Below are 71,747 nucleotides of genomic sequence, written 5' to 3'. Positions count from 1 at the left end.
TTCCAAGGAATGTCATAATGTTGCCTGTTACCTTTTACCTTCAATCTCACAGCAATTAGGGTCGTGGGGTTTTTTACTTAGTTATATATAAAATGAAGCTGAGGCTTTCAATTTCTAACCCTCTGTGGTACAGAGTGAATAGTAAGAGCACAGAAAAGCTTTAAAAAACACAGCCCAAACAACTTAAAAATCACAAGCAAAACAGTGTTTCATTAAGCTTTGTGATTCTTTTCAAGCCAGTTTTATGGTTCCTCAGGGTTGACTCCTGATTTTGAGCTGGGATTGACAGTTTTACAACCAATGGGAGATAATAATCAGATTCCTTATACTCATTGTGCCATTCAGATATTCAGTCCCTAAAACACAAATATGTTATCTCGAACAGTCTACCTGACTAGATAGAAATTGAAAGATGTATTGGGGTTCAAGGAAATAGGAGGGAAAACAAGTTCTCTTCCTTCTTAGTTCTACCATACACAAGTACACACTAAAAAACCCTCAAGATGGTCAACAGTCTCATGAAGTCTGGTTCCTGTAGGTCTTGTTTCCTCAGAAAACACATTGAAAAATCTGAACTCACCAATTTTCACTGCAGCAAACAGGGATTTTGTAATAAACTCAAACTTTCTGTTGAATTGCTTGTTCCTATGTCCAAAAGCCAGTCCTGCCTGCAGACTAAGTAACAATCTCAAAGACAAAGACACTTCCTTAATTCTTTGTTTTCGGAGTGGTTACACTTAAAATATGAACAGCAACATAAAGCTTCATTAACATGACTAGGGTCTGGAGAACAGGTCTTATGACAAACGGCTGAAGGACCTGGGGGTTTAATCTGGAGAAGGCTCAGGGGGGACCTTATCACTCCCTACAACTGCCTGATAGGAGGCTGGAGCCAGGAGGCAGCTGGGCTCTGCTCCCAAGGACAAGGGGTGGGACAAGAGGGAACAGCCTCAAGCTGCATCAGGGGAGGTTTAGATAGAGATGAGGAACAATTCCTTTCCCAGAGGGTGCTCAGACATTGGAACAGGCTGCCCAGGGCAGGGCTGGACTCACCATCCCTACAAGTGTTCACACACTGTGTAGACAAGGCCCTCAGTGACATGGGTTAGTGGAGGTCCTGACAGTGATGGGGAATGGTTGGAACTGATGAGCTTAAAGGTCTATTCCAACCTACTTGATTCAATGATTTTATAATAAAGGCCTGTTTCTTCTGCATAAACAAGGAATTTGAAAGAAAGGATGCATCCAAATTCTACATCCTTTTTATTCAGTCTAGCAAACAATAGAGACCTTGCTATGCCCAGGTCCCTAACGTGATATACTATGCTCAGTCCCTGCAGCTCTGTGTTTTTTATCTGCAGCTCCACTATTTCCCTGGTTCATTTCAAAAAGTTTTGTAATTAAAACAGTTCAGAGTTTAGCCTATGTTTCAGTAAGCCCCTAAAACACCCACAAGCAACATCTACACAGCTGTCTGTAACAAGGTTACTAACCCATCTGCATGGAAAAACAGCAAGGCTCCTTGACTGCTAGAAGCAGCCTAACCACAGAAGCAGGGTTCTGCACCATTTAGTATTTGCTCTTTTACTTCTTAAATTAGTCCCTTCCAGTAGCTAGACAAGGCCTTGTTTAAAACTATCTCCCACAATTCCACATTACACTTCAGCCTACACTACAGATTAACCTTAAATCTAGCTGAAACTAGAGTTCTATTTAGATGTAGACACACTTCCCTGACTGACACTGACACTGCTCTTTTCCTGCTACATAAAACCTAAGAATTCTGCTCAGCAAAAAAAACAATACAAACACCATTTTATTTTCGGAGAACTGCAGTCAACTGGTATCAACCTATGCATTATAGACTTGAAGGACAAAGGCAAAACAAATATTTACCTGGAAGTATCAGATCAACATATTCATGCCCCCCCAAATCCTATTTGAATTCCCCAACTTCAGGTAGCAGACAGACCCATCATTTTAAACAAAGCAAATTTTTCACCATTTTCTCCAACTTTGCAAATAATTTGTTTCAAGGGAAAAATACGTGGAGCTCTATCAGCCTAATTCCCAGAAGCTGCAGCCAGATGTCCAGGTGTTAATAATAATACATCAGTTAACCTGGGTGCACACGTATATCTCATTTTCTGCATCTATTTTGTAACCCTACTGGATAAAGATAGTATGAAATGAAAATGACAGCTAAACTCAAGCTGTTAAGACATGCAAATACCATTTCTTAAAGAAAGTAAATTCATCTTTCCCAGTAGTTACAATAAACATTAACTATCAAATTATCTGAAATAAGAGCAGCATTCAGTCTGGTACAACTACCAGAATCTCCTATATGGTAGTTTTCATTAAGCCTAAGTCACACATTACCGAAGTGCTCCTTAATAAACCAGAGCTAACTCTAAATGTCATCCTAAATCCTGTAAAAGCAAAATGCTCAGTCACCTACAAGCCACTGATGAACAGAGTTCTATGAAAACCGTTCTTAAAACTTCTTCAGCCAAGCCCTTAAGAACATGAAAAACTCTCAGCCCTGCTGAAGTCCCAGGACTGTACAGTGTACTTTTAAAAACAGGATTTTTGCCAAAGTAAAGACTGAGATTTAACAGGAACAAAGCAACCCAAAGTTTAAGCAAATGCCTAAAAAAAGCTGTTTCTTTTGTGAGGAACAATATTGTGGGCTTCTTCCTGTGTGTTCAATTAATCAAAAAATCCTTTTATGCAAGAATTAAATTACAGTTTCTACCAGGAAACCCTAGCAACATATACTATTTAAATGGATTTTTGGGCTGAATAAATTCTTGCCTCTGTTTTTGTACCCAATTATGAACACAAGAGTGTATTTCCCAGTTACAATGAAAGATGCATTGTAAGTGAAATAAATGTATGTTCATCTTTCCCTGTATGATACAGCATTCTTCTGATGTTTTTAATCATGCCTGAAATGCTGGGGAAAAACTGCTTATTCCATAAAACAAGTGTGCTGCTAAAATAGAGGAAGGTTTTTATCTTTTCAGTGTACTACTAGGAAAAAAAAAAACTAAATCACAAGTCTGTGGTAGACATTTAACGCCTCATGAATTAGGTTGAGTTATGTCCTATACATGAGTAAACTTAACCCCACTCACTCATAGCTCTCAAAACTCTAAGTATTTGCTCAGATGGCAGACAAATGTGTCACCCATTATTATAATATACATGTTTGCATAAACAGACATACAGTGGAGTCACAGATTCAAAAGAGGCACAACCCCCATGCTTACCAAGTCTGCTGGATGCTCAAGATGCCATCTAGCAGATTTCCATATCCTGACATTCAGCTGGATGGTCTTCACCACAGCCACCATCAAACTGTTCCTAGATATCACCAGACAACTACCTTTGGTGTCATGATATTCCAATCAGTGAGAATGGGAAAGAGGAAGCTTCTCTATATACAGATAAATACATTCAGAGCAGGTAAAGCCAGAGAGTTCTTTCTAGATAATCGCAATTTGGTTGAACAACAATCTGTATCTTGGTCCTCGCCTACCTACCTGATGGCTATTAGCTCACTCAAAGATGTTGCATTCTCAAACTCATCCCAAATATAGCAATTAACAGATGCGATACAGATTGCTCAGCAGTGGCACGCACACAGCCAGCAGCAGCAGCACATCTCTCCCACATGGGTATTTCATTTTCCATTTGTCATTTCCTTTGACTTTGGGCTAGCCAGCACAAAGTCCTTATCTTCTGGGAGCTGAGGTGCGCATTCATTCTTGAAGGGCAAGAGAAGTTCATAAATCCTCTTCATTTCTCTACCCTTAATAGGAAAGACTCCATCTTCATTTAAAAATCAAGATAAACAGTGAACTCTGGAATGTAATACAGAACAGATGGATGGATAATATTGGGAAATTCCATATCCTTGGATGGAGAAGTCAAACATCACAATGGACTGCAGAGAACATGAAGACATACAAGTCATCTACTTCTGATGAAATACAGACAGCAGCAGCAAAGCTTTCTTAAGAGCTCTTAGCCAATGTGCCTTAAGTAAATCATCAATTCCCGGCTGCAGCTCATAGAGCAGCTTCCACCCTCATCCTTTCCCCAGGGAGTTCACTTTCCCGTGTTTGCTAGCAAGCTTGCAACTAGACCCACATGGACTTTCATTAGATGTGTATTAGCACACTTATGCAAAGAATGCTCATTTTGCAACAATTTTCGACCAGTTGCTCATAATCGGCACAAGAATGACACTGGTGGTCTAGAAGCAATTATATCAAATTCTTACACCATCGCCTCTCTGGTTTTCTACCAATACAGTTTAAATGTTAAAGAACCTTGTTGTTGACCTGTGTCAAAGGTCAAACTTCACTGTGAAATGACAACCTCATCCTTGAAAATCCTGTTCTTTTTGCTACTATTTCTTCTTCATATACTGAAATATGGCCCCAGAATTAGCGGGTGAGCATGCTAAGAATCTTGAAGAAAATAGAGCTCTTGAAGTATTATTAGAAATCAAATCACTGTAATAAATTTCTTGTGTCTATATAGGATGAGGATACATCAAACCACCCAATTAATATTGATTTATTCACATTTTTTAAAACACCTGATTAAGTTATTTAAAACCAAAATAATTTTTAAATTCACCTCAGGCAACTGGGAATCCTTTGGAAACAGATAAAACAAATCTGAGAAGCTAAATCAGCAAAGACAACAGTCTTAGCAGGTAGCTTCTTCCTAAGCTCAGAAGGACAGCCAATTATTACTGCCCAAAAAACTATTGCTTAACAGAGATATTTGAATGAGCAGATGGAAAACATAGGAGAAATTCATAAAGCGCGAAAGCTAGTGGCTGTCAACAGAAATCCCTTGAGAAATTACATTTATATGTAATATATACATGAATATTTATAAGTTTATAGCCCTTGAAATATTTGAAAAGCTTTCCAATAAATATTCAATTCAGCATGATACCATTCCATATTAGACAAAGTAATGGTACAGAAACCAAAATAAGCAGCTGTACTGGAAAACAGACCGTTACCAACCAGCTTAAGTAAAAAATACTATTTTAAAGATGGCAATTGCTAATAACAATAGCAAAAGAAAGCCAAGTCCCGTATTTGATGCCATCCTTAAGCATAAGGGCAGAAGCACAGTCAGGGTAAGGAATAACTAACTCTTCAGCTGCTTTGTGGAACAAATCTTTGGTCTATTTGCAGAGGACAGATACAACTTTCTGAAACCACTCTTAAAAGTGCTGGCTCGGTTGAGCAGTCAGAGAAAAGAGAATGGATAACGTGGACATCAGAACAACACAGTGAAGCACGTTGGCTGGGGTCCACTAGGAAGTTCAAGCCACCATGGCCTTGATGTTCTTGTTCTGTAAGCCAAGCAGATAAGTTCTTCCTCCAAAGCTGCAAATTTCATATTTTTCATAAGTGCTGGATTCAATTAAACAGGTTTCAGCTCAATGCTAACTAGGTGCATCAGTAGTATTAAAAGCTCACTGTGGCTCCCACTGCCAAAACTTCCACATAAACTAAGCAAACTTGCTTATAATAGCAGGAAGAAACTGGATCTTTCAAAATTCTGAGGCTCAGCCAAATGCATCCCAGAGTCCTGTGTTGCCATGAACCAGCCAACCGTCATTTGAACTGTGGCTGGGGCTGGTTTCCACATTGCTTTGTTTATATTGACTGCATTTATGATGCCTCAGAAGTTGCCAGTAAAATATTTATTTAGCAGTTAAAATGTTCTGCAAATGATTTTGCTGTCCCAAAAGATAAATATTTCTCAGCATGCTGAAATGATACATTGATGTTTTTGTTAAGGAAATTGCATGTTGATAAAATTTTCTCAGATTACACTTGGTCGTTCCTTTGTATTTGAAGTGGCCACATTAATTTTTTTGTGATATTTATTGTAATTGTAAATTGCACTGAGATTAGAAACATTAAACTTACCATAAAATGAAACACATTTCAAGTATTTCCGAGTCATCTATTTAAGGGCTTGAGGACACTTTTCATCCTTCAGGTGGATTGGAGTGCTCTAAACTTACAGATCAAGGGTCCAATACAAACCAGATTCCCACTTTAAACTTTCAGGGAGATATTTTCTTTTCTTCTTCTGTTGGGTTTTGTTGGTTTGTTTTTTGGTTTGTTTTTTTTTTTTTTTTTGAGTGGATTTGGGGATTCTTTTTCCCTCTCTTTCCTTCTTTTCTAATCTGCAAATATACAGCACCACTTTGAGGTGTCCCTGCACTGCAAAATTTCAATCTGAATGTGAGGTTCACAACAGATTTATGCAAACTATTAAATAAAAATAGGCACCACACTGCAATCTTCACACCTTCCTCCCACTTCCTTTAACCTCAAAACAGCATTCACATCCATGGTTTTAGTTGAGCTTACCTGCTTAGAGGCAACAGTACTTCTCTAGACAAGGCCAGACACTTGCAAATGAGCAAAGGCTGTCAGTGCCCAGATAATCATGGAATCCCAGACTGGTTTGTGTTGGAAAGGACCTTAAAGCTCACCCAGTTCCAGTCGCTGCCATGGGCAGGGACACCTTCCATTAGAGCAGGTTTCTCCAAGCCTCATCCAACCTGGCCTTGAACACCGCCAGGGTTGAAGCATTCACAACTTCCTTCCTCATTCATGTAGAAATTGCAAATAGGCTGCAGAACAAGCCCATGCTTCTGTCTCCTTCTATATGGCAGAATTTCTGAGCCCTATCATAGGATAGTTAAGGTTGGAAAGGACCTTAAGATCATCTAGTTCCAGCCACCCTGCCATGGGCAGGGATGACTCAAACCAGACCATGTTGCCCAAGGCTCTGTCCAACCTGGCCTTGAACACTGTCAGGGACAGACCATGTACCACTTCTTTGGGCAACCTGTGGCAGCACCTCACCACCCTCATAAAGAAGAACTTCTCCTGTTTCAGTTTGAACCCATCACCCCTCATCCTATGCTACAGTCCCTGATGAAAGTCCCTCTCCAGCATGTCTTGTATGCCCCCTTCAGACAATGGAAGCTGCTCTGAGGTCTCTACGCAGCTTCTCTTCTCCAGGCTGAGCAGCCCCAACTTTCTCAGCCTATCTTCATACGGGAGGTGCTCCAGTCCCCTGATCATCCTTGTGGCCCTCCTCTGGACTTGCTCCAACAGTTCCATGTCCTTTTTATGTTGAGGACACCACAACTGCAGTGATCCAAGTGGGGTGTCACAAGAGCAGAACAGAGGGGCAGGATCACCTCCTTCAGCCTGCAGTTCATGGTCCTTTTGATGTAGCCCATCATGCACATTGAAGTTCTTAAGATGATCTCAGACCTGATCTTCTCTTACAGTAGGCCTAAAATCTTCATTCTCACATTCCCTGCATCTGCTTTTGTTGTGGTTTAAGCCCAGCCAGTAACTCAGAACCACGCAGCCGCTTGCTCACTCCCCACCTTCCTCCTCCCCTGCTCCCAGAGGGATGGGGAGGATAACTGAAAGAATGTAACTTCCACGGGCTGAGATAAAAGCAGTCCAGCAACTAAGCTATAACACAAATCACTACTGCTACCGCCAATAATAGTAATGATAAGGGAAATAACAGGGGAAGAGAATACAACTGCTCACCACCCGCCAACTGATACCCAGCCTGACCCAAGCAGTGATCTCGCCCTTCTGGGTAACTGCCCCAGTTTATATAGTGGGCATGACATGCTGTGGTATGGAATACCCCTTTGGCTAGTTTGGGTCAGGTACCCTGTCTCTGCTTCCTCCTGGCCTCCCCTCCTCCCTGGCAGAGCATGAGGCTCAGAAAGTCCTTGGTCAGACCAAACATTTGAGCAGTAACTGAAACCATCGGTGTTATCAGCGCTGTTCCCAGGCTGAAAGTCAAAACTACAGCACTGCACCAGTTACTAAGAAGGAGAAAAATGACTGCTACTGCTGAACCCAGGACAGCTTTCCAAGACTTGGACAGTGTGTCGTCGATTTTAGCCTCCAGGTAGGTTCGTACTATCAAGATATCTCTCTGATATTACATATGATGTCCAGTTCAGCCTATGCCACAACCTGCTGTGTAATTCTATTGCATGTGGTCAAAAAGTGGCTGTACTTCCAGCCAGTGGTGACCCCAGATTGAAATCTTCGGATGCAACACTGGAACTATTCTGGGACTAGCATCTGCATTAATCAAGCAAACTACAGTTCTTGGCCACTCCTGTATTAGGCATTAATAAAATGAGACGTGAAGTGTAATAGAAAACCAGATGTCTTTACTCTTTCTAATACGAAGGAAGCTTGCTTTAGATTTTCCAAGTATCTGCTGAGGTACTGTAGCTTACGGAGAACAGGAGGTGTGCTTGTTTGAACAGACTCAATGCCTCATCTGCTACAGAAATAGTCTCTAAGCAGCTTCATAGCTGGCAAGTAATGTTTTACCAGCAGAATAAGACATCTCATGTAATGTATAAATACGCAGAGATCCATAGATGTAATTCTGAAAAGGTCTCACCCCACACATAAACAGGCAGAAATACAGGCCCATCAAGTACAAATAAATATCCATACATTGCTAAATAAAACACCTTTCGTTTGCCTTTCAGACTGGTGGGACAGCTGCACTGTTTCTGCCTTGATTTTCAATTCTAATAAATTCTCTTCAGAAGAACTGAGGAATTCAATTAGTTTTCAATGCACTCAGCTGCCATTGTTACATTACCATTCCTGCTGTATCCTCTGTGTGCATGAGTGTAAATGGAGGGTGTAGGGAAACTTACAAGAAAAGCATGCATGATGTGCAAACAAGGAGAAGGAAAACTGTCCTTACCTATTATTTCTTCGCTTCTTGTTCCAAAGAATTTTGTTTGTCTTCATACTTTGAAAAGAAACTACATTTATTTTGGATAAGGGCTAAGTTTTTTTCAGATCAGGCAGGTAAAAACCTTATGAAATCCCATGACAAAACAGAAATTCATTTCAAGGATGCTGGTTCACTACCTGATGAAAAAAAAATCGATGTCATAGATCTTCAAGGTTTGGTTTTATTACAGAAAAGTACTTGGGTTTCATAAACATGTATGATATCATCTTCACTTCGTAAGTTTGTAAATTTGGTTAACATTTTGTTACTATTATTTCAGGATTTTCTCTGTATCTTCCTGTACATGGGTGGATTTTTTATAGCATTTATTTTTTGGTTATGTTCAAACATTCAGCTGTATTACCAGCAGTTTATCCCTCAACAGGAGAAACCTGTCTTCAGCTCTGCCACAGGCTTCTTCCTTAAACCCTCAGTTACATCTTCTGAGAAAAAACAATCTAAACATGCTACCTGAATGCAGGAAAAAGTATGTGTGGAGAGCACAAGATGCTACTGGATCCCAGGAGTTTATTTCCACTGAGAACAGTGCCAGAATAAGCAGTCAATGTGAAAAATATTCTACTTTGCTTACATTTCCCATCTTCCTCACCAGTCTTTTAATGCATCATATTACCTGGGGTTAAAATAAAACCATTTTTCCAGCATTTGGAGGGAGAGTTTATCATATTTGCCCATACAAGAATAATTTTTCCCCTATTTTCTTCCTTTTGGTTAGTTTTGATAGGGTTTTTTTATGTCATTTGACTTCAAAAGACTTAGAGAATTCATTGGGAATCTACAGGGACAGGACAAAACATTAGACACATAGGAAAAAGTTCCCATTCAAGCTGTTTTCAGTCAAATTTTGTAAACAGTCAACACAAACTTTGCAGTAATGAACCTTGACATCAATGAATTCCAGCTCTTAAAATGTACAGTTAATTAAAAGAAATCCAAACTATCTTTATAAACGAACAGGTTTGCAACCACAACGTCTGAAGAGGCTTCCACTTCTTCCTCTGTAAAGCACAGCTCCGTCGCCCAGCCAGCTTATGAACCATACCCTTGCAGAGTAAAGCATTTAGGCCTCTTCCACAGGAATCAAAGTAATTCCCCTGTTCATCAGCAGGCCTGAGAGCGCCTGGAATGAAAGCTAACCATTAGAGGGCAACCTGATTACATGAGCAAGGATTATTCTAACACAAGAACTGGGTTTCACTCCAAGAACACTGATAAAGGGGATTTAGGATGGACATGGATTTAAAACCAGAACTCTGAAAAACCTCTTGATGAAATATATGGAGGAACACAAGCCAGACTAGCAGTTCTTGCTTTAAGAAGCACTTTGCATTTCTACATAGTCACTGATGCTCTTCACTTAGAAATTAAACCCACCGCACCAGAGATCAGAGAGTATGATGAACCTCAGTACAGATCAATGGGTATAACTGAGGTGCAGGAAAGGCAGCAAAAGGCTGAGGGAAATGATGACAGAGCTTCATAAAACAAAGATTTGCTTGCAGGAAAAGAAAAGAGGCTGTTACCTTTGTAAAAACATGACACCTAGGTATAACAAATGAAATTATCAGGTGGCAAGTTAAAAAAAGCAAGCAATAGGAAGTAGTTCTTCACATGTTGCACAGATAACTTGTTGCCAGTGGTATTGGAAGGGACCTTAAAGCTCATCCAGTTCCAACCCCCTGCCACAAACAGGGACACCTTCCACCAGAGCAGTTGCACCAACCTGGCCTTGAACACAGACAGGCATGGGGCAGCAACAGCTTCCCTGAGCACTCTGTACCAACACCTCACCACCCTCACAGGGAAGAACTCCTCTCTAATGTCTAACCTAAATCTCCTCTGTTTAAGTTTGAAGTGCAACAGCAAGACAGAGAAGCATCCCTATTTGCTTACCTCTTTTCATACCTTTTTCGAGGCATATTGCCAACTGCCATTAAATGTAGGGCATGATTAAAGCTGAACTAGTGTTGCAGTCCTCATAGACTTCAGAACTGTGGGGTTCTAACTGTCACCCTTCTCTGTGGGTAAATATTATTCCTGACAGATATGGTGAGAGTGGGGGCACAAAAACTCTGTTGCATAACCAACTTCAGCAATGACTGAAGTGAAGGAGGGAAAGTGTAACTCAAAGTGTAAAATCCCTGGGGGTTATCTCATTAGTCTTGTAATCTTTAAAGTGGTTCTTCCTCACATGTCAACTCTTAAGGGTTGTAGTGCAACAGAAACTAGAGAAATTTGAATATAAGGAATAAGGTTGTGCCAGACCCAGGTCAAGAACTTGGGCTGTGTAGGGAAAAATGCTGCTGACTAGAAATGAGGAGGGTGAAACCTGCATTCATGCCACTCTAGACCAATCATCATTTCTGGCCCTCTTGTTTCTCTAAAAAATCAGCACATATAAGGACCCAGTATTAAACCTATGGTTCTTTCCTGGGAAGAGAAGCTGCATCTCCCAGCTACAGCAGCTCTATTTATAAAATTTTGACCCTGGAAATTATGCTTTGCTTAGAAGTATTCATCTGCATTGAATTCAGTAACAGAATGTATTCTGGACAGAAGTTGTGGACACTCGAGGACACATTTACCGCAAATACGCTAATAAAAATATCATCAGGGAAAACGCACCTGGGAAATGTGAGATATGTAAACGTAAGGTCAAAGAAGAGAATTCTTGTAGGGTGTATATATCCAAGCTTAAGAAAACACGGTGGGGTTTTTTACTTTAATAGGGCAGAAAAAACAAATATATGCCACAGTCTTTGACTCGGTTTTCGGTACCGCCAAAAACAGGATCTCTGGTTATAAAGGTAGTATTTTCCTATCCAACCCAAACATAACTATTCCAAATTCATATAGGGATAACATCTCCTTTGGCGTTTGTCTCTTCTAAGAGCAGACACTGTAAGGGACTGTACAGAATCAAAAACTTTAGTTACAAAGAAATACATTTTCTAACGATTTTTTTCCATATCCAACCAACAGATCCCATCATAACATGATTACCAAGAGTTCTGTCAGGATGTCAGATGCTTTTGTAAATCCCTTCATAAAAAATAAGGATTGTAACACCAGAAAGAGAGCACAATGGGATAACAGCTGACACTGCAACACCCAGAAACATGGATGACAATCTATAAGTGGAACTCCAAAGTACTAACATGGTGTAAATATACCCCAGAAATGCAGTAGGATAGGTTTAGTATCAAGAGTTCAAGACAATACAGAGGCTTTTTTCTGTCCCCCGTAGATGTTTCCAAGCAGCATTTCCATGTGCACCCCTGTTCAGCATGACACAATAACCAGGGTACCTGGTTTTATAGACTGGAGACTACAAGAGACTCACAGCAAACAACAAAACTTTCTTACCTTCGTGACAATCTGCTTTTCATTCTGAGGAGCATCCTCTTCTGAAGTAATAATTAAGCGTCACTTGAAAACCTAAAATATGTATCACACAACATAGTGAAAAGGCCTCTGCTGGAAGAATAAAGATCAATGGACAAAGGAAAGCACAGTAATTTTAAAACTAGGTATGTATAAACCTCTGCTTGTATAATCATGCAAAGCAAGGAAATAAGCAAATGCCTTTTATATGTTTAGAAGCCTGGAAAATAGAAAACATCACCCCTTTTGAGAAGAGGAATTTGCAGAGCTGTAGATGAGACAGTAGGTGTGAGTTCCTGATTGCATGAATGCCACAAACACACTTGCCAATGTTACAGCATTTGGAGACAGACCATCACTCTTACACTTCATCTACAGCTTCTCTGGCCATATATCCAGCATTTCTGGCCACCCAGAAGCTTGATGATAGCACACGAGACAACTTGTACAATGCATGGTCAGTGGGTCCATTACTTCCTGCATCCCTTGGGCTATACTTGCAGTGTAGACACGGTGATGAAAGCACAAGGCAATTCTGGAAATCCAGAGCAGGAATCATGGCAGCAACTCTTGCACTGAATTTTAAGTATTAGGAACACAGGCAAGAGATCTTCATAGAAACCTGTGGAGGTTTTGCGATACAGGTATTTCCTGTTTCAGCAGGGTAGGAGAGCAGCAAAACTTAACTAGAAATTATCTGTATCAAGGTGACTGGGATATGGATGCCATGTCCTGCCTTCTGGAGCACATCACCTAACAGCACTTCCCTTACTGACCCTTTCAATCTTAACAAACTACATCCCTCTGAAATCAAACACTCTTTCTTCAGTGCAAGCCCTGCTCCCACCAAGCCTGCTTTCACACTGAAAAGACAAAATTTGGCTAAAATGGCATTTTGTGAAAACAGTTATCGATTCCTTAGCTTTCATCCAGAGAATGAGTTCTTTGGAACCATGGGGAAAGGTCTTGACTTGCAGACGTTGTCCCTGAGGGATGGATCCTTGGCAACACACTTCTTCAACCTTTGGATACTGCTTGTGCTTGCTGGAGATGAAGGAGTTAAGCTACATGCTACTTGCTTTTCACTCACAAGCCAGTGAAGGCTACAGACCACTAATTCATGTGTTTATCTAAAGCTTCTGATGTTCCATGTGTTTTTGGGAAGGGTTTTGCTTTTGTTGTGTTTCAAACTAGGCTGTATTTTTCCCTTTAAACTAAGTGTATGAAAGCTAAATCTGGTGGGCTTAGCTGCAATTTCCACACTGGTAAGTGCAAAGCACTGGCATTTACAAGCTTAGTGTCCCATACCCACGTACATTACAGCTTCGCCAAAAATCTGCAAATATTCATTAAAATTCAGATGCAAATTCAGCCATATTTACAGCTGCTTCACATTTCCTTTCTGCAAATATTTGAGCACTTGTACTTTACTAGTACAAATACTAGTGAATAATGAATTCTCATTTCAAATAACCACTGAGCTTAATATGGTATGTTCGGTTATTACATGCGTTGCCCATACACTAACACTGACCCAGTGAGAAACACCATTCGACCAGGAAACAAGCCCCACTCTGTGACTTCTACAGTTAACAGTATAAAGCCTGAATATGAAATATTTCCACACTCATTAATGTGGAAATTTCACAGCACACCACAGAATTCAAGAAAACCTTACAGTGCCCTTTAAACCTTACCTCTGGTGGTAATAAGCCTCAAAGAGTTCGAATGAGAGGAAGCTCTGAATGTCTGGAAGGACTGGCACAAAATTCCAGCATTTTGCACTGACTGAAGAGGTCCTGTGAAAATTGCTGTTTAAGAAACAGGAATATTCAGCAACCCATCTGCCAGTGTTACAGAAAGGAGAAGACAATGATACTTCTTCTTAAACCTCTGTTAAAAGCTTTTTTAATTTAGACATAGATATTATGTCTAGATAGATAATAGAAACATGGGACTTACTAGATATTAAGTCCCATGTTTCAGCAAATTATACAATTGAGAAAGTCTATAATTTGAAATTATATGTTAAGTTCTTAAATACTTGTGCTCGATCTTTAGTGAATACCTCTGGAAGTATGTCTAGCAGCATTAATGGAGCAGAATCCCATTGTAGTCAATCAAGCAGCAGAGAAGGAGAAAGCCCGTTGGCTGAAACTGAACAGCCAGCTTCTCCCTCCCAGTCTTTGTTGAGGTGAAAAAATGAGTGTTTTGGGTGTACCTGCCCAGCCAGCCCAAATTAGATTGGCATTTTGTAAAGATGTGTTGCCATATGTAGATTTTTGCCCAGAACACTTCCCAGCACCACATTCATACAACGCAAAGTACTAGTCTGGGAGCTGGAGGAGTTGCTCTGTAGGACCTGTGCTGAAATCCATTTAGAACAGCCCAGCACAGTGCCTGGGAGCCTCTTCCCCCAGTTCTTGCAATGCAGTGTCTTCAGAAAGACGTCAAAGTTCCCAGGACACAGTTTTCTGTGTGTGGGTAACTCCTGCACATCTGCCTATTCTCTTCCGGGCTCTGTTTACCCTGTATTTTCTTTATCCTCATGGAATGTCACTGAGCTCTAGGGATCCTGCACAAGCAAGTTTTCAGGCTAGCAGTTACAAAATACCACGTGGCAAAGAGCTGCCCTAAATTAACAGGGTTTCTGCATAATTATTCCACTGCAAGTCACACCTGAGTAATTTTTGAGTTTGGATGAAAAAGGACATAATGCTTTAAGCATAACTGTACTTGAACTCCACAGGCAACCTCTTCAACACTGACTCCTTGAATAGTGCCCTCCATTCAAATATAACCCACTAACTTCAATATCTATTCAGAGAGTGGATTTATACTGCCCAACAACTTTACATTAACTATATGGATGGGTGGGAGGAGGTGGTGGTGGAAATTGTGTTGAAAAAAACCGAATCTTCTAATCCCAGCTCATACTCAAACTTTTCACACGTCAATCTGCTTTTACTCATTTCCCTTACATGCCATTCTAATTCTGGAAAGTTTTCACATTCCCATACTAGAGAAAAGAGTATGTTTTAGAAACGTTAAAAGCTTATTTTGTGGGTTGTTAATATAGGTGCAATCTAAACAATGGATTTGAGTCTCTTGCAGAGGAAGAACCCATTTTATATATAATCAGGTTTTAATGGACTCTGTTTGTAAACGGATGAACCCAGACAAGACTGGGCCTTTTTCCATCACCACAGAACTGCGTGGGTAAGAGCACGTATTTTTAAAGCATGACGTGAAAACCACTGCCTACTGACGCAATGGTCATCACCAACTTCGTTAAAGGTAACCACCCCCACCCCAGAGCCCTGATTCTGGCAAATTTCCTACAGATCTCATGGAAAAGCTTAGCCAAGCAGAGATACCATTATCAAGAGCTGTGCTAGCGTGTTTAATGCGAACTTGCCCTGAACTTCGTTTATTTATTACTTGGCCAAATTTCATGGAATAAGCCACTCAGCGTTTTGATTTTATCTGCCATATAAGTCAGCTGAAACAACCAAATATCTAATGACTTTAAGGTTAAGGCAGAGGTCTAATGACAATACTTCACTTGCCAGTTAATGACTTTTAGAGAATTGGACTGAATAGGTCCTATTGATCCCTTCATTATATTTTTACCCAAAATAGTGATAAAAAGTCCTAGATAGGTATTACCTTCTTTCTCTCCAGGTCCAAGGATATCTAACCCACCCCAGCTTGAGCTCGACACACACACGTGGTGCTAGGCAGTGTATTCTACCAGTACCCAGGGGTGCAGGCTGCAGCTGCCTGTGGCATCCTCCCTCTATCCTCCCCATGTCCCATCAAAACCCCTGCATCACCCATTCACAACCCCACATACCCTTAATATTGCCCTTATGCACCCTGCAGCCCCCTACACACCCCATCACCATCCCTGCATCCCTTCAAAACCCCCATATTCCACACCCCATTGTTCCATCCATCACTCCTAAGCACTTCCCTGAATCCTGCACCCCCACATACACCCCTCCACATCACCCTACATACCATTGCATCTTCCCACACCACCCTCATGTCCCCTCACAACCTCCCCTCTCCACCCTCTCCACACTCTACACAGGGCCTTTACATCCCCTCCCATCCTCCTACACCCCCTCCATCTTCCCCCTCCTACATCACCCTCTGCATCTTCTGTCCCGATCCAACCCACATCCTCCTCCATCCTCTCTGCAGCTCCCCTCTGAAACCTCCGGAAGGGAAAGGGCAGCATTAAGGCCATGCTCTGGGTGGGGGTTGGTGGGGAATGCCTACAGGACATTGCTCTAGGACCAGGTTTCACTCTCAGAAGAGCAGGTCTCCACTTGCCTCACAGGTGCGTAGTAGTGTACCAAGGCACCTCTTCCCAACACCAGCACTGCGTCCAGTCCACTCCTGCTGGAGCAAGGACTCCTGTGCTTTGACTTCAGTATAAACCCCATGTCATTACTCTTAAAATCCTGTGCCTCCATGGAGCTGTATTTAAATTGACATTGATGAAAAAACAGAACCTTTGTCAGGTTTCCTCAAGATGCTTCATAAATAGGGAATTCAGGATGTTTTGAACTGGAAACTCACCTAAACGGATTTTTGTCAAGAAAACCATCATAACGTTTTCCAATTAAGTGTGACCCAATTAGCATTCAAACTTGGGAAGAACCCACTTTCAGTGCTGCTTTTCCAGCCTTCGATCTACACCCTTCTACTTTGTTTAGAGAGAAAACATATGCTGTATCACTGTAACTAAAATAGTAGAGTTAGTTCCCCATCATGGATGCTTTTCTGCCAGAATAAATGTTGTACCAATAGAGCTTATTTATATACAGAAAAGAGAATAAACATCAGGTGTTACTAGCTACATGTACACTTTACCGGCCCCAGAATTATACAGCACTGGCAGAGGTGGTGGGCAGCTTTTCTGGCAGCCCTGCTTTGGGGTGGTGCAGCGAGAGATCATTCCCACAGGAAGAACAGGGCTCCGAGGAGGAATACCAGCACCGGACAAAGTCACCCAGATCTTCCCAGACTCCTGTCAGACATCTCCGAGTGCCTGGGCCGACAGTGTTCTGCTGCTGAAGAGGGAGGTGAGTATTGTCCGTCGCAGCCTAACGGCATCCACAGTGCTGCATTGTAGCTGTGAAAGGTAGTTAGAAAATGAAATAACTCCGCTGCACTAACTAAGGTTGCCATCGGCACCAAACCCGCGTGCTGGTGTAATTTTCTCGTCAGCAAAGGTTATCGATGCCGGTCAGGGAAAGCCCGGAAATCCCGCATGTAAATGTGCTCAGCCATTATCAAAACGCGTTTGGAAGGGCTCTCGCTAAGACCTGGTGACACTTGCCTTTGCATCTCAAGCGGAAGATGACACCTCGCTGGGACCCCCCTGCTCCCGGCTCCGAGCTGCTGTGACAGGGGTGCGATGCCGCGCCGGCCAGCCGCATGCCCTGTGCACGGGAAAGTAAACTCCAACGGAAAATAACACACAAAGTCATTAAAAGAGAAAATAACTTTTTTTTTGAAAGGTATTTTACCAGAGGAAAACCCCCACCCCACACTCGCCAAGTTATGGGTTATTGTCAGTTGCTTTAACAGATTTCTCGTGTGACTGGGAGGATTTTGGGAGTTACTAGTCTGGTGCAAAGAGAGGAGGGCTCCTCAGCGCAGCGCACATGCGCTCCGTGCTGCAAATAGCCGCTTCCAAAGCTAAAATTTGTCATTGAAGTCGTTACTATCCAAAAAGGTTCTAAGCGAGCAGCTCCCCACATGGATCCCGTTAATCCCGAGGCCGCGGTCTGCTGCCGGGGGCCGGTGCTGTCGTTCGCGGCGTGCTCACACACCCAAGCACTGTTTGCGAGCCGACGGCAGAGCACGCCCCGGGCCCGGCTGCTCGCGGAGCCGCTCTCGGGCACCGTTAACACCGCGAGGGAAGCGGCTCCCGAGCGCTGCTCTCGCCACGGGCTGCGGACGTTAAATAGCATCTTTCCTCTGGATGCCGCGGGAAGCAGGAGCGGCCGGAGCACGACCCCCGGAGGGACACCGGGAAGCGGGCAAAACCGGGGCTGCTGCCTGCCTTCAGCCGGGGGAGCCGGACCCGCGGGACGCGGCTCCCCAGGCTCGGCCGGCCCCCACTTGCCGCTGCTCTCACTGCCTAGGAGAGAAAATGTACACGCAATAAAATAACCGTCCTTCTTTAATGCTTTATGATCTGTGAAAAAATAATCACTTTATGGTCTGCGGAAAGTAATCACTTGTTCGCCACTTACTCAGATGCAAAAGAAAAATATTAAATTATATCGTAAGCGCGATAGCAATAACCGGAGCCTGGTTATATCCAAACCTCTTAATTCGCATGGGTGATGGACACAGCTTGTCAGGCTGTTAATTTAGGTCAATGCGCCAGTGAATTTACCTTTCAATTAAAAACCGTTTGCTGGGGCAAACAACCCAAACACCGCCCGAGCCCAGCCCTGCCGACTTCCCCCTCCTAGCCAGTCCTCATCCCCATCTTAAATAAAGCGTTTCCAACCAACTGCTTCTTTAAATATATAAGCCAATTTGATGTAAGAATGTGAGCTTGTGCCCTCCTTACCCAGCAATGACCATACTTTGTGCTTATAAACACTCCACTGCTCATCCCGGGAGTTTATTTAATCGGATAAGAGAACACACACACACGGGGCATGGTGTCCCCGCCGCTCACCTCCGCACCCGGCTCCTCGCTGCACCGAATCCGGACCCCTGGAGCATGACGAAACGGGCAGACGAAGAGAACCGGGAGCAGCCATGTCATTAGCAGGGCGAGCCCGGCAGAGATCCACCTCGGAGCAGGGAGGCTCGGTGCCGTGTGTAAATAAAGCCCGCACGCATCGTCAGCGCAGCTCCTCGCCAGTCGAGACGCTGTTTCTTGGCGTTACCAGGGGATGAGCCGGCTCTGGTGCGGGGTTGTGGCGGGTTAGAGACGAACGCACTCCCCACAGACGAGGCATTCCGGCTCCGCCGCCGCAGCGGCCTTTAGGGCACCGACGAGTCCCTGGTTGCTAATTACCACCTTTAATTGGGAGGCCCGACTAATTACCGCGCTGAAGCAGGGATTCAGCTCGGGCCCCCGGACCTTCCCCGTCTCCGGCCACCTCCCAGCCGAGCAAGCATCGTGGCCGCGCAGCCTCTGACCCCACTCCCCTTCCCTCTCCGCCTCTTGCCGCTTCCTGCGGTGCTGCTGGCTTTTAGCAGTAGGACGGTGGTAATTGCATGTCTCGGTTGATGCTCTATAATTTGATACCTCGATGGAAAATGTCCAGCAGGGATTCGGGGAAAAAAAGCGAAAAAAAGAAGCAAAGGAAAAAGCAAAGCCCTGCGGCTTCGTGATGGGCGCAGAGCCCCGGCGACAGCGACCGGCACTGAGTTAGAGCGGCCGGGCCTTGCCCTGAGCCGAGCCGCACTTCAGGACGGACGGATAGACAGACGGACAGACAGAGAGGATCCATGCGCGCCTCGGCACCCGACGGGAGAAGTGACTGGCTCGGTGATGCTGCGGACCGGGAGTGATTTGCTCTGACTTGTCAGCCCCCCTGCTACCCTCTGCGGTCTGAAAAAAAGCACCATTTAGGATGCGCAGCGCGGAATCGAATTAACTGATTTGACAGCAATTAACGTATCTTTAAAACGCGAAAGCATCCGAATTCCCCGAGAAAATCTGCCCGCGAGCTCTTGCCTCTCCCGGCAAAGGCCAGACAGGAAAAACGACTGGAGAATCTGGCCCGGTACCGGCTTCCGTCTGTCCCTGTGGATCTGCCTACGAACTTGGACTCGGCTCTCTAACCTGCCTCCGCGGGGGAGAAGAAATAAAAGAATAAAAACAATCAAAAGCATTACACATCTCAGAGCAAAAGTTCATAAAATACTTTATTGAAATAAAGTAAATATCTTCGCATTAATAAAACCGATCATAAAATGCAGTTTTCGAATAACTAGGGGCACCACAGGGTTTTAGACAGCGAGTTAGATGTGTCAGATGGGATCCAGTGTCCTCCCGGCCCTTCCGGGCCCTCGCACACAACACCGGCGGCCGTCGCACAGCGCTCCGCGGGCGCGGAGAGGAGCGGCGGGGGTGCAACCGGCCCAAACGCTCAGTTCACCGGAGGCCGAAGGCGACCGTCGCCATTAACTGAGGCCGCCCTTCACCCCCGTTCCGCCGGAAAGGTGCGGGGCCGGCCGCGGGCTTGGCGGGCAGCGCCCGAGGGGCGGCGGGGCCGTCGGGGGGCCCCAGGCCGTCACACTCACTCCTCCTGGTTGACCTCGGCCGGCGAGCTCAGGCTCTCGGGCGGCTTCTCGGCGTCCCGGGCTCGCTCCTGCTCCGAGAGCTGCTCGCTGCTGGGGATGGAGTTCTTCTTGGGGCGGCCCTTGGGCTTGGTGGGGGACTCCAGGCCTCCCCCCTGCAACACCTGCGGAGCGGGGATGGGGCAGAGGAGGAGGGAGGCACCCCGATAAAACCGTGCTGCCGCCGTGAACACCCCTCTCCACCCCTCCAAAGCACCGCTTCCGGGCAGCAGCCAGGGGAGCAGCCGAGGCTGCCGGCGTGGCTCTTCCCGGGTACCGAGCTGCAAGGCCGGGCAGGCCTGGACTGGGAAAAGGGGTGTCCTTAAGACCGGTTTTTAGTATCATTATTATTAGTAGTAGTATCTTTCAGGCAGGGCTGTCCCGCAGAAGGACAAGCCCGCTGGGCGCGGTGCCGTGCTCAGAAGGGGCGGACTCGGGCACTTACTATTTTCTTCCATTTCATGCGCCTGTTCTGGTACCAGGTTTTCACCTGAAGCTGACTGAGCCCCAGCGATTCGGCCAGATCTATTCTGCGGGCGAGACAGAGAGGCAATGAGCCCCGGCAGCTTTGGTCTCGGCTGGCAGGCTTACTGTTTCTTCGGGAAAAACGGGTCCCCGTCTCGTCCCGCCCCCGGTCCGCAGGGTCCTACCTGTCGGGCGTGGAGAGGTATTTCTGCTTCTCGAAGCGCTTCTCCAGCCCCATGAGCTGCAGCTCGGTGAAGACGGTGCGGCTGCGGCGGCCCTTTTTGGCCTTGCTGCCCGGCTCCGGGGGCCCCGGCTCCAGCTTGCCACGAAGGTGCAGCTCCAGAGGGAGATGAGGCGAGGCGGAGCCGCCCTGCAGCCCCGAGCCGGCCGCAAGCAGCGCCGAGCCCAGCCCCGAGCAGCCCAAAGGAGCCAGCGGAAACTTGAACACGGCGGCCGGCTCCGCCTTCAGCACCGCTGCGGGAGACAGGGACCGTCAGCGTCGACAGCCCCCGGCCCGGCCCCCGCGGACCCCCGGGGCTGCAGGGTGCTCGCCTGCCCCGCGGATCCGACCCTGACAGGAACCCGGGGTCCTTCTCCTTCCGCGGCAGCGAGCCCCCGAGGCCGGCGGCTGCGGGACCAGCGGCGGGGATCGGGGCCTGCCCTGCCTGGGTCCCCCCGCTCCGCGGGGCAGGGTCACGCCTTGCCCTCCAACCGGCAGTTTCTAATTAGAGAATGACTCGAGGGTTACAAGTGGAAACAGTTTAAATCCCCCGAAAGCGTCCCCCTCCAGTGCCACCCGACAGCTGCCCGCGGCGGCGGCGGGGCCCGGGTACGGGCCCGGGGCTCCCTCACGAGTATTCGTCAGGACATTTTCTACCGGGGAACAATTTCTATACCTCTCCGTGAACCGCAGCCCCACGGTTTTCCCGTGGGGGCAGGGAGCAGTTCCCGGGGAGCCCGAGGAGGAGGATGCAGATACTTTCGACCGCGGCCTCGGCCACGCAGCCATCCCGCAAGCCGGGGGACTGCTGCCTGCCCGGCCCCGCTCCGCTCTCCCCGGCCCCGCTCCACCAACTGGCTGCAGCCCCGGAGCGAGCCCGGTGGCTTGGAAGGGCCTTTCCGACGAGTCCGTGCGGGCTCCTTCCCCTCGGCCTAGGCTGAAACTACCTCTTTCACTTCTTACAGGACCTGATCCTGCTCCCGCTGAACCCAGGCCGTGAGGCCTAGAGAGAACCTTGAATCGGCTCCACCATTTCGAATCGTTCTGCCCATCTTAAAAACCACCCTGATCTACAGAAATTCTAACGTCTTGCTGTGGGGATGACGCTTTCCCCTTTCTCTTTCAAAAGCAGAGCGAGAACTCGGGATCCTCCTATTCCGTTCTTTTCTACGGTTAAAAAGCTATGTCTCCGCAGATGGAGATGGCTTGGGGAAAGGAGAACTTTTGCAATTGCACATTAAATGCTGGCGTTTGAAATGTGTTAAATACTGGCGTTTAGCAATAAAACAACTATTAGTTAATAAACTGCATTTGTCCTAGATACTGTATCAGACTGCACAGACCTCGCTGGCTCCCGCTTTAAATAAATATATATAAATACTACATATTAATACTATATAATTATTACACAAAAGTACTATATATAAATATTTCTGCATTATATATAAATATTGTCTATTATATATTTAAGATATAAATTAATATATATGTCGGGTATCCAGCCAAATCTGTGTCTGCAGAGCAGCCCTACAGACACAGACCCCGCTGCGCAGACTCCAGCAATTCACACCTCATCCGAAAACACGTAGGAACACTCGCTCAACAACAGCGTTCTCCCCGTGGAAGTCAAGGGCCACGCTCTGCAAGCGCCGCCGGAGCCTGCAGCCGCTCCCTTCGTGTCAGGCTCCCGGCTGGAGCCTCCGCGGCGCGGCCGAGAGCCGGCGGGATGCGCACGGCCCGCAAAGCCCGGCAGGTATTTTTTAAGGCAAAATTCACGACTTTTTCTCTTCCGGGAACCGGCGCTAAAACGCGCTCGAGTCCATCAGCGGCAGAAACCTCCCCGCCTCGCCGCCCCGAGCCCGCAGCCGCTCCACCCCGGTCGCGGGAACCCCCGGGGCTCGGTGAGGGCGCGGGGTCTCCCCCTGCTCCCCCTGCGGACGTACCGAGGTGATTGTGGTATGGCCGGGCGGAGAGCAGCGCCTGTACCCCGAACTTGAGCAGCTCCCCGGCCTGCGCGGCCCCTTTGGCGTCAGGGGGGTCGGTGAGAATCTCCTCGATCATGAAGCTGCGGTAGCGATGCGAGCGGTGGTCGGGGAAGGCTTCAGCCGGGAAGTAGTGCGCGGCCCCCAGCTCCAGCGGGTGCTGCATCGTCGCCGCCGCCCTGGGATCGGGGCAGGGGGGAGCCGGGGCCGCCCTAGCGCAGCCCCCCGGCCGGCAGCCGGGCAGCGGGGCGCCCCGCGGGGGCTCTGTCCATTGCCCCGCAGCCCCTACCCTGCCCCTGCGGGCCGGGCCCGGCGAGGACCCCCCAGAGCGAGTGGCCCGGGACCGCCCTGAGCAGCGCGGCTGACCGGAGCCGTTACCGCCGCATGCACACGGGGCGCAGCACCGGGAAGCGTCTCTCCGCCTCGGGACGAAAGGCAGTGGCCTATTATAACCGCCGGCCCCGGCGGGGCTGTCAGCGCTGCGGGGGGAGGGCGCGGGAGGGGCTGCGGAGGAAGGAAGGGGCCGGGGCGGGCGAGTACCTGGAAGCGAGAGGTTACAGCAGAGCATTTGATCCCCTGCCATATAAAGCAAATTATCCTTTCTGCCAGCCGCGGGAGAGCAGGCACCCAAACAAGCGCTGACCCCTTTGGAGCGCAGCTCCGGCCCCATCCCCTCCCCAGTCTTCAGCCCTAGACCCGGCCTCATCCCCTTCCCAGTCCCCATCCCCGGCCCCATCCTCGGCCTTGTCCCCATGCTCATCCCCGGCCCAGTCCCTATCCCTATCCCTGCCCTTACACTTACCCCCATCCCAGTCCTCGTCCATGCTCCTTGACGGGGAGCCGTGGACACACGGAGCCCCCAGTGCACCTCGCCCCGACCTGGCCGCGCCTCCTGTCCCCAGGACCGGCTCCCCCCGGGGTCCAGCCCCGCGTGCCCGGCCGTGGACCCGCACGTCCTTTTCGTCGGGGAAGGGCTTACCCCCCCGGCACCACCGGCGGCTCGGAGCAGCGGGGCAGCCTTAGTGCTGCGGCCGGCGGGAACCCAGGGCCCGGAGGAGCCGGCGCGGCCAAGGGGGAGGCGGGGGCCACGCCGCCTATCTGGGGTCGGGGCTGCCCGTCGAGGGAGCCCGTCCCGACGACTTCAGATACCGGCTTCCTCCGGGCCTCGGCCCAATCGCTGCGAACTACACGGAACTGCTCAGGGAACGAAACAAAGCACAGCACGAAGCGGAGCGTTTCCATAGACTTTTATAGACTTTTCACGAATGTTTTGCTCTGTACAACGGGATTCGTTTAATTCCTCTTTAGCCCGTGTCACCCAAGACAGCAGATAATAAACGAGCCTTCCCTTCTCGTTTCTGACGTACTTCGTGCAAGATTTCTGTGCGAGTGTCCCAGCGCTCGTGATCCCCGGCAGGAAATGTGGGCCCTAACGGATTAGAAGGGAGATGATTCGGTGGAGCCCCCGGGTCCCTGCCGGCGGGTCCCCGCCGCAGGGACAACTGCCAGGGGCCGGGGGTGGGCTTTGGCCGGGCTCGGCCCCCTCCCCACGGCGGGAGCGGCCCCGGACACGCGGGTCCCACGGGATGTATCCCACAGTCTCAGCCCAGCCACGACAGAGCTGGCCCACGCAGGGGGACGGGCGTCGGGCTCACCCCGGGAGGGGGAGGGAAGCTCAACCTCGTCTGTATGGTTTTCGACCCCAAAAAAAGGGATTTCGGCCGCTGTCGGCTCCCGCGGGGCTGGCGAGGCTGCCGCCCGGCCCCGCTCCATAAGCAAGACGGGGCCGCCGCGGGCGTCCCGCACGGTGCCCCCTGTGAGCGCGGTCGCCGAGGGACGTGTTCCCGGCCCCACGCTGCCCGCCGCGCTCCGCGGCCCCGTCCCGCAAGACGCAGAGGGGACCCGCAGCCGCAGAGCCGCCGGTGCAGCCGGGAGCAGACCCGCAGGTCCTGCGGCGGGGACCCCAGGGCCGGTAGCTGTAGTTAAACCGTGAAGGAAGAGATAACGGGGACGGGTTCAGGGAACGACGCAGGACACGAGGCCGTGCTGCTCGCTCTTGTTCGCCTTATTTCAATGCTACTGCCCTGTCCTCTCAGCGGACACACTCAACCCCCGCGCTCGGCAGAAACGAGGTGTTTCTTGAATTAATTTATGCTCTGTACTTCCACTGCCTTCCCAGATAACCTGTTCCATATGTTTACTGCCGCTTGGACGGAGCGGTTCCGCACGGATTTTCCTGGTTTCTCCGCGTTTCTCCAGTTCAGAAAGATGTCCCTCTCTCCGTGGAACACGAAAGAGCTGGATGCCACCCCACGGGCTCTCTCCGGCCTCCCGCCTCCCCAGATCCTGCTCTTGTCTGCTCATCTTTTGTCTGTCTTCTCTATTTAGATCACAAGGTATTTTCATGCCAAAGTGGTGATTTCTAATGGCTGAAGCAAAAAGGGCCTTTGGAGCGATTGTAATAAATAAAGAGGAGAATAATTATGAGTAAAGTGAGAAGAATTTGGGCCATATTTAAGCGCACACAAATCCACATCGGGTTGTTTAAACAACCTCACCTCCGAGCCCAGCGCACTCAGAAACAAATGGCATGCACAGAATTAATTACCAGCTCCCTCCCACACCTTGGTTTTGTTTTGGTTTGTTTTTCTTTAAAAATAAACCAAAACTCACTGATAATCGCAAATATTTAAACCTCATCCCATCTCTGCGCTGGTCAGGCTCAGTGCGGTACGGAGCTGGTGTCATGTCCGAGAGCAAGGAGCTACCTGTGATCATGGCAGGATTTACAACCCTGTGAAACACCAGCCCCGAGGTCGCTTGTGTGATGGGCACGGGCGGCCGGAGCATCCCGTCCCGAACCAGCCCCGGGAGCGGGTATATATATATATATATACACACAATAAAATTATGTGTATATATATATATATATTCAATAAAAAGTAACCTTTATGCAAAAAGCTCATATTGTAAGATTTTGATGCTGCACTGTGAGAAAGGATGAACTCGCTTGTGTGATGGGCACGGGCGGCCTGAGGATCCCGTCCCGAAACCAGCCCCGGGAGCGGATATATATATCTATATATATATATATATAGATATATTTATTTATTTATATATATATACACAATAAAAATATGTGTGTATATATATATACACACAATAAAAAATAACCTTTATGCAAAAAGCTCATATTGTAAGATTTTGATGCTGCACTGTGAGAAAGGGTGAACTCCCTCGCCCGCTGCACTCACAGTCGATAATTTAAACTCTTTGCAAAGCAAATCCTATAGTTACAAGTCCATCGGTCGATGGCTTTTTAACCGTGACTCTTACAGTGTTCACAGCATTTGTCTCATGTTCCGAGCTCCCACCGAACACCTGAGCCCGACCCGTCTCGTGGATCCAACCCTGAGCGTCACCCACCCGCTCCTTCGGAAACAGCGGCATTTCGGAGGGGAAGTTCTGCAAAATACGTGGGGTTTTAGGGAGTAATGGGATGAACAAGCCGCAGGCCCCACTTTTTATACACTTTCTCCACACACCGCCCCACCCCCCCAACAACTAGAAGGGGATCTCTTTAGTCTGAAAAAAACCCCCAACAAAACCAACTCCTCATTTACTGACTTGGTTTCGTGGTTTTGTTTTTGTTTTCTTGCACCAGGGACAGGTTTTAGGTGCCTGTTAAACCCAGATCATTTCTAGAGGGATTTGTTTAAAATAATTTTATACAGATGCATGTAACCAGTTTCAGAATGATCAATACATTTATCTCATTACGAGGCTCTTCAAATCTTGGTTGTATTTAAAAGTGGAACGCATTTTTATAGGCTTCTTTCGCTTATTTTTACATTTCCGATACCTCGATAGAGGTCTCTGTTTCAACGGGACAACATAGAAGAGGATGGCTGTTCAGCCGGGGAAGATTTTGCTGCGAAGGCACAGAGCTCCTACAGTGATTTGGATTTCCTCGCTGGGGTCGGAGCTCCCGTGTTCCGCTGGTTGATCACCGCTCCGACGGGAAGAAGGGCTCTCCTGAGGTCCGCACATGCCGGCCCCTCGGGTAGGTTCTGCCGGTGTTTTCCTAAAGCGGAGCTCCCGCGAACGGCCCCGCCGCTCTCCCGCGTTCCCGGCCCGAGCTCCGCTCGGGGCTCTCACCGCGACGTCTGGGAGCCCTCCCCTCCACCTCCCGCCGCGGGAAGCCGGTCACGGAGCCCGGCGGGACCTGGCGAGACCGGAGCTGCGGCACCGGGGGTGACCCTCGGGGCACTGCGGGATCGCACCCGCATCCCTGCGGCTGGAGGGTGCCCGGGGGGATCACAGCGATCCCGGCACTTCGTATTCAGGAAATCCACAAAGTGGTACGAGCAGAGTGGAAAACGTGACATCACGGGCTAATTGGGAAGGAGCATTAGGGCTGAGGGAATAGCTCAGTCCTGAGTAATAGATTATGCTTAATGGCTGAGTAAACGCACCATCAGCATTTAAACACGTATCCCTTTAAAAATGATTTTCTGCAAACACCTGGCCCCATCTGACAGCGTCGCTATTTAGTTACCTTCGTAAGTCACGTTTAGAGGATGCAATTAGGCCCGAGTCAGGACTGCGGGGAGCTGCACCCCGGCCCCTTCATTCCCTGCCCCAGGAGGTGCATCACCCGTCTGTTGCTCCACACACTCCAACTACTCCACGGACCATGTGCCCCGCATTGCTTCCGCAGAGCATACAAGCACAAGGAAACCAACCCTAAAACTACTGTTCGAATACAAGTCATTTATATCGGTAGAACAGTCGGCAAAACCAGAAGGTACCCACACGCACCATCTCCGTCCCCGCCAGTCTCTGGGGAAACCTCACACCAGGTGTCACACTGTGCTGCCCAGCGCCACCATGCACCCATCCATGCGCCTGTAGCACCTTTTCCCCGGCACCATCTTATTTTGCAGAACATCAGAAGAGCACAAACAACGAGTAAGACCCACACTGCGAGCCCCCGCATCTAGTTCACAGACAAGGGATGCAGTGCTTGGTAACACAAACCAGTAACTAGCCACAGACGTGGCTGGACTGTCGTCTGGACAGTATTCCCGGTGGCAACCTTTCCTCTGTGAACTGATTTCTAGTTATGAAGAGATCCCTAAATTCTGAGGCTCCTTTACCAGCACTGCCACGAGCGCGGTGGCTGCAGCCCCCAAGAACAGCAATGGATAAGTTAAATTAGATTTTGGCTTGTCGACAGTGTCTCTAAGCATCCTTCTCCACCCAGAGCTGCTATCAGGGAGCAGTGGGGTGGCACGCACTGCCCTCGGACTCCAGTCAGTGCTCAGCATAAATCCCAGGCTTCACTGATCTTGCACAGCGTGGCTGCAAATGGAGTGGTGGATGTGGAGCTGAGCACGGACACTGCAGGCAATAAATGCGTTTTGCACAGGACGGTTAGGAGCTATAAATATATGTATAAGTTAAACAGGGGTGCATTAGTTCAGTAAATAAGACACTCAATCCGAAACAGCACCTATGGCTGCACTACCCATCGCTAGACGCTAAAGGAGTTTCAGGCAGAAAACAACGAACTGTCCTTATCACTCTTGTACTAGCTGCAATTTAAGCAAGCTCTGCATCTGCTGCACAGTTAAGGATGTGCTTAACGATACCACATTAGCCCCGTGGCTATAAACACTTCAGTGTGTGCTGAGGTTATTCGCTGCGTGTACAGTTGGCCGACTGGAATAGGACTGTTTATAGTTCATAAAACTAAGTTAATGACTACATCTGTGCAGAGCTGGGGCCTTCAGGTTTTAAAAGTGAAGAAACAGACTAAAATCCCTGCGTTCTTTGGTTTTACAGTCAGTCTCCAGCCAGCTTTGCTTCCCAGTTCTCGGGTGCTACGTCAGATCTGGACAGTTTGGGTTTATAGGTCAGCAGGGAGACGTTGAAGACATTTAACACAATAAGGGGTAATTGAAACATTTGATTTAAAAATACAGGATGTTTTGTACGTATTAAAATAGTATTAAACCTGACGTCCCCGTCTCTCCAAGCACCACTACAGCAAGTTAAAACCCCCTAAGTTAGAGAGCCGATTTTAGCTTTTGTTAAATGCCAAACAATATAAAACAACGAGGTGACAAAGGGCTCCTTGCTGTGAGCTGATTTCTTACACACACTTTTGATCCGTATGTGTACCTTGTTTTAAAATATAGGCACAAAAACATCAAAGTGCCCCTACAGTAGGGATTAGGGACACAATATCTTCTCATTCCTATAGAAACTAATGGTCCTGGCACAGGAGAGGGGTCTGGAGCCTGGGCTCACCAAAAGTCAACCACACAGATCCAAAATACTTCAGAAAACTGTTCTAAAACTGAACAATCGGATGTCTGAAATCTCCTAAATGTCTTCTAATCGAAGAAGCTTCCCTTTGTGATGCAGACTGCAGAGGGCAGTTAAAGATACCTAGGTTCGAGACACCAAACACTCTGAAACAGAGTATCATTTACCACACCAGGACAGAATTTCTTCTTTTCTTCTAAATAAAAGTGCACCACGCAGATGAGGATTTCTGTATGCTGTTTGTGTTCCTAGGACTCTTTACCAGTTTTAATCTCCATAGTATGGGTGAGATTCAATGGATTCTTAAAACCCCTTTGTAGGACTCTTAGTTGTAACCTAGTAGATGAGGTTAAACATTCAACAGCGGTACTTGTGCTCAGTGTGCAGGACGCAGGTGATGGGGCAGGGACCTGCTCTCCTCACTTCATCTGAGTGGGGAGCCATGAAGAAACACGGGTGCCTGGTGCTGATGTGCTGAATTTAACCAAACGGAGCCCCTAGGTTTGGTCCTGAACCAGCTAGCACTGGTGGCAGCTGTCCCTGGTTCCATGACAGCAGGATCTGGGTTTGAGGGAACATGATTTTCATGGGAGCCCAGGAAGGCAGCAGCACTGGTTTGCAGGTGTATGCACTTGGGCTCACAGCCTGGTTTTCAGGCCATTTCTCACTGCAGGGAGCCCCCTAACGCGCAGGAGAACACCCCTGATGCTGAGCGCCAACCTGCGTGAAGATCCTGCACATCCTCTGTATAACTCCTCAGGTCAGGGTTTTGCTTAGTGTGCTCTGCTCTGAAACCAACCCAGGACACAGATCACTGCAAGTGAAATCAAGACTCCAGCTCAGGTCCTGCACCCTGCAGTGACCCTTCCCAGCTCACGCCATTGGCTGTCCTTAAACACAGACACACTACACAGTGATACTTATGTCTATGGAAAATCTGCACCATGCATTCACCTAGCCTGAGATGGAAGAGGGAAAGGGAAAATTTTCCTACAGTCATCAACTTCTGCCTCCTGTATCCCACTCCATAGAATCACAGAATCACGGAATGGTTTGGGTTGGAAGGGACCTTAAAGCTCATCCAGTCCCAACTCCCTGCCACGGGCAGGGACACCTTTCACTAGAGAAGATTGTTTCAAGCCGCATCCAACTTGGCCTTGGGGCAGCCACAGCTTCTCTGTGCAAACTGTGTTAGTGCCTCACCACCCCCACAGGGAAGAGCTTCTGCCTTCTGTCTAACCTGAACTTCCCCTGTTTCAGTTTAAAACCGTCACCCCTTGTCCTACCGCTACAGTCCCTGATAAAGAGTCCCTCATCCTTGTAGCCCCCTTCAGATGTTAGAGTTCAATATGGTTTTCTCACTGCTATTCACGGACCAGTCTAATTTAGAATGAAACAGGGTATTAGGAAGGTCATATTTTAAGGACAAACTTACAGAGAAGCCATGTTAATAGAGACCAATCTTTACACAGAAACCCCCCTTGAAGCGGTGAGATTTTAACAGATTAATTCTTTCATCATTCATGCAAAGGGAACTACCTGCATGCAGAGCGCCCGAGGCCCCGGCGGGGGCGAGCAGCTCGGCTCCTCCTGCCGCCTTTTCGCTGCTGCCGGGACCCGGCGGGAGCAGCAGGGGCGCGGGGGCCCTCTGCCGGCACCGGCGCCCCCGCGGGACCGTCCCGGGCTCTGCGCCGGCTCCGGGGCAGCCCGGCGGAGGAGAGCCCCGGCTGCCCCCGCAGCCTCGCCCCGGCAGCCCGGGAGCCGGGCGGCTGAGCGCCGGGTTGGTGCATTCTGCTATGCACGGGCTGAGAACAATCACTCACCCTGCAACGGAACCATCCGCAAAGGAAGCTGTCGAATACAGAGAATATTCACAGAATCACAGAAACAACTTTGGCATCATCGAGTCCAACCGTTCCCCCAGCACGGCCAAGTCCACCACTAACCCACGTCACAGAGGACAAAAGAAAGAGGGACTGGCTTAGCCTTTAGTGACTAAATATTAGTGTAATAGGGAGATTCATGGAAGAGCAAACCTGAAGTGACAGCCCGTTGCTAGCAAAGTGAGCACAGCAACACCAGCTGCTGAAGGTTTGACCTCAAAGCCATACAGCAGGGCAGCAGCAGGCCCTTTTTGTCCCCATTTCTACAGCCTTTTTTACACATTGGTACACTTCTGAAGAGCCAGAGTAGCCTACAGCCTCCCAGCTGCTGGTGCTTGTATTTAGGCCACTGCACCAAACACCAGCATCAACAGGAAACAACTGCAAACACTCAGTATTAAAGACAGATTCAGCAGTACACTACTATTAATGCAAATCTGTCCATTAGTTCTAACAAGAGCCCTTTGCATACTCAGAAGGATCAGATTCAGACCATGTTTATTCCCCTTATATATCAAATAAAGTTCCAGCTAATGACAATTTTTTTATTATATCACAGGATTTTGATACAGAAAGGTAAAGTTCCACTTAATGCATTTCAATGAATGGCAACATGAGTACAGAAAAGCTGTGATTTTAACAATGACAGTAAATAATACAAATCATTATTGTCAAGAAGGTTTTGCATGTGACTGGCAATACCAATGCATCTGCACATCCAACAGTTGAGGCACTGGCTTTTGTGGGTCAACAGCCTTAGAGACACAGCATGTAAGTACCTGCACACCCCTGCTCAGTCACCACTGGGACTGTGCCCAACGACCCTGTAAGCTCCCACATCTCATCGTGTGACTGAGCAATGCCTTCCAGCACATACAGTGAGCTAAGATTAATGGTAGAGACATACGACGACCCTATGTCTTTTCATGATGTCTCCCTTGCCACCCTGCCTATGGAAGAGCAACAGCTCAGCTGAAGGACAGAATTCCCCTTCCAACACCCCACAGCAACAGAGCATTGCATGAACATTAGCTGCACTGTACTCCAGGCTGCTCCCACCAAGCTGCTCAGCACAAACCAAACATGAGAGAGACCCAGAACTAAGTGCTGTGGAAGCGAATCATCCTACAGCCCTTTTTGGGTCTTTTATGTCAAAATTTCTATTCAAAATATTCAAAAAATGTTCTATTTCTAGTAAAAAAATTCTATTAAATTTCTATGTCAAAATTTCTTCAATCTTCTTTCAGCACGCTCGCTGGTGATGCTCTACTGAGGGACCAGACTGGTAACTCATGAGTGGAAACTCAGGATTAGCTTTTCTCTCTGGAGGACTTCTTGAATGACTGGCTTTTGAGTCCTAAATGATAGCAATCCTCTAACAAGTTATGGAAGAGCCTTTGGGCTTGACATTTTTATAAACACCAACCTTTTTATCCTCAGTGTTTGCTGTTTAAGGAAATCCCTTCTAGTTCTTACGCATGTATAACACATAAAACAATTGAATTAATACCATATGAGGGTAAAGGGGTGAAAAATCACATCTACAGCCAAAATAGTTCAGAAAAACTGTACAGCTGAGCTTTAAGATTGCCTACAGTGACTTTACATTTTGTTTAGACATTGGTGTTAATACTTCATATAGATTATGTGCAATACAGATTACAATAATATGTGCTGTGTGCTGTATAATTTATTAACTATTAAATGCAATTCTTATGTTTTACAGTTGCGAGCTATAACTAAACAGAATCTAAACTACCAGCAAATGAAGATTTCTGTTATTCTTTTCTTTTTCTTTCTGGATTAAACTGTTTTGTGGGGCAGGGTGCAGATGGGCCCAAAGCCAAATATTCACACACACACCGTCAGCAAGCTGAGAGCTCAAGCTTTAAATATCTTTTATATTTTGCACATGTATAAGCTGCACTGGTGACGTTCCAAAGGAGGGATTATCTGTCTAGTTTTGTGCTGTGCATGAAAAGAAGACTTTGGCAACTGAGGTAAAGAAGGCAGCAGCGATACACTTCCACTTCCTTGGAACTACAGGGATGCCAGAAGGAAGGCCAATGGCTGTTTGACACCAAGTAGCGTCAGTCTTACAATGAACTACCCTCAAAACTAGAGCTGTAGCTTCTTGACCTTGATCAGTGAGACCCCAGGAGCATGGAGCTACAGGTAGGCCTAGATGCAATGCTGAGCCTCTCCTGCTTGCAGGCCAAGCAGAACTCCATGCAGGTAAGGAGAGCTGCTGCTACTGTGCCTGAGCTGTGAGATCAGAGCCCCTTTGCTGTGTCTGTGCAAGCAGCAGGCAGTGTGTGAGCGAAAACCAGGAGAGGCATCTGGGAAGAACATAAGGAAATAGCTGTGCAAGTAATTAGGGGAGGAGGAAAGGATCTATTAATAAAGATTAACCTACTAACACTGGTTTCCTTGGTTCCCTATGTAGTCAGTGGAGATTCTCATGTGCAACCTGTAACTCAGGTAAACTGCCCTCCTAGAACTCAAACGCTGTCATTTGTGAATGCTAGGCTCTGTCTCCCCTTAGCACGGACACCCATAACTTGGCAATCCTGGGGTAATGATTGGACCTGATGATTTTAAAGGTCTTTTCCAACCTGGTTGATTCTAGCAGGTTGATTCTAAGCCTAGCAGATCCCAGTCAGAGATGCTGCGTTGCAACGAGATTTAGAAACACTTTTACTTGCAGGCAGCAGAAGGGTAGCATATATCAAGTGAAAAAGTCTTGTGGTTCCCTCATCTCAGTTCTCATCTGTAAATACTACCTGATGCTAGACTGCCCCAGACAGTTTTGCAGGGAAACACCTGCAAAACATTTTAGTTTACAGCCAGTATAACCACAACCTTTCTCTCAGTCCATTCTGTCTGCTTGGCACCAAGGAGACCACAAACAGTGGGCTGAGGGTCCCCACCAAAGATGTTCAAATGATACAAAAAAGCTGCGCTGTTTTACTCAAGAATGAGTGATATTTGTCACTCCCATGCCTGGAGTTTACACAGCAGCATTTAAGTGAACAGCTTTACAGGGGAGAAAGGAGGAACCCAAATAAGGAATAAACCTGGAAATCCTGAGGAACTAACAGAAGGTGAGATTATCAACCCCCAGGTATGTTTGCAATGGTGATGAACACACTCCTCCTCCAGCTGCAGGCAGCTGCTGAGGTAGCCAGCCACTACCTCCTCCCCTGCTTATAGCTCACTCATGTACCGTCAGGACTCAGGGAAAAGACAAGTCTTGGCCAGATGAGGCTCTTATTCCTCGTGGATACTCAGCATATGGGGCTCTATCCAGCAGCTGAATCACCATGAGGACTTTGGCAAATTACACTTTTCAATAAATTGTATTTCACTTTGACACGTTTTATTGTTTACAAGGTTTACTTGGGAGATGAAACAAAAGTTAATTACATCAACCGATACGTCAAGAAAATGGATTGATTTGATATCCCCTCCAGATGGGCTTCCTTTGCGTGGCAGTGTGCATACCACATCTGAAAGGAGGGAGACAGGATACGTTAGGAAGGCACATTTGAGCCATCAGACTGACACTTCTTTATTACAGTGTATTTATTTTTTATCATGTGCTTTGACAGAATTCTCATAAAGTGTTATGCTCCTTCTGTAGGGTCAAAGTCTTGCAACCTTCCATGATTTCAGAGAGAAGGAACATAATTTTAGAGGGCATGTTTATTATTTCTGTAAACAGTCTGTTTTCCATGCCAAGAGAACAGTTTTTCTGTACGTACGTAGATGACAGCTCAACTCTATTGGCTCACTTTCCTGACCAAGTCTTGCCTGCCGAATGTTCTTGATCATACTCTGGCAAACAAAACAGTATTAGTAGTAGAGCTGAACAAATAATCTCCAGAAAACTGCTGATTTTTTTTAAACTCTTTTTTATTGCTTCCATAATATCCGTGAATCAAATGCAGTTTCCTTGAGTTTAATCACAATTTTAAAGCACCCTATTTCTTATTAAAAACAAAATAACTCAACTTTGTAGAATCAGAAAAGCCACTTACAGTTAGTTGTAGCAAAGCAGGTCCATCACATGATGTTGCTTATGTCCCTGCAGAACCAAGTGTCCATGCTGCTCCAGCATGAACGCTTGTCAGTTTAAACTCTGGGCAGGCAACGTCCAAATGTGCTTTTACTGGAACAGATGTTCATGGATGGTAGACAAGACCACAGCCTAAACAATTTCTGCTAAGTGCGCTGAGGTAACCTCTTTTCCTCTCAAAAGGTGAAGCTGTATTTCAGATACACCTTTCTGAATGTCCTGCCTTCATGCAGGATCTGATGCTGTGTTAAATGAGGATACTGTACAATGTATGTGCCTAGTCTTTGCTCTCTGACAGTCTTACGGGGTCTTGCAGCACCCTGAGGATGCTGTGAGCTTGAAGCAAATTGAACCCTTGCCTAAGGGTTCTTGATGGGTTTTTTGAGGGGCATAGAGCTCACAAAATCCCCCCACTATTATGCCAAGAAAGACAGAATTATAGTAAGTATGTTTGACTGTTATTTGTAGAACAGTCTTGTGGAAACCAGCATAGGTGAACACAGACCAGCTTTAAGATATGATGGCAGTATTGATGGCACTGAGCTAGACCATGTCCTGTTCTACTCCTGTTCTTGCATAGTAAACAGTGTAAGAGGGATGAAGAATCTGTCTCATTACCCCCTTCACAACCATACAGTCTCCTCTTCTAGGGATGGGTTTATTCAGAGACTTGGATAGGACTTAATGAAAATCCTAACTAAACGTATCGTGTAAAATACCAGGCAGCTGAGGCTGCAACAACCCTGCTTCTGAAGCAATTTGTGATGCTGAGGCTGGAACAACCCTGCTTCTGAGGCAATTTGTGATGCAGCTCTCCAGCAGTACTTCCATACCTACCAAAAGCTGCCCCCTTCCCTCTAGACACCAGCTGAGGCATAGCAATGAATTCCTATGAATACTTGCAAATCTGCATCAAAGTCTAACCCATCCACTGTCTCTTTGGGTTTTGTTCAGTGCTTTAATGGTCAGAAACCACAAGACTTCACTTCTGCAGCTCACTTTTCCTGATCTACATTTTCTGCCTTCTCCCTGCAGCAATCATGTGGCAGGTCGTTCTGATGTAGCAACCAAAGGATTCATACTTTCTGACTGTGCTTCATGGCCGTTTCAGGTGTTTTGTTAAAATTAATTCATACTTCTCCGTCCTTGTTCTTTCTGTCCCAACCAAAAAAAAAAAAAAAAAAACCAAAAGCTCAAACCGAACCAAAAGCCAAACTCACTACTTCAGTCCTCCTTCTTTCAGCATCTCCCTCAGGAAGCAGCTATTCCATTCTTCATGTTCTCGTGTGATGGTAAGAGAACTACTGTTTAGTTAATAACTGTTTTCAATCTGAGATACAGCCAATACCCATTCTGACAGTAAATTAGCTGCATGCAATGGGCCTAAGCAGCCATTGAGTTCACTATTTTATACAGATATGATTCTGAATTTGTACTCAGCATCACAGGGGATCTGGCATTTATTACCTCTAGGTCAAAAACATCAGTCCAGCCTAACACAGAAGACGCTGAAAATCCCCTTCAATTGTAGACTTATGATATGGAAACAAAAAAAAAAAAAAAAAAAAAACAACAAACCAAAAACAAAAAAGAGAAAAGCTGTAGACTGATAAGCTTGAACCAACGAAAAAATTACCACTAGAATTACAACCAGAATGAAACACGTCTCACTTAAGATATTTCTTACTAATGCTCAAGGCAGACTGGTAAGAGTGTATGGTTTAAATTAGCTCCCTGCAAACTTACAGCTGCTATGTTATCCTGTGGAAATTTATTTTCCCCCTTTGTGGCTCATATTAATTTGCAGCTCTAGAGCTGCATGTAAATTCAACCATTACAGGCTTTATAGAATGAAAAATATGTGTCTGCTTTAGAAAGTAAAATGGTTACACAAAGGATGATGATGAAAGCAGAGAACTGAAACAAATGCAGCCACTTTACCTACCACAATGTTATTTCTTTAACACCTTTCTGGAAGGAGAACATGCACTACACACAGAGGAGAGGAGAGGGTCTCAGAGCTCCTGTATTCCCTGATCTGTGAAAGAACTCACCAGAGTCAAAGCTGTAGACTTTGACTATCAAGTTTCTTAATAATGATTTTAAAGTACAGCCACTGAAAGCCCCAGACACTCAGACCTTTCCCCTGTTCTCTTGTAAAACAGGAGGTGATTATTAGCTCTCTGCTGAGGTATAGTAATTATTAAAAAGAAATCCTTTAATGAAAAGTGTGGCTAAGGTAAACTACAGGAACAACCACTCTTTTGTGACAACAGTCTTACTCTGAACAACTTTGCACTTGACTTATCAGGCTATCAGATCGATAAAGGCCAAAGCACAGTTTTAAGGCCTCGAAGCTAACAAATGTGAAGCACTCAAAGCCCCCAAAGATGAAGGAAATGCAACACAAAGTCCCATAAAAAAACCCCAACAACAACAATAATAATAAAAGCATAAGCAAAATAAGAGTAAGAAACCTCTATGCAAGACTGGGTGAAGACTGGTAACTGTGACTGAGAAACACTTGCCTCTTTTTAGAAAAAACAGGAACCAGATACACACAAAACCAAATAAAAGGACATGAACTGGTCACAACAGGCAGCAGAATTGTATCTGCTGCACTTGTCCTGACCTGAAACAAAGTCCCGTTTGCAGTGAGGGGTTTCCATCCTCACACTGTTGTATGCTAGAGCACAGGAGGGGTGACCAGCAGGTGTCACCAACACACTGTCCAGGCAACACATCTTGGAAACCCTGCAGCCGTAGAATCACAGAATCACAGAATCCCAAGGGTTGGAAGGGACCTCAAAAGATCATCTAGTCCAACCCCCCCACAAGAGCAGGGTAACCTACAGTACATCACACAGGAACTTGTCCAGGCGGGCCTTGAATATCTCCAGTGTAGGAGACTCCACAACCCCCCTGGGCAACCTGTTCCAGTGCTCTGTCACTCTTACAGTAAAGAAGTTCTTCCTGATGTTAACGTGGAACTTCCTATGCTCCAGTTTACACCCATTGCCCCTTGTCCTATCACTGGATATCACTGAAAAAAGCCTAGCTCCATCATCCTGACACCTACCCTTTACATATTTGTAAACATTGATGAGGTCACCCCTCAGTCTCCTCTTCTCCAAGCTAAAGAGACCCAGCTCCCTCAGCCTCTCCTCATAAGGGAGATGTTCCACTCCCTTAATCATCTTTGTGGCTCTGCGCTGGACTCCTTCAAGCAATTCCCTGTCCTTCTTGAACAGAGGGGCCCAGAACTGGACGCAGTATCCCAGATGCGGCCTCACCAAGGCTGAGTAGAGGGGGAGGAGAACCTCTCTTGACCTACTAACCACTCCCTTTCTAATGCACCCTAAGATGCCATTAGCCTTCTTGGCCACAAGAGCACATTGCTGGCTCATGGTCATCCTCCTATCCACCAGGACCCCCAGGTCCCTTTCCCCTTCGCTACTTTCCAGCAGGTCACCCCCCAACCTGTACTGGTACACGGGGTTGTTCTTCCCCAGATGCAAGACTCTACACTTGCCCTTGTTAAATTTCATCAAGTTTCTCCCCGCCCAACTCTCCAGCCTGTCCAGGTCTCGCTGAATGGCAGCACAGTCCTCTGGTGTGTCAGCCACTCCTCCCAGTTTTGTGTCATCAGCAAACTTGCTGAGGGTGCACTCAGTTCCCTCATCCAGGTCATTGATGAAAATATTAAACAGCACCGGTCCCAACACCGACCCCTGAGGGACTCCACTAGTCACAGACCTCCAGCTAGATTCTGCGCCATTGACCACAACTCTCTGCCTCCTTCCTTTCAACCAGTTCTCGATCCACCTCACTACTTGATCGTCAAGCCCACACTTCCTTAGCTTATCTATGAGGATGCTGTGGGAGACAGTATCAAATGCCTTACTGAAATCAAGAAAAACTACATCTACCGCTCTACCATCATCCCTCCACCTAGTCACTTCCTCATAGAAGGCTATAAGGTTGGTCATACATGACTTCCCCCTCATAAAACCATGTTGGCTGTTCTTAATGACCCCCTCATCCTTGATATGCCTAGTGATGGAGTCAAGAATAAGTTGTTCCATCACCTTTCCAGGGATGGAGGTAAGGCTGACCGGTCTATAATTACCCGGGTCCTCCTTCTTGCCCTTCTTATAGACTGCTGTGACCTTTGCCATCCGCCAATCCTCAGGCACCTCGCCCGTTTCCCACGACTTACCAAAGATGATGGAGAGTGGCCTAGCAATGACCTCCGCCAGCTCCCTCAGCACCCGTGGGTGCATTCCATCCGGACCCATCGATTTACAGATGTCCAGATTGCATAGCTGATCCCTAACCCAATCCTCATCTACCAAAGCAAACTCCTCCTTTGTCCTGACTCCTTCTGGGGCTATAGAAATCCGGGGCCCTCGGGGAGAGTCTGCAGGAGTAAAGACAGAGGCAAAGAAGGCATTCAGCACCTCTGCCTTCTTTATATCCTCTGTCTCCAGGGCACCCACTTCGTTCAGCAGTGGGCCTATATTGCCTCTTGTGTTAGTTTTATTTGCTATGTATTTGAAGAAGCCCTTTCTATTGTCTTTAACCCGACTAGCAAGACTGAGTTCCAAGGAGGCCTTAGCTGTCCTAATTGCCTCCCTACATCCTCTAACAACTGTCCTATATTCCTCCCAAGCGGCCAGCCCCTCCTTACATAATCCATAGATTCTCCTTTTCCACTTGAGTTTGCCCAGCAGCTCCTTGTTTAACCACGCTGGTCTCCTAGATCCCTTACTTGATTTCCTACTCATTGGGACGCTCCGATCCTGAGCTTGGAAGAAGCGGTCCTTGAATGCTAACCAACTATCTTGAGCCCCTTTACCGCCTAGTACACTTTCCCATGAGACTTCCCTTAGCAGTTGATTGAAGAGGCCAAAGTTGGCCCTTCGGAAATCCAGAACTGTGGCTTTGCTAGGTATTCTATTCCTCCCACACAGGATCCTAAACTCCACCATCTCATGGTCACTGCAGCCAAGGCTGCCATTGACCGTCACCACTTCGACCAAAGTCATGGGCATTACTTGATTTTTCCAGGAAAAGGTGGAAAGTTAAAAAGGTGAATGAGTTCCAGCACAATACTCAGCATTTAAAAGATCCACCAGCTCCAGTGAATGTGCACACAAACTTGTTTGTACTTAGGATTCACTCTCCAAACTCATAATGGCATGACCACATTTCATTGAGGACTCTCCTAGCCCCAGAAGCTGCCTCTTTTCTCTTGCTGTTGGCATTCTCTCATTACATCTGCTGGTTATGCCTTGTAGTCTTTTATTCCTTTCCCATCAGGCTGATGTTCCCAGCAAACAAGACAGACATTGTACAATGCATGATGTGCCTGCATAAACAGTGCAAACGAAAGGCTTGTAGTGAAAACCTGAAACATCTTTGTAAAGGCTGTGCTTACGCTGGAAGATAACACTGCTATCTCTAGTGAGCAAGTGGGATGTCAGGAAACAAAAAGAGGAATAAAGCTTTTAAATCTAATGCTTATGCAAAAGAGCTAAGGGCCACAAACAACCTGGATGCAAAAAAAAAAAAAAAAAAGAAGGTTGAAGGTAAACACTCCATGTTCTTCCCAATAACTTTCTGGATTATCCCCATGCAGTTATTTTTCCACTAGCTGTGAGCTTTGAATGGCAAGGTTTCTGGGAAGCACTCAGAATACCTTACTGAGCAGCACACTTTATTTTGGCCTAACCTCATGCTGCAAAATACTATCACGTTGAACAGGTGGTTCCAAGCTTCGCAGAACTACCAAGATGAAGGGCATCTGGAGATGGCGTTTGGAGATGAAACCCATCTTGCCTCAACATCAATCCAAGGAATGTAAAACGAGGGCAGAACCTTAACAGAGAAAAGCAGCGGTTTAGAGTTGGAAAAAGAACAGATGCATCATGTTAATTTGCCACAAGGTGGCATGTGCTGATCTAAAATAAGCTCCAGGCAAGCAAGCTTTGTAAAATCTAAACAGCAGAACTCAGATTTGAGAGAGGCAGGCTCAGCTTCAGTGGAGTTCCACCATTTGCATTAGGTCCGAACAGTGTTAGAGAATTGCATTATGTTCCCAGGATTTCCACTGAACCCGAATTCACACTTCTTCCCGGAAAAAGTTTCCTTTTCTCCATTTCAGCCCTTATATTCTGTTGAGTTGCTCTAAGCAAAACCAACCTTTTTCTGGCTGTATCAGGGAGCCTGTATCCCATGTTCAACCTCAGTGAGTTTTCTGATGGTTCTGGTTCGTTCTCTGACCTAGAAAAAACCTTGTGCCTGGCAGAAGATGAATTTCTGAACATCCCTGCAACACGGATTTCCCTGTGCCACAGTCCTGAGGGGCCCTTCCTGGCTCAACCTGCACTCGGTGCAGGTAGAGGTGCAGTTGCACCATGAGCCAGATCAAGGGCACGGTGTGGTGAAAACCTCCTCTTTATCCTCATTCCAGACAGCAAGGAGCAAAGCCAGCATTTTCAAACATGCAGTATGCCTCTGTGGATGCATTTTTACACAAAACAAAACTATATGCTTTCTTCTATGAATTTTATGAACTTTATAACTCCTTTCTGAAGCACACAGCAGGTATGTTTGTTCACGTAATTCTGAAATGATAAACACAAATCTTGGGAACAGATACCACATGGCCTGTGCATAGCCGCGCTCAGCATTCCAGCCCCAAGCCAGCAATGAGGATCGCTCATTGCTCAGAATTACACGAGGAGTGTAATTGATGGCAAAGGCACAAATCACACTCAGCAGGACCGAACACTAAATGTGCGCCCTGTAGCTAATTTAAAAACAAAGCTTGTGAACTCCAGCACCAGTTTCTGACAGGCACACAGGGGAAGGAAACTGCATTCGGGTCTGTCAGGGCGAGACAGAGCTGGGATTCCCACAGCTGGTATTTTTGCTTGTTCAGAAATCACAGCTGGAGGAGGAAATGCGGCGTGCTAATGCTGTCAAAAAACCAAGACATGTTTGAGATGCTTCAATACTAATAGCACCGATGTGTTTTAAGAAGCAAGTCCTGCATCTCCCATGCTGACAGCTCCTTCGGCTTAGCAGAAAGGAGTGACAGAGACCTCTTCTACACTTCCACTGAGTTTTTACTTTTTAAAAACCTAAGTAAAAACCACGTCAACACTGCTAGTGTTTATGTAATTTATATGATGTACTAGAGACACTAATTCTACCAGCTAATTCACTAATATGGCTAATGAGACAGACACAATACTGCCAAGTCTGCAAGTATCTTGAAAGCCACAACTTCTCAAGTGTGTTAAAAGGATGCTCACTCCATAAACAGCCAGATGTTCCGGCCTGGCATGCTAACACATCACAGAGGTTGACACCTCATTATTTTCTTTGATCAGGAACTGTGCACTCAACTCTAGTGTTAAACCAGCACAATTCTATTCTACTTAGTGTCCAACAGCCAAGTACCTTTTATGCCTGCTAAACATACCCTTTAACCAATGTCGGTGCGGCATCTGCATACCACCACCATGAAAACCCACAGGGGATTTCAGTTCCAAACCCCTGCCACAGGCAGGGACCCCTTCCACTGGAGCAGCTTGCTCCAAGCCCCTGTGTCCAACCTGGCCCTGAGCACGGCCAGGATGGGGCGGCCACAGCTTCTGTGGGCACCCTGTGCCAGCGCCTCAGCACCCTCACAGGGAAGAGCTTCTGCCTCAGCTCTTCAATTCAATCCCCAAGTTTGAGCTACTAACAGGAATCAGCGCCTCACGCCGATGCCAGAGGCATCGAACCGTGGTTATGCACTGCTCTGTGTACACCGCCGCCCGCGGCAGCCGCAGGAGGCCGGAGGCCTGGCTCCCGCCCAGCCCGGGCCGGCACGGGCCGCGTGTCTCTGACTTGGGGTCAAACGAGTGATCTCCGGTACCGCGGGCTGCCCGTGAGGCGAGCCGCGCTCCTGCCGCCACCGCTCCCGCCCGGCTCCGCACAGCGCCGCCGAGCAAGCGGCCGCCCGCGGAACCGCAAGCCGAGGCCTGCGCCAGCGGACTCCGCGGGTCTCTCCGCGCAGCGGCGCATGCGCCCGCACAGCCCCGCCTCTCCCCCCGCCGTGCGGCGGAGCAGCGGCCCGACGCGGCGGCAGCCAGGTGGGTTCGGCGCCGGCCCCGCGGGCCTGCCCGCGGCGGGGAGCACCGCCCCGCGCCCACCGTTCCCCCGGGACCCGCCCCCGTCGCCATGGCAGCGCGGCCCCCCGGCACCCGGGCGCTCCCTCAGCCCCAGGCGTGGGGCGAGCGGCGCCCCGGGGCTGCCTGTTCCCCCCTGTGCTGCGGTCAGCGAGTGCAGTACGGACAGAACAGGCTTACACCGCATCCCGTTGGCAGGCGGCCGCGGGTGCTGCGGCAGTCCCTAACGGGTGCCTCGGCGACAGGCGGAGCGGAGGCCCTCGGTTGAGAATTAGCACCACAGAGACTGCCTCTGCCCCCGCGCTCTCTGGGTCCCGAGGGGTGGGAGCGGCCCTGCCGCGGCACCTGCGGGTTCCGGAGCAGGACAGTGAGGTGACGCGGCGCCTCCTGCCCGGTACCTCACACCTTCACCGGGGCTGCGGCGACGGAGGTGAGGGCCGGGAGTGAGGGTAGCGCGGCCTCTCTGCGGGACAGCCGCGGGGAGGAGTTCTCCCCCTTCGCAGCCGTGCTTCGTGTTTTACCTGCCCCTCACCATCGTTAACTGCAGCTTGGTCGGTCCCCCCCTGTGGAGCTGAAAGGGCAGACGTGCATATGGCACGTGCTTCATCCGAACACTGGGTAGTAATTTTTAGATGCATCTGTTGCTGCTCTTGCCACCAGCCTGTTACCATCCTCTTCAACAGACTAACAAAAAGAGGTTACCAAGTACATTGGCAATCTCATCTTTTAAGTGTTTTCCCTTTGCATAGCTCGCTCTCTTTGCTTTGCTTAGATCCGTGTTTTCAGGAGGTCTGCACCTCTGAAACTGAGCACCACATCCCTGGAGTAATTAATCCCAAAAGGACACAAACAAAATAAATGTAAAGTATTTTCAATTATGTCTTGCTTGAAAGCATTTTTCCATCTCTTGTGTTCAGCAGTAAGTTTATGTGAAACATACATGGAGCCACATGTGTAAGGCAAGAAAGATGAAATACAAAATACATGAGGGAGACAGTCTTCATAGCCCGATGCTGTAAGAATGGCACCTCAGAGGTATAATAAGCAATGTAATCCTCTCACTGTGATTGCTTGGGTGGCAGCACAAACCGATCCGGACAGTGTTTCTTCCACGTGTGTGAGTAAATGTTTTACTTCATCGCACATCCAGTGATACCATTATGAAGGTTTGGTTTTTTTTTTGGTTTTTTTTTTTTTTTTTTTGCAGTAGTAGTAAAATGACAAGTGAGAGGAGTTGTGAGTAAAAATTGTGAAATACGACATGGAGGACACTAGTTGCTGGGAAGGAATATGCTACACGTAATACATAAAAATGGATTAAAAGTGCTCAGATAAGGTATGAGAGTATGCATTCTATTCCCAGTTGCTGGCAATATATTCCCACATTTCTGAAAGAAAAGTATAGTTTGGCTTACTTCCGTTTCCCTTCCTGCTAGTGTATCATTCAGAACTAAAGACATACTTCTTCAAAGAGACTCTGTGGGCCCATGGTCCTGTGCCATCTGTAGCAACACAGCAGTTCCCTGCTCTTTGTGCAGACACAAATCCCAGGCATCGATTTTCTGTTTTTTTCTTTTGTGAAACAAGGGTCAGGCTCCAGAACTGCTTGAGCAAAATACAACAAAAAACAAATTACTCCTAACCTTGCATTTGTTGTTTTTTCAAGAAAATACAGAAATTCATAAGCATTTTTACTTCTGATCTTGGGTAGTTTGTTATTGTTGAAAATGAGAAAAAAATGTAAACCCATACCCATTTCCTCAGGTTTCTCTCCACTCTGGAGTTTTTCCTGGCCTTAATCTGTCAGGAATATGAGGGACATAAGGAACATGAGGGACAGCCACCTGCAACTCTTGATCTCTGACCACATAGTTAAATTCCTTTGACCTCTTTGGTTCTTTGCTCAAGCAGTTGCCTGTGTTACAGAGCTTGACCATGTTATTCCTCAGCAAAAAGCACATGGTAAAATGCCTAAAAGGATTGGCTGCCTTAGAGCTACCTGATTTTCTTAACATTTCCTTAGTTCATGTACCTAGTTTGCCATTTTTTGCAGTTCGGTTCTGTTGTGCATGAACTCAGCCACTGTTCTGCATTCCCACTGCAGTGTTTCATAGAAATCACGCATACGTTCAACAGTGCTTTTGCAAAGGTCATCACAAACTGAGTTAATGTGTGGTGGTTCTTGAGAATTTCTAAGATTTATGAAAGAAGGATTTCTTCCTAATTTCTGGTTTCCAACAGCTGCTATTTTAAAGAGGGAGCTATGCACGCAAGTAGACTATTACTGGATGAGGGCTTTGCAGCCTCATGGGTACCAGTGTGGCATGTATGTAGAAAAAGAGCTATCCCACAAAGCAGAGCTAGATGGGGTTGCTGTAGCTCTCCTTTCCTTGTTACATCTACACCTAGTTTAAGTTGCAGTTTTTCTTTAATTTTAAAGCCTGTGGCTAAGAAGAGGTTCTAGACTATTCTCTTAGGCTTGTAGTCACCTTTTGCATTAAAAGACCCTTGAATGCCCTGTAAGTAATAGTTGATACAATTCTTCAGTTTTAGAACTGTCTTTTAAATTTAAATCTTCACACTGCTATGTTGCCTGTACCTACCACTTCATCACGTTTCCATTTTGGCATTTATTGGCAATTTTAGCTAACAGTGGAACAAATGGGAAAAGGGAGACTGATGGGAAGTACAGATGATGAAAGAAGACAGAGATCACAGGTGGGCTGCTGCTCTGGGATCTCATTAAGCAGCTAAACTTGTATTTTTCTCACAACACACTGCCTGTAGAGTCAAAGCCTACTAAAGATAGGTTTTGACCCTGCTTTTTTGATTGATTCACAGTGGTACCGCATTGTGCTGAAGGCACAGAAATATATGTATATAAAAAAATCTCAAAGCAAAGCTTGCAAAAAGTCTTTAAGAATATTTCCTGAAGTTTTAGAGTTACACAAAACTAAACCTGAAAATAAAGCAACATGAATTGATTTTTATTATCCAAAGTATGAGAAGAGCAAAAAACAAAAGATTAAGCTGGGAATGTCCAAAGCCACTAGGAATCTAAATACATAGTTTTTGCTAAATTAAAATGAACTTTTGAGTAAATTAGATTTTAGTAAAAATTAAGATTTAGGATAATTTGATATTTTGATTCTGTCTGTGTGCCAATGAAGACAGTGCTGTCTTAGTCATGGTTAAATAATTGCATCCAGCTCCTGATGAGAGATTTTAGAGTTTTGTACCTGCCTCATCTGATAAATCAGTACCTAAGGTGACAGAACAGGTGGATTTGCTAAATCCACTGTAAAGCAGCCATGAGGCAGTCCATGCAGTGCAAGAGAAATAAGCTGCCAGAAGCCTAATAGTGATTCTGTTCTACTTACCTAAAAAGCTTGTTAGTAGCTTTAAATGGCAATTGTCATTCAATAGAATTTTCCAGAGGACCTGGGTTTCTTAATTTGATTTAAATAGGAAAATGCTGAGCCTAGAGAGATAAAAATTATGATTTAGTCACTAGCGTCTCACCTACTCTGTGCATTCTCTCCTTGGAAATGGCAAATTATTTCAACCTAATGTTTACCCCCCCTCTCCTCCCTCTACCCTCACCCCTTCCCCCCCAAAAAAAAAAGTCATCCTCAGTTAGCATGAAGCCTTGTCTTGGCAAAAATATGATGACACAGCCTGTTTGAACAGACATGTCTGGCACCAGTTCCTGGAACTAGCTAAACTTTGCAGATCACTAGAAAAAAATAAGTCCTTCAGCTGAGTAAACTGACATTAGTTCCAAAGAGTACAAGTGTAGGAACAGACCTAAGTGGCAGCCCAGCCCTTAACACCTACAGATTGATATAGCAAAGCACTGGGCTGTTGCACTGGGATCCAAACCATCCAGGAATTAACCCCCTCTGGAATCAAATAGGTGAATAGTGTTATTATATTATTTATTTGTGTACAATTTGTGTACAAAAAGGATTTAGAGCTTTCCCCAAAATAGTATGCTTATATTAAGAGTTTAATTAGTATATGTTAGTTAACCGAAGCTGCTTTTTGTTCTTTAGTCAAGTGAAAAAAATGCTAACTGCCTCCATTTCCTGCCACAAAACACTTTACTAGATGCTCCATTTGTTCAACATGGGTTTTGTGTGCTGACACTTGAAAAACACGTGTCCCTTCACTCAGAATTCTTAGACTCCATTGCTAGAGCCACTTCTCAGGACTACAGACCATGCCTGATGATGCCAAGAAGCAGTGCTGCTATCAGGGAGTGTTAACTTGTGCAGGGAATGTGTCAGTGCTTGATCTAGCCTGGGAGTCCACCTCGCCTTGAGCAGGATGTTGGACTAGCTGACCTCCAGTTCCTTCTGCCCTACATTTTCCATGATGCTATTACAGGTTTCTACCAAAGGTCTTTAATTCCCAGGAAGTCAACACTTCTTGCATTCTCCTGGGCCTCTTGTCACACAGGGACCCACTGCCAGGATCAGTGTTCTGGAGGTTTTGAACCCTCCTGTTCCACCTATGGGCAATTGGCACCCGTGGAACTGAAACTTTTACTAAAGATGTGCAGTGCAGGATTTTAGGCTCCATGGTCTGTTTGGGGTTTTAAGTACCTAAGGTACATTACTGCGCATTCTAATATAGCATACAAGTATTTGGAAGCCCCATTTTGGGCTTTTTTTACACAAATGTCTGTACATTTACATAAAAAATTATGTTTGCTGGTTACTAAAATGACTGGATGCAGTTTAGTTCATACATATGATTTTTTTTTTTTTTTTATGCTGCAGTATCAGTAAAACCGAGATGTGTAATTTTAAGGACTACTTTGTCAATTTGTCTCTTTGCTCTGTGAATTATTTTTTCTATAGAAAAGTAGTTGGATTTTTCATCCCGTTTTTATTAGCAAAAACCTGGCTACAAAATTACGTATGAAAATTAACACAACAATTTAGTCTTGTTACATGTCCCATCTCTCTGTTAGCCAGAATTAAGGCAGGTGTTTAGCTCAGATGATGTTTTTGGAATGCATGAGGTTGTGGCATCAGCTTTGAATTGTCTCCTATAGCTTGGTTGCCTTGCTTGCTTAAAGAATACACATACCCTATCCACAGAAGCTTGCACAAATATTTTGTTTCTAATTAATCGTGAGGCATTTACAATGATGAGCAGTGAAATGTGTGTAATAATGCTGGGAGGTTTTAATAAGACATGCAGGGAAGCAATGGAAATAGATTAAGGCTTTTTTTTTTTTTTTTGTCAGGTAATAATTAGTAGTTGGAATTGATTTAGTAAAATAAAGTAAGATACTGTATCTTATTTAGCTTGTTTTATTACTTTATCTAGTACTTAGTTAAATCAACAGTCTTTGCTTTGTTTTTTTAGTAGATTACATCTTTTATGTTCAGATGAACTGATTTTTGGTATGATTTTGAGCTATTTTAACACAGTAATTTATATCTCAATGTAAATACTTCAGTGATACTCTATGCTTCATTTGGTGAGGCGGAAAAAAGCTTTGTTCAGGGTTAAAGAGCAGATAACACTGAAACAGTTTGATTTTCTTTTCATCCTGTTTCAAACTTAATGCATCACTTTCACTGTGATTAATGTAACTTCAGAAAATTACCTCTGTAGCTACTTGCCTAGCTGTCTGATGCATGCAGACACACACATACATATATTTACTTGGGGCTGATTGTAGAAAAATGAGGTGAACAGAAACAGATGGAAAATTCAGTTATTAAAACATCAGGTTGGTGTGGCCTGTTTGCCTCAATCCCTTTAAAATCTAGGCAGACACAGAAAGCAGTTTATGGGATGATTATCTGTACAGGCCATAAGGCAGTCCTCATACAGTCTTAAGTGAAGAAAAGATAGTTACTGGCTCCTCCCAGATTACCATCAGGAATCCAATTAACTACAGGAAATACTGTGGCAGCATCATTTGCTTCTCTCCTGTAAAATGTGAATTCCCTACAAAATATTTTGTGTGTTTGATACTGGAACAATGAAGGGATCAACAATCACTTACTCTTTTTGCAGGGCAACAGGTAAGGTGTTACAATGAAATTATTGAAACTATTCATAAACTTACTATGGCTTTGAATATGAGATTAAAGAATAATTCCTATAATGAGGTAATTTTTAAACTTTTCCAATTCTAAATGCTATTTAAATGTGTTACTGACAATATTTTATTCTTCTGTATGTAGCTGGTCTTACAAGTCTGATAGTCTCTTAGTAAACATGATATTCATGATCAAGAGTATCTGAGTCACCAGTTCTGTTTGTGGAACAGTGAATGTATTCTCCTTTATGATTCTTAATAGTAATTACTGGCTGCCAGCCTGTTCAAGGTAGTTTAAATAACTTCTGTTAACTATTGGGTTAACACTACCACAGAAAGCTGGTGTGATTTAAGATAATATGAATCAAGTCAGCCATAGACATATCTCTCAGTTTAGCTTGTAGTTTCTTGCCATTTATGTCAAAAAACCTATGATTAGCAAATACTGAATCATCAGACCAACACCTACATCATCTAATGAATTATATTCTTTTGTCTCTTTTGTGCATGAAAGCAGCTACAGTCCCTTGTAAATATCAAACTTAATGATTAAATGACATTCACCTTTTACTGAAACAGATGGGGAATATTTTTTTCCCAAAGGGGGAAAAACACGTACCGAAATAACAGATCAGTTCTGTTTGTGGTCCCAGTGAAATCAGTTTTAAAAGAGCTGCAGTATTGTTTTGCTGTGCAATTTACATATAACTGAAGTATAAGAGAAATTGGTTAAATTATTACCTTGACTTCTCTGCCCCATATCTTGAGTAGTAAATAGTTCACATTTCAAATAAGCTGAGGGAATTGAGCTGTGTACCTACTAAAATACTCGATGGTAAAACTGCCTTCAAGACTTCTGTTAACTGTAGCTTAAGTATTTCTGAAATACTTACTCCTCACGATCGTACTTACTGGTATATACATTAGAACAAGACCCTTTGCAGCTGTTTTAACGCAAAACAGTTACCTATGATTTTTACAGCACTTTAGAAATAAATTCTTTGTTATTCCCAGCAGTGTTAAAATCAGACAGTCTGTAGTAATTTAAAATACAGTTTCCGTTGCCAGTGCTTCCTGTAGAAGTGATTATGTTTCAGCAGATTTGTAAGATTTTTCTGTTAAAACCTTTCATGATCTGCCAATCTCAAAACACCAGATTTAAAGCCTAAATTTAGAGACCAAGTTATAATGTAGTAGCTATGGGTCACTTCCTTAACATACCCAGTCCTTACAATATCATATTTTTGCTTAGTCTTAGTTGTCTAAGTTAACTTTATAGTTACCTCTCTAAAACATCTTACTTGTGCAGTTTAAGAAGTTTGCATTTTGGCCATGAAACTTTATCCCATGTGATCTGATGTTTAGACAAATACCCTGTTGACTTCTGTGGGACTGCTCACAAAAGCAAAGCTGCTCAGGAAGATAAGTACCTGCAGAATCAGGCCACAGAGTAAATGTTAGACGTATTACCCGAGTGCTTAGGTACAAAGCTGACATGGCCCCTACCTGAGTCTGTAGTCAACCATGTGCCTTTAAAAATTGCACTATGGGATAGTTCCTTACATGTCACTGCAATGGGGAGAGGACAAATTCACTTTACAGGCAAGAAAATATTAAAAACAACCTCCAAATTTCGTGTGAGAGTCACAAGCATCAGCATTTGTGTATAGTGTATGAATATATGAGGTATAAAAGAGCTTTTATTCTATACTAATGTTTTAAAATTGAAATCTTGACCAAGATTTTTCTACGTTCATACATAAATGTCATCTTTTGAAATGTGTGGTCAGCTGTCATATTCTTACTTACCAAATCCACATGGATCTGGAGAGATGAGACATCACTATTAGTAGAGAGTTCGCAGAAATCCGGTGGGTAGCTTTACAATGGGATTACTGTTTGTGCCAGCAGCTGAACTGCCCCAACTGGAATTGGTCCAGCCTGGAATACAAGCTTTTCGCTTTGCCCTGAAAACATGCTCTGAAGTGAAAGACAGTAATTGCATCTTTTAAATAAGCATCTTACCTGCTAAGGTAGAGTGAGACCAGCATTTTCTTGTCTCATCACTTTTAGGCTATATGATTGTTTTCCTGGCTGCTAAAACATTGGACATTGCTCTTTTCTCTCACTTCGTTCTGGAGCAAAAATTCAGCCCAGTGACTGGAAGCCACTGATTTCCAGATCCTGAAATACTAAAAGGAAATCTTCCTTGTTACAAGGCAGTGACACCTAAGCCAGTTGCTAAGTGATTAGCCCCACTGCTCTTTTGGTGCGTCCACACTGCAGCCTGGTCATGTGAATCAGGACGATATGCCTCCAGTGCGCTCCTTCTTTGTCATCGTGGTCACCAGAAAGGTCCAGAACCTGCTTCATTGTGGATCTCAGTTGTCCTTGCTGCGTGACACTTAACTACTCATCCTGTAACTTCACAGAGAGAGTGCTTTTATTTCAGAGGAAATGAGCATGGACAAGAGGCTGCTTCACTCCTTCAAAGAAAGTGGAAGCACAGGGTGATCTCAGCTATGTCAGCGCAGTGTGCCTATACTACTTCCTGTGCAAGAAAGTCCCCTCTCTACATGTATGAAGCAGTGAGCAGGGCTTGACAGCTGTCATGTTACCATGACTAAGGCAACAAGTGAATCGATGATGCAATGAACAGGAAACAAAAAATGTTGCATCCTTTCTGATAGGAATTGATATGCTCAAAAGTGGGACACCCCCCACACCTCAAAAATGCATATAGACATCAAACCAACTATAAAATTCACACCTGGAGGGGACTTCCTGAAATACTCCCCTTAGTCCTTGACATCTGATGGTGTATCATGATTTCTAGAGATCCTTGTTTCTTTGGGCAGTGTGGTGCTGCTGTTTACTTCAGCCAGCCAACAGCACAGACATTATTTTCCCCTTGTCTTGGTTTCATTAGCTGTGTTGTTCCTGCACACTTAATGATACTGCTTCCTATGAGAAACCATAAAGAGATGGAACATTACCTGAGACACCATTCTGTGTCTTGAATGGGGACTGAAAGAGCAGCTTCTTTGCTGTCATGGCAATAGAAATGCATGTCCCAGATAACTGAGTGGATCTGATTAAGGTGGTACCATGATTGCCACAAGCACATTCCTCAGACAGATAATGAGGACCATGACCTGGAATAACACTTTGGGCTTGTTTTTTTCTTCAGCACCTTTCAAGTGTTCATGTGATGAACAAACTGCTGAAGAGGACCTTTTAAAAACTAAGAGTATCTGCTACATAGAAGAATCAGGAGCATTGATTCCTTTACTTAAGCACTGTTTTTACTATTAACACTCTTTATCTGTGCAGGAATGTAATACCCCTCTCTAGTAAGATCAGCACTGAGATAGTACTTCCTGTCCCAAATTACATCTGTTTGAGGGAGAGCAGTAGAATTCCATGAAGTAATTTGTCATAATCTTGCTTCACTTTTCTGTTTCAGAAATAAATACAAGTGAATTGCTCACATGGAATTTAAAACACTTGTCAGGAAATAAATACAGCAAACTGACAGGCACGAGGACAAAATACTGAAGTCAGTTGGAACTGCCTGGTTATACAGCACAGGAAATAGGGCTTTGGTGTATCTTCTGAAATAAAACCAAGGGAGCTCTTCTTTGCTGCACTGCAAATATACAGTGTTTGCCTCTGCCATTTAGAACAATCTTGCTAGGATTCTGTAACACTGTAGGTATATTATCTTCTGCATTAATCTCCATCTCTTCCCTTTTCAGTTAAGGGTCCCTGACAGCCTGAATTCTGCTTTAAAAAAAATAAATGCTTTATGTAATCTGAACAAGAAGCTGTTAAGAGTTTTTAGGAGAACCTTCTGAGAAGTAGGAACTCACAATGTTAGTTAATTCAACTCTTATTAACCCTGAAAATTATTTTGGGGAATAAAATAAAGTTATTTCTGTAGCTACAAAGTTCCCTCTGATCATGAAAGCCAGCCTTTACTGATTTCAAAGTCTGCTGGGAAAAGTATAGAGGTTTTGGAACTTCTCCAAATAGAATGCAATTATATGCAAGCATTCCTGCCTCTTTATGAAAGGATAGACTTTTAAAAGTGCAGAGTCGGATGCTCAGAGTAGCTGAGTAGAAAATGCTCCAGATATTCTTTAATCTTTAATAAGATTAATTTTAATTCATAGTCCTATAAATACGTTTACATTAGAAATTAATTTCTGAGGATCACTGAAGTTTCAAAGGGCCTTTGGCTTCTACAGACAAATATAATTCTCATGGTTTTGAGGCAACTGATATAGCAGTATTAAAGGTTTATTAATGTGTATGTGCATTCTGTTCAACCTTTAAACATCTTGAAAAGGACAGAGCTACACTACATGACGTTCTGGAATAAAGTCCACTAGCACTGTTGGACGAACAGTTTAAACATCTTGAAAAGGACAGAGCTACACTACATGACGTTCTGGAATAAAGTCCACTAGCACTGTTGGACGAACAGTTGATTCTGTCACATATCAAGTATGTGATAGATCATGTAATATCTGCATGAATGAGATTCTATTTGAATCTGTTTAAATAATTTACTTTAAAAACATCTACGCAGAATTACAGATAAAAGGTGGACAATAAATGTTAACACCACACTTGAGACTGTTACACCACCTCATCCCCACAGTGCTATTTATTCTTTTAGCAAAGCTGTCTTTTAAAACACTATCTATACTGCTGAGTCCTTATACTGGTTTTGCAGAATTTGGGGCCTAAGTTTTGTCTAGTTAGTAAAATTTCTATAGTTACACATAAAGCAAAGATGTACTTAGTTTGGTATAAAAAAATGGGGGTTTGTTATATGTGCAGCTATTTTCCTATAGAGGTAAGAGAAGCAGAATGGTGATCTTACACTGGGTAACAGTATCCACTCAAGAGCCATGTAAATGTTTTATTTAAACATCAGAGTGGCTGATTAATATGTTCACATTTACAGCTTTCCCTTATGGCTTTTTTTGTCAGATAGAAGGCCTTCAGAACAGGACTTGCATTTAAAATTATACTAAAGCAAGAGAAAAACCCCTGTTTTCTGCTTAGACAGATGCCTGTGTTCAGGTTTCTTGTTACAGGAGAATTGTCACATATGTGACTTTAAACATGCCAACAGACTGAAAACAAGGAGGGAAGAGAGCAGAGAAGGCATAAAGCCTGTGGACAGTCTGTTTGGCAAGTTTCAACTAGAACTATAAATGGCGCGATGTAGAAGCGGTGCTGCCGTTATGATGCTGTTGGCTTTGCTGAAACTGCTCATTGCAAGATTTCCAGTCAGGATCTCTGGTCTTGTTTTTATGTTTAAGAATGTGATAAAATCAACATGGCTTTACATTAAATGAGTTGAGGGATTCTTGTCCACGTAAAACACGCATTTACAAAGCACATCATCAGTCAGACTCTATAGAGCTTGAAATGCACAATCAACTAAACTTCTAATTGCTAGGACAGAGAGTGAGGCTGTTGAATTTTAAGATGAATGTGCACCAAAAAGGCAGTACAGGCCCTGTCAGACTGCCCAGTTCTTGGACAATTTCATAACCAGGTGCCAGGTTTGATTTTCCGCTTTATTGTGCATTTTTGAGCTTCTGTTGCAGATTTTCAGTGAATGTTATTACTGTTTCAACAGGTACTGCAATGGCTGCAGGAGTTCTGCTGCAAAATGAACTACCGTATTCTTCGTTGCTAGAGAGCAGTTTGTATCTTGCAAATATGAGTTCAGGTAATAATTTTTCTCTGATACGGCAAGAAAAAACGCTTCAAGAAATTTGGAGGCGGGGGGAACCATCCCAAAACTACAAAAAAACCCCAAACCAAACCTCTCCAAAACCCCAAACCATTTTCCATAGAAAATTATAAACCCCAGAAATACAATCCCCAATTATAAACGTAAAATATTTATATACAAAACCAAACTGCATTACTGTATCATCACCACTGTGTTAACATGTCAAGCTTTTCTGTAACATTCATATTGTCAGATCTCTTGGTTGAAGAAACTATAATTTTTGTGCTGAGAAAATGTAATTATTTCTTACTGTTTTGGGTCAAATCCTGCTACATTCAGGAGGAAAATAATGACATGCAGTATTTTATACTGCTTATTTCTGGGTCCACTGTCTTTTGATATACACTGAAGAAGAATTTCTGGGTAGAGAAAAAGAATTACATATAAGAACACAATATAATTAATTAGAAAAGCTCCTCCATGTTTCTTGGATATGTGTAGCACCTGAAATAGCCTTTTTCATCTCCTTTCTGTTCCACCCAGCCCTCCAAATAAAAGCATATGTAACTTTCCTCATCTCTTTATACTAGCTTTATTGCTGAATTACAATAGAGTTTTGAGACAATAGCTAACAGAGCCAGTGTTAACATTTTCCTCTCCTCACATGACATCACTACTGATGTTTCAGGCCTGGTGCCTGCAACAAACCTTACCACATTTCCCTGGTGTGCAGTACTCCCAGTTTAGTCACTCAATTCCTGTTCAGTATCTAGAAGAAATAGTAGATATTTGCCTGGTGAATTTTTACCGTATGAGAGCTTTCTCTTATGCAGACTTCTTTATAAGAGGTACTGGTTTTGTAGTACAAAAAGAAACACAGGCTGAATGTATCTTCAGGAAAATGCAGCTGCTTATTGAACAAAGTTATGGTGGGTTTTCTTGATTTCCCCATCTTTAACCTGCAGTCAAATGCACAGACAATGGGATGACAAAGTTTAGCATTGCTACAGTCTGTTCTCCACACAGTGGCATGAAAATGTGCTTTTGAGAGCACTGCAATCTTTCTGGCCAGCTCATTCTCCTTCTTAGCACACTTAAAGAGAAGTGGGAGGCAACTTGCCACCTAATATCTACCTTCAAAAGCCTAAAGCACTCAACAGATCCATCTCCTCCCCCCATCATCTGCTTTATCTCAGTCTGCAGGGCTAACAGCTTTGCTTAATAAAACAGCTGTGCCCTGAAAAAAAATAAGTCTTTTGTTTTGAATAACACATTGTGTTTTGTTAGAAGGTATGAATGGTGCAGAGTGAACAGTCTACAATTCATCATGTACTGAACCATTTCAGTAGGAACACACTAATCCCAATCATTACAGAGCTAATGATGCATTTTGGAGCAACTAAGTGGGGGAGGAGAGGTGGTTGTGGAATGTCTAACCAAAAGGTGGGGGAGTATAATGTGCTTACATACAGATTTCTGAGGAAGCTGAGTCTCCAGCTACATTTTGATTGTTCTTTTGAATCCAGTATTTTGTGCCTTAGTGAGTTCTGAATGCATGTTATTGACAACGAACTAAATACCCACATTGTTTATGGAAAATGTTTTGGTTGTTCCCAAACCATTTGCAAAATTATCTACTTGAAATGCAACTATTTTCATCGAGCAGCAGAACAGTGTGTCCCAAAGAGGCTCCGTTCGTATAGACTGGAGCAGCCCCAAGGATGGCTGGCAGCAGCTCCTTTGCTGTTAGTTACTATGGAGATAGCTCAGCCCATGCTGATGAGCTGCTGGAGCGCACAGAAGGATGCACAGCTCTACGCAACTTCAGCACCGAGCAAGTTGGGTTTCCTATCAGGGCATCCTCAGCAGCCAGCCGGTAGCTGGGGCCGGTCAGTCATGCAGGGCTCACCCCGGAGACGTTCGGCAGTCAGTATTTTTAGCAACTTCTTCCAGGGTCGGAGGCATTCCTCCTCCGATCCCCTGCTTCGCATCATCCAGAGGCGGCGGAGCTCAGCTGTCGAGGTCCTCTCATCATCGACTCACCGGGTTATGGTGGCGGTGTCATCTCTGAGCCCTGAGGAGCTGGATGCAACTTTTCCTGAGAAAAAAAGTAAAGTACTTTTTGTTAAGACTGTTGGCAGTTCTGGGCATTTTCTTGGTATTAAATGAATATACTTCTGTTAACTGTATTTTATAAAGATGCATAAAATACTCAGGTTTAATTATTTTTTCCTGTTCACTCATTCCTTACTCAAGAATTAATACATGCTTTTCTCTGACAGCTGAGTTATAAAGAACCAGAAGCACATGTTCACACATACAATCGTAATATGGTTAGGGTTGGAAAGGACATTAGGATCATCCAGTTCCAACCCCTGTGTCAAGTGTATGGCTAAGTATTTAAGTATTTTTGATTTCAGGTGGAAGAGGACAGTGACATGTTTTTCTGTTACCAAGGGTATTGCACACCTCTAAATCCATCAGAAAAACTAAAGTTACTGTGAGAAACGACAACTTCTGCAGTAATGCAAGCAATTTTTTCCCCCTCAGAATGCTTCCTTGAGGTCTGTGTTGACAAATGAGCCTTAAATCTATATTCCTTGTATTTATGGGTTTTGTAACTTCGTATTGATGAAGTTGAACCGTTAAGGTTGAACTGACACTTTTAAGGTGGAGATGCATTTCTCAGCTTTCTTACTCTGTTTTTCCCTGTGTTCCAGGAAGTTCGAGGCGTCCGACAGCAAAATACACTAAAGTAGGGGAGCACCTTCGCCACGTCATTCCTGGACATATGCAGTGCTCGATGGCATGTGGTGGCCGTGCCTGCAAGTATGAAAACCCAGCTCGATGGAGTGACCAGGAGCAAGCCATTAAAGGGCTCTACTCTTCATGGTAATAAGCAGCATTTGCTCTCACTAAAATGCATCAATTGTATTTATTAAAAGAGAGAATTCAAAAGAAAGTAATGACTGCTTTTTAAATCAGCTGCTGCTAAGTATAAGACATAATGATAGCTTGGTTCAGAACTAAAACTTAACAGTAAACCATAATGGCCATTGTACGTAGCCCAGTAAAGATGATGAAAGATTTCTGTCGACATACACTTAAGTTTAGTTCAGATCCAAAAGAATAAATATCTATATGCAAGAATTACGAAGAACGTGCTCTGGGTTATAGACAGTCCTTGCTGAGGTTTAAAATGCAAATGAATTAAAATGTGTTCATAATAGAATTTAGAATTAAAAACATTTACCAAAGATGAAATAATGAAAGGCATGTTCTGAAATGTACTTACGTTCAGTAACAGTCACATGAAATGTGTCTCTACATTCTTACTGATTTTTTTGCAACAGCAAGTGCTGTTCAGTACTTACAGACCTTAAAAGGCCAAACAGATCTGAATTTTTTACCATGTTTATTGGCCTGGCATTTAAACAACTCCAGTAATTGTCTTTTGATTGTCGTATCTGTACCAGCTTAACAGGATTTATCACTAACACTATATTATAGTAGAATTTACTGAAAAATCATTTCTGGTTAATCAGCAAGATATTTCTGTTGGTTTTGATCATCACAGAGTATTCTTAGTTCGGTAGATTCATATCCACGGAATTATTAATAACAGCATTATTATCTACTTTTCTGATTTCTCAGGATTACAGATAACATACTGGCTATGGCTCGACCCTCAACAGAATTAATTGAAAAGTACAAAATTATTGAGCAGTTTGAAAGGTAACAAATTTAGTCATTACTTACTGTAAGTATTACTAGTGTAATTCCTGAGCCATTTTCTCTTTCAACATAGATTTGGATTGTTGATAAAGATCCTTTCATTTTAATGATAGACAGGTAAAGATTTATTCCCCACTAAGAATAAATGTGTGTTTCAGAAAACAAGGGATAATGAGATTTTGGCTGCCTATAATACCTTGACTCATCTATTCTTTCTTCAAGATGTGGCATAAAAACCATAATTAACCTTCAGCGTCCTGGGGAGCATGCAAGCTGTGGGAATCCACTAGAACAAGAGAGCGGCTTCACCTACCTTCCTGAAGCTTTTATGGAGGCTGGAAGTGAGTCCACTCCTGCTGCTCTTCCTCATTAATTATTGATTTTGGCACTTAAAGGTGTTTGTACTTGAATTCTTGTGTGTTAAAAGCAGCTATGTAAGAAATGTTGCACAAAATGGGATGTAAACATGAAAATTGGCAAATATAATTGAGAGTGAATAATACATTGTCAAAGGTCATCGATATCTAGAGTGAGACGGAGGGTTTATGTTCTGGTGTTTAGAATAAAGACAGGACTACAGCTGGTTAAATCTGTCTTTTTCTTCTGAGTTCACAATTAATGTGAACACCATTAATGGCATTTCAAATTCTGCTACAATTCCTGTTTTCTTGACTATAAAGGTTGTTTTACTGGAGGACATTTAGAGTGACAGTATTTTTGTATTTTCATATTATGGTGAGATGAGGAGAAGTGCCTCTCTGTAGGAAGCAGCTTTTGACTGAAGAAGTGCTTTTATTTCTAAATAGAAAAAATTACCCTCTCTATATATAGCTCAGTAATTTTGGTATGAATCACTGCATTTTGTTACACCTTTTACATTCTTGCTGAACTTCAGTTTGACAAATCTTCGCTAGCTTCAAGTATTTATCAAATTTCAATAGCAAGCGTACAGTGCAATGGGAAAATAGTGTCTTGCAAACAACATGTAGTTAGAGTCTAAGATCCATTATGCAGTTTTAGTGCTCTCATTTATTAGTCATCTCTCTGCTGTATATAGTACTGAAAACTTCACATTGGGGACGGCAGAAAATAACTCTCTTTTTATTTTAGTTTATTTTTATAATTTTGGATGGAAGGACTATGGAGTGGCATCTCTCACTACTATACTGGATATGGTAAAAGTCATGGCTTTCGCCTTGCAGGAAGGGAGGGTGGCTGTTCACTGTCATGCAGGACTTGGTCGAACAGGTATGTGCTCTCCTGCAAAATCCACAGAATTCCTTTTCTCTAGTTAGAAATGATTAATAGTTTGATTCTGTATCATTGCAAGATGTACCTCTATAAAATGGTTAAAAACGCTAAACACATTTGTGAAAATTATCTGAATGGCTACAGGAGATCAACTTTATTATATTAAAAACAGGACCTGTAATGTTAGAGAGTTTTTGAATCTGTATAATATTTCCCTGTTCTATTCAAATGGGACAGGTTTGGTTTTTTTTTAAATGGGAAAAATTCACCTATACTTTCATTTCACCAATAGTTTCATTGTCCAGTATTTATTACATGGTTACAAACCTGCCACTCACTTTTAAATGAGGTGGATTTGGTGGAGCAGCTAAAATCTGTTACTTCTTTCAAGACTGTTTTGCCCATGTCCTTCCTGTAGAAACCACCATTGCTCCTGTGTTCACAGATGATGGAACTCCCAGAGATGCTGGGGTGAGAAACTATCTCTCACTGAACATGAGAATGGGTTTGCTATCTTGTGACCCAACAAATGCAACTATACTTCAGTAAGAGCATCATGTGAGAGAGGGCAAAAAGCCTGTATCTTCAACTATATTAATCTTTATCCTATAGTTCCACTAAGTATTTGCTTCGGTCTGACAGTTCTTCAACTAATGCTTGTGTTTATATTTTCCAGGTGTTCTAATAGCTTGCTACTTAGTTTTTGCAACAAGAATGAGTGCTGATCAAGCCATTCTTTTTGTCAGAGCAAAAAGACCTAATTCTATTCAGACAAGAGGGCAGTTACTATGCATTAGAGAATTCACTCAGTTTTTGGTTCCTCTGAGAAATGTGTTTGCATGCTGTGATTCCAAGGCACACGCAGTAACCCTGTCCCAGTACCTGACCCGTCAGAGGCATCTGCTCCATGGTTATGAGAGTAGGCATCTCAAACATGTGCCAAAACTTATTCATCTAGTTTGCAAGTTGTTGCTAGACCTGGCTGAAAACAGACAAGTGATAGAGGCAGAACTGTTAGATCTACCAGATCTCTCAGCTGAAATTGAAAAGACTGTTTCTCAGTTAGTGTCCACACAGCTGGACAGAGAACTCGTGAGGCAGGACAGTGATACGTCTGACTCCCACACCAACTCGTCCACTTTTGAGACCCAGGATTCTCTTTTCTCTCTGGGACATGAGTGTGATCCTCTTTGGAAAAGAAGGAACGTTGAATGCCTCCAGCCTCTTACTCATCTGAAAAGGCGTCTAAGCTATAGTGAGTCAGATTTAAGGAGAACTGAGTTTCTTTTAGAACAAGGAGAAACTGCCTGGACAGTACCTGCTCAGATATTACTGTGCAACAAACTTAAGCAGAACAGTGGTGAGGAATGTTCTGCCACAGATGACCAAAAGACACAGTTTGATTTACACAAAGGAGCATTAGTGCGTAATACATGCATGTTCTGGAGTCAAGGTAAATTTAATCTGGATGGACGAAAAGATGGATCCTCACTTCATCACAGAAGGAACTCCACCAAAGAAGTGCCACGCAGCAGAACCTTCTCTTCAGGTCTATCATCTATTCACAACACCAGGGAACCTGGAACACCAAGGCATAATTTTACCAATGAGACTGGTCATAGAAAAGACCACAAGACTAATATGTATGGCAGAAGAGTCTATGTCTCTGAGGACTCAGATTCTTCTTCTTCTTCTAAAGTGAACTTTTCCATTGGATGTGAAAGCCAAGGGAGCAAAGATGTGTCAGAGGCAATTCCACACATTGTTATACAGTCAGAATTAAGTTTGGAAGCCCGAAGAGTTTTGGCAGCAAAAGCACTTGCAGATATAAATGAATTTCTGGAAGAGGATGAAGTGAAGCAGAAGGTAGAAATGTGGCAGGTAATTATTAACTTGTTTCAATGTTATGTGCTCTGCATATTTTACCTAGAATGCCACCATGAGCTGTGAAATGGCACACTGGGACACCAGTTTAGACTGTGGTTCAGTGAGTGACTGCATGTGTCAATTATAGGCCAGTTCTTTCAAAAGCAAGCAAAAGTTTTGGTCTCTAGCAGGAGACTGGAACATTGCTTCTGGTTGTGTTCATTCTTTTTAGTGACTAAAGATAACTGATGCAGTTACGTGTGGTTGTAACTTGGCTGCTGGTAGCGTAAGAGTACTACAGATTTTCATGTAGAGCTGTGTTGATTTTAATCAGTGCTTTCTCAGAACTCATCAGAGGATTCTGTGTATAAAAGAATTTAGTAGAAACTTCAATGCTTATCCTCAAAGCCAAATCTTCCTGGCAGTGTATGAAGTTGGAATCAAACCTGGTTTATGTATTCTAGCCGATAATGGGGAGGTTCTGAGCTGCACTGTATGTCATCCTTCTGTATTAAGGGATCACTTGTGTTACTGTTGGTAAATATTGATGCCTTGTAAAAAATTAGAGTTTTAAATTTTTTTGCAACTCTTAAGGGGTTTTTTTTTTTGCCTTTTTTTTTTTTTTGTTAGAACATAAGCAGCCAAGGGGAATGTTGCCAAAAGGAAAGAGATGATGCATTTTCAGTTTTGTTTTGTTTTGTTTTGAAGAAAGAACTGAATGCTCGAGATGGAGCTTGGGATAAAATCTGTACCGAGAGAGATCCTTTTATCCTCTGTAGCTTGATGTGGTCCTGGATAGAGCAGCTGAAAGAACCTATTATATCCAAAGATGATGTTGACATGCTGGCACAAAAATGCACAGAATCACAAGAGGCACTTTACTTACTGAGAAAGGTAGATCTGTCAATTAATTCTTTAACTGCCAAGTACATTTTGTTAATGCATATTAAACTATTCATTTATGGTCTTCAGACAAGGGGGTTGCACTTGACGTCAGTCTCTTTCAAAATAAGGATGAAGATTATTGTGGTATTGAAGAGTGTAAGTTTTAATCAGTACTATGATGATTAATATGATAGGAAAAATACCAGATACTGTCTGTGAACACTGCTGAGTAGAAGCTCACCTTCAGCATATTGCCCTGCACATTCTGCAGTGTGAGATCCACAGGCAAAGATGAGAAACCTTCTCTCTGTGACTCGATGGATGGCTTTTGTTAATGTCCCATCTGACAGCTGTGGTTCATGGCTGTTATATTTGCTGAGCAAGCATCTTAATCTGTTAGCTTTGGAAGAGCTGGGACAAGGAATACGTAGAATTTGCCGATTTGAGGAATCAGAAGTCAGGCCAAATTCTTCAATGTAAATCAGAACTGTGGCCATCTGTATACTGAAATCTTTATGAAAAACAGGTACTTCTGATCCCAGCTGTTTAACTGTGCTTTCCCCCAAGGGCTAGATGTGAGGTATATAAAAAAACCCCAAACACCTTCCCAACAAACAACTCCCCTCTATTCTTCTCACACAATTCCGTTTCCTAATTCTCTGGTTTTGAAGTATTTATGAAGAAAATTGGGCCCTTCTTAACAGCCTCCAGATATCAAGGAATACAGCTTCTAATAAACAGGTGGTCAGAACTCTATGTGCAGTCACCATCTTCATGACATGATGTTCAGAATAACTGAGTTAATCTAAACCCACTATGTTTCTTCCTGATGCATTCCTCCACTCTGTCAGTCTTCATTTTCTATTTGTATGAAATGAAAAATTACTTCCTGACACATGTTATAAATGAATAGAAATGATTAATAATTATGAGGTTTTATATTTAAAAATATTAGTTTATCTTACATTATCTTTTTAAAATTGTTTTGGAATCACAGAATAGTTGGCAGGAACCTTTGGATATCTTCCAGGCCAACTGCCTTTCTCCAGAGTCAACCGGAGCAGGTTGTTTGTATGTGAGATGCTTCAGTCCTTGAATCATCTTTGTGGCCCCTCATTGGACTTGCTCTAGTGTGTCAGTGTCGTTCTTGTACCAAAGAGCTCAGAGCTGGACCCAGTAATCCAGACATGGCACCTCAATTGACCAGCTGGCAACTCTCTGTTTAATGCATCCCAGGATGTTTTTAAGATGCCCTTACCACAAGGGCCCATTTCTGGCTCATGTTCAACTTTGCACACACTGGGACACCAGGTTCTTTCCTGCCTATCTGGTCTCCAGGCAGTCAGCCCCTGGTATGTACAGAATCATAGAATAGGTAGGGTTGGAAAGGACCTCAAGATCATCCAGTTCCAACCCCCCTGCCATGGGCAGGGACACCTCACACTAAACCATCCCACACAAGGCTTCATCCAACCTAGCCTTGAACACTGCCAGGGATGGAGCACTCACAACCTACCTGGGCAACCGAGTCCAGTGACTCAGCACCCTAACAGGAAAGAACTTCCTCCTTATATCCAATCTAAACTTCCCCTGTTTAAGTTCTAACCCATTACCCCTTGTCCTGTCACTACAGTCCCTGACGAAGAGTCCCTCCCCAGCATCCCTATAGGCCCCCTTCAGGTACTGGAAGGCTGCTCTGAGGTCTCCACGCAGCCTTCTCTTCTCCAGGCTGAACAGCCCCAACTTCCTCAGCCTGTCTTCATACAGGAGGTGCTCCAGTCCCCTGATCATCCTCGTGGCCTCCTCTGGACTTGTTCCAACAGTTCCATGTCCTTTTTATGTTGAGGACACCAGAACTGCACACAATACTCCAGGTGAGGTCTCACAAGAGCAGAGTAGAGGGGCAGGATCACCTCCTTCGACCTGCTGGTCATGCTCCAGAAATCCCTCAAGTTTTAATTTAATTGTCACGAAGTCCATGGAGTGTGATTTATCTCCCTTGGAAAAGGGATGGAACTAGCACCCCAGAGATAACTTCACTCCCTTTGCTAGTACTGCCCTACACTAGGTGTCTTCCTGCAAGCTTCCTTCAGTGGTTTGGGGAAAAGATCAAATCTCACTTTTTCCATGCCAGTTCTCAAGAATGCCACTGTTTTATAGAGGACCTTTAAAAATCAGTTTCCAGATGCAGATCCAACCTCCTAGAACTTTCCAGAGCTGTTTGTGGTACATTGCAAGAGAAGAGTTTCTTCCACCACGACTGAAATAATAATGCAGAGGCTTTTTTTAGGCTGGTGAAAATTCCCTCCCTAACTCCTGCACCTGAAGGTTTCAGTACACGAAGGCACAGTCTGTTATTTAAGCAGCACTTAACAAAACCTGAAAATTAAATGTTCTTCAGGAAAATATTTCTTCTAATGAGCTGCTGTTCCTTTTACCCACCAGGAACAGTGTCAGACTATCCTTTGTATTTTACACTGTGTGGTGAACTTGCAAATGCTACCAGCCGACGTGGAGGAGGCCTTACTTGCTCGTGCTATTAAAGCTTTCACTAAGGCAAGTAACCATCTTTATTTATTTGTTGTAAATCATGGAAGGTGCATTAACAGAGCAGGCCTCTGTGAGGAAAGTTACAGCAGTTCCTTCACACGTAGTGTCCACATGCTTCACTCTCTCAGAGTTTACATTTTATAATAATCAGCCTACAGAAAGCGTATGAAATATTCTCAGCAGTGTTAAATCCTGTCACTACAGCCTTAATCCTTTAGTCTCATTTGTCTGGGTTTGGATCACTGCCAATTCATGGGCTTCTTCAGATTAGGGAAAAGATAATTTTTTAAGGGGTAAGAATAATTAGTCATTGGGAGTAGCTTACCAAAGGCTTCTGTCGATTCTGTACCAATTGGAGCCTTTCCATCAAATTAAAATCATGTTCTGAATTACACTGCAGTTCAGTTATGTTTTCGGTCCTTAATATAGGTTGTGCATAAATAACTTCTGCTTTTGGGATCATTTAATAGCAGTGCCAGGTTACACTTGCCATTGCTCAGCGCAGAGCTGCTTGCTTCTCTGATTCAGCAGGCAAAGTTATATGAACAAAACATTCATCATCCTGCTTCCTAATCTCTTGTAACCTACAGACATGTTACCTGTTGAAACAAATGACGTTTCTCCTCCTACTAGTTTGTTTTACTGTCCAGTCAGCATAACATTGAAAATACTCAGCATTAAGTACTCCATCATGAAACACAGGTTTCCTTTGATAAACCCTAAAACTTTTCTTCATGTTGGTCATCTCCTTTGCATTTTGCTGTATGACATCAATTTAACAACTGAACTTCAATTTCTCCCTTTTATCAGACAAGCTTCGATTCTGAAAATGGACCATATGTTTATAACACCTTGAGAAAAGTATTTCGACAAACACTAGAAGAAAAAAGAAAAAAGCTTAAGGAAGGAGCAGATAATCCCTCTTGATTTCTACACAGCTATGCCGGAGAATGAGATAGGCCTACATTTTCCAGCTACTGTATTTTGTGCTATTTGGCATGATTTACCTAACTTTAGGTAACAGCAGATATTAACAAAGCATTTTATTTTTATAGAGGCTGTTCTAGTGACAGTTGTTCTATTTACACAGTTCTAAAGAATGGCTCCTGTGTACTGCAGCATTTGGTTTCAGATCCTGTGCTTTTATATTGTGAACTGTTTTCCTTTTCAAATGTATTTATTGATTTAGAAACCTCTGTCATGGGCAAGCAACCTGACTTTCAAGTTCCGACTGCCATAAGATCAGTGCCATGGTACACAAAAGTTTAATGGATGGATTAAATATGAATTATGAATGTTTACATTAATTTTACTTTGCAGAAAATAAAAACTGAACTTATAAAACTCCATTTGCTTGTAGAAATTTTGAAGAAAGACTAAGGGTAATAATGACCAGATCCTGAGGTCTGCTGCTGACAGCAGGGAATCTTTTCCTTTAAATCTTTTAAACAGTTGTCACCAAGGTGTTTTCTAAAAGGTGTTGCAGTACAGACATATATTAAGTATATCACATATTAGTTATCAAGGCCTTAATTTAGACTTCTTTGGCTAAGAAAATGTTAAAGTGTTTTTAACAGAAAATAGATTGTGGCATTTTAAGTGGCTTGGATAAGAGTGAAATTTTACCTTATTAGTGAAACTTTTAGATCTTACTTTAAGTGAGAAAACACCCACTTATCACACCTTAATAGGGATGTAATTCTGCCTGTACTTCAGCCAAATCTTGCATAAAGAAGTGTAATATAGTAAAAAAGAGTTAATGAAAATCTTATCTGCAGTACACTTTGCAAAGGCATTCTTCTCTAATAAGCCAGAAAAAAAAGGGATATCACCATAACTGCAGGTTTTGATAACAGCTGTAGCATTTGGACCGGAATGCCAGTCTGCAGCATTAGCAGTTTATACAGTTAGATAGATTTAATTACTTAAACAAAAATCTGTTCTTTTCCAAAATATTATTCTTCAGTACTGTAAATGACTAATATTTAGAGATAAAAATAGACCAGTTTAAAATATATATAAATTAGACATGCTTCAACTGTTAGATGATTGCGTATCAAATTCAGATCCAAACAAGTACTTTGGCAGACTCATCCTAAAAGAAGCACGCTTGAAGGTGAATTATTGTATGTGAATCACACACATGAAACCAGCTTTGTAAACAGTCAGGGCTGTATAACACGCAGTGTAACAACAGACAGTTAATCTCAGCAGCCAGACTTGGGAACACCGCTATGCATAATAAGGGAGAATGGGTTTAAACTGAAACAGGTTAGATATAAGGAAGAAGTTCTTTACTGTGAGGGCAGTGAGGCACTGGCACAGGTTGCCCAAAGAAGTGGTAAATGCTCCATACCTGGCAGTGTTCAAGGCCAGGATGGAAAGAGCCTTGGGCGACATGGTTTAGTGGGAGGTGCATCAAAAGAAGTGTGACCAGCAGGTTCAGGGAGGTGATCCTGCCCCTCTACTCTGCTCTTGTGGGACATCACCTGGAGCATTGTGTGCAGTTCTGGTGTCCTCAACATAAAAAGGACATGGAACTGTTGGAACAAGTCCAGAGGAGGCCACGAGGATGATCAGGGGACTGGAGCACCTCCCGTATGAAGACAGGCTGAGGAAGTTGGGGCTGTTCAGCCTGGAGAAGAGAAGGCTGCGTGGAGACCTCATAGCAGCCTTCCAGTACCTGAAGGGGGCCTATAGGGATGCTGGGGAGGGACTCTTCATCAGGGACTGTAGTGACAGGACAAGGGGTAACGGGTTAAAACTTAAACAGGGGAAGTTTAGATTGGATATAAGGAGGAAGTTCTTTAAGGGTGGTGAGGCACTGGAATGGGTTGTCCGGGGAAGCTGTGAGTGCTCCATCCCTGGCAGTGTTCAAGATCAGGTTGGACAGAGCCTTGGGTGACATGGTTTAGAGTGAGGTGTCCCTGCCAATGGCAAGGGGTTTGAAATGTATGATCTTAAGGTCCTTTCCAACCCAAACCAGTCTGGGATTCTATGATTTGCAGGTGTTTTAGTTTCCTCAGAAATTATTTCAGTTTACTACAGTTAACAGCTTTGACTAGCGAGCATCAACGGCTGTTACACACTTGAGGTGTAGAAACCAGCTCAGTGTTGTTTAAATCAATGTCATTTTTTAGATCCAGCAAGAATAATCTTTCTGAAGTTAATGTCAGGTGTTGGCATTTGAAAAATAACATACATGCAGCCCATATAAATGGATACTATAGAACTGGATGGGTTTTGTGATTTTCTTGAAAATTATGGTTTTCCAGCAGCTGATCATGCCCAGGGGCTAGCAGCAAATGATACAGGGAGGCGAAAGACTGGTGTATGGAGCTGCCAAGTACAGAGCGTTCCAGCACACAGAGGAAGCCCTCACTAAAGCACTGAGGGAAACCCCATTATCTGCACTTCTCAGGGAGAAGCCTTGCACTCTTCTCCCCCTCAGCACCTTTAGACCTTTCTGGCAGTAGTAACTGATCTAAGCCAAGGCCTCAGGATTTACACAGGCTCAGACACCCTTCAATCTAAAAACCCACGTGCGTACTGCTGCCCCCTCCCAAACTGCCCTATCTGTGCTAATGAATGGCCTTGGCTGTAGGCGTGTGGTTTGCTTTAAATGATGTGAGCAGTGGCCACAGCCTCAGCAGCACAGGTGAACTCTCGTGAATGCTTCAGGCAGCTTCAACATACTGACCATGGCATCTGTTGGTACCACATGGCAAGAGCTTTCCATCTCCACTGGGAGACAAAGGGCTGATCCCCAAAGCTGTGGGTCAGATTCCGTCCACACACCCCAAGTCCCTCCCCTAGCGGGTGTCCTGGGTTTACCAGTAGCCATTTTGCTCCTTCTTAGTAACTGGTGCAAGCTCTGTGTTTTGACTTCCAGCCTGGGAAGAGAGCTGAGAACACCGATTGTTTTTAATTGTTGCTAAGTAATGTTTATTCCGGCCAAGGACTTTGTGAGCCTCATGCTCTGCCGGGGACGAGGGGAGGCCGGGAGGAAGCAGAGACAGGACACCTGACCTAAGCTAGCGAAAAAGGTATTCCATACCACAGCATGTCATGCCCAGGGAGATAACTGGGAGTTGCATTCTTTTCAATTCTCCTTTCCGTCCTTCTGGGTGTAGGGGGAGGGCAAGAAGGGGGGGAGTGAGTGGAAGGGCTGTGTGGTTTATGGCTGACTTTGTTTAAACCACGACAGCGGGGCACCATCAGCCGTAGCTGGAGGGCCAGAGCAGTGGGGCTGTTTCAGCTGGGGCTGCAGGATGCTGGGCTGCTTCTACTGTGGGGACCAGACGAGGGGTGTGGGCCCATGTGGAGGCTGAGTGCGACAGTTTTTCAGGCAGAAGCAGTTTTTGGTGTTGGGTCCATATCTCAGGGGTGATGGTTTGAAAGGTCCAGCTCCCAGGAGTGATGGTTTAGATGGTTCAGCTCTCAGGGTGATGCTTTGGATGGTCCAGCTCTCAGGCGTGAGGGTTTGGATCGTCCAGCTCTCAGGGTTGATCGTTTGGATGGGCCAGCGCTTATGGGTGATGATTTGGATGGTCTGGCTCTCAGGGGTGATGCTTTGGATGGTCCATCTCCCAGGCGTGAGGGTTTCGATGGTCCAGCTCTCAGGGGTGATGGTTTAGATGGTCCAGATCCCAGGTGTGAGGGTTTGGATGGTCCATCTTCCAGGGGTGATGGGCTGGATGGTCCATCTCCGAGGGGTAACGGGTTGGATGGTCCATCTCCCAGGGGTGATGCGTTGGATGGTCCATCTTCCAGGGGTGATGGGCTGGATGGTCCATCTCCGAGGGGTAACGGGTTGGATGGTCCATCTCCCAGGGGTGATGGGTTGGATGGTCCAGCTTCCAGGGGTGAGAGTCTGGATGGTTCAACTTCCAGGGGTGATGGGTTGGATGGTTCAGCTCCCAGTGGTGATGCTTTAGATGGTCCATCTCCCAGGGGTGATGGTTTGGATGGTCCAGCTCCAAGAGATGATGGCTTGGATGGTCCAGCTTCCAGGGGTGATAGTGTGGATGGTTCATCTCCTGGGTGAGATGGGTTGGATTGTCCATCTACCTGGGGTGATGGGTTGGATGGTCCAGCTGTCAGGGGTGATGGGTTGGACGGTCCAGCTTCGAAGGGTGATGATATGGATGGTCCAGCTCCCATGGGTGATGGTTTGGATGGTCCAGCTCCCATGGGTGATGTTTCGGATGGTCCTGCTGCTGAGTCACCAGGTGCAGCCACCAGTTTCCAGGCGGTCTGTTGAACTGCAGAGAGGTGCGTGTGGGGACAGGAGGTCACTGAGGCCCTCAACTGCAGGTGGGGCACAGGGACTCTCCTCCACAGCACGGCTCAGAGCTGGCAAGGCCACCACGAGTGCCGCTGCTGGCACACTGTGGCCGAGGTGAACACGTGCACCTCACAGCACCAGCAAGCAGGGGCATTCCTCTGGGCAGGTTCAGGGGTCGGGAGAGCGCACGAGCACCCGTTTCGCAGTGCAATGTCATCCCCTGCCCCATCTCGCCCTGCCTCTGCCTGTCGCTCCTGGGAGCTGCTCTTGTCCCGGCAGGGTGCTGGAGCTGGCACTGGCTGCAGTCAGAGTGGGCTCCCCACAGGGAGGGCCAGGTAATTCCTGGCACATTAAAACACGTGACTGCAGCAGAAACCTCCACAGATCGTCTTGGCCAACCACTCACTTGCCACTCCACAGCCGCCTGATGAGAAATGCTTTGTCCCAAGAGCAGGCACAAGGGAAGCAGAGTGTGCGGGGGGGAAAGGATCAACTCACTCTTACGACTTCTTCGTCGCAGGTACACGATGAAGCAAAACAGAAGTGCAAGAGGCACGGAAATCACGGCGGCTGCTATGCCGATCATGCAGCTCCTTCTCTTGTCTTTTGGAC

The 71,747-nt window shown here is 44.8% G+C and overlaps 2 protein-coding genes across 6 annotated transcripts; one reads left to right on the top strand and one right to left on the bottom strand.

The window, feature by feature from the left end:
- Window positions 1-20,163: 20,163 nt before the first annotated feature.
- Window positions 20,164-23,478, bottom strand: BARX1 (BARX homeobox 1). Its single transcript, XM_065687474.1, has 4 exons — window positions 23,224-23,478; window positions 21,246-21,534; window positions 21,041-21,125; window positions 20,164-20,720 (listed from the first exon to the last, which is right to left on the bottom strand). The coding sequence occupies exons 1-4, from the start codon at window positions 23,426-23,428 to the stop codon at window positions 20,556-20,558; spliced, it is 744 nt and encodes a 247-aa protein (XP_065543546.1). The 5' UTR covers window positions 23,429-23,478; the 3' UTR covers window positions 20,164-20,555.
- Window positions 23,479-43,658: 20,180 nt separating this feature from the next.
- On the top strand, window positions 43,659-67,197 carry PTPDC1 (protein tyrosine phosphatase domain containing 1). Of its 5 annotated transcripts, none has more exons than XM_065687376.1 (10): window positions 43,659-43,703; window positions 55,463-55,555; window positions 58,282-58,453; window positions 59,216-59,296; window positions 59,519-59,637; window positions 60,407-60,544; window positions 61,224-62,428; window positions 63,122-63,307; window positions 65,744-65,854; window positions 66,659-67,197. In XM_065687376.1, the coding sequence occupies exons 2-10, from the start codon at window positions 55,471-55,473 to the stop codon at window positions 66,773-66,775; spliced, it is 2,214 nt and encodes a 737-aa protein (XP_065543448.1). In that variant the 5' UTR covers window positions 43,659-43,703; window positions 55,463-55,470; the 3' UTR covers window positions 66,776-67,197. The 5 variants fall into 5 exon arrangements, with proteins under 5 accessions (XP_065543448.1, XP_065543451.1, XP_065543449.1 ...); XM_065687379.1 differs by lacking the exon at window positions 43,659-43,703 and adding an exon at window positions 43,751-44,169; XM_065687377.1 differs by lacking the exon at window positions 43,659-43,703 and adding an exon at window positions 44,960-45,075.
- The last annotated feature ends 4,550 nt before the right edge of the window (window positions 67,198-71,747 follow it).

This window comes from Lathamus discolor, chromosome 7 (assembly GCF_037157495.1).
Source record: "Lathamus discolor isolate bLatDis1 chromosome 7, bLatDis1.hap1, whole genome shotgun sequence".
NCBI lineage: Eukaryota > Metazoa > Chordata > Aves > Psittaciformes > Psittacidae > Lathamus > Lathamus discolor.
This window is presented reverse-complemented; position numbering and strand designations above follow the sequence as displayed.

Excerpts from the sequence above, each read along its gene's own strand:
- BARX1 (XM_065687474.1), bottom strand. The coding sequence starts at position 23,428 with ATGCAGCACCCGCTGGAGCTGGGGGCCGCGCACTACTTCCCGGCTGAA. Across the intron at positions 21,126-21,245 it reads TACCTCTCCACGCCCGACAG|AATAGATCTGGCCGAATCGC; the intron begins GTAGGACCCTGC and ends TCTCGCCCGCAG. Across the intron at positions 20,721-21,040 it reads GCATGAAATGGAAGAAAATA|GTGTTGCAGGGGGGAGGCCT; the intron begins GTAAGTGCCCGA and ends CCCGCTCCGCAG.
- PTPDC1 (XM_065687380.1), top strand. The coding sequence starts at position 57,113 with ATGCATGTTATTGACAACGAACTAAATACCCACATTGTTTATGGAAAA. Across the intron at positions 57,672-58,281 it reads AACTTTTCCTGAGAAAAAAA|GAAGTTCGAGGCGTCCGACA; the intron begins GTAAAGTACTTT and ends CCTGTGTTCCAG. Across the intron at positions 65,855-66,658 it reads CTATTAAAGCTTTCACTAAG|ACAAGCTTCGATTCTGAAAA; the intron begins GCAAGTAACCAT and ends CCCTTTTATCAG.